The sequence below is a fragment of the Rhipicephalus microplus genome, chromosome X (assembly GCF_043290135.1).
Source record: "Rhipicephalus microplus isolate Deutch F79 chromosome X, USDA_Rmic, whole genome shotgun sequence".
Classification (NCBI taxonomy): domain Eukaryota; kingdom Metazoa; phylum Arthropoda; class Arachnida; order Ixodida; family Ixodidae; genus Rhipicephalus; species Rhipicephalus microplus.
In genome coordinates, this window is record NC_134710.1 from 462,665,091 (window position 1) to 462,737,179 (window position 72,089).

Genomic DNA, 72,089 nt, shown 5'->3' on the forward strand with positions numbered 1-72,089 from the left:
TTCACTCCCACTCGTAAACACACAGTGTGACAGCATGGAAGATCAGGCGAACTTCCTCGGTGCACACTTCGAACAGGTCTCTAGCTCGTCGCACTATACTGAAGCTTTTCAAAGATATAAAGCAAAAGTTGAAAAGCAGAAACTGGAATACAAGTGTACAAAATACGAGGCATACAAACAACCTTTCAACTTAGCTGAGCTACAAACATCACTAAATTCCTGCAGTAATTCGGCCCCAGGCCACGACCATGTCATGTATGAAATCTTGAAAAACCTGTCACTTGAAACGCGAAAAAATTTACTGTCCCTATACAATGCTATCTGGCTTTCTGACAGCATACCTACTTCCTGGAAAGAAGCCATTGTTATCTCTATTTTGAAACAGGGCAAGGACCCTTCCTGTGTTTCAAGTTATAGGCCAATTGCACTAACCAGCTGCCTTTGTAAACTTTTTGAAAAGATGATAAACCGCCGACTTTTATATTTCCTTGAAACACACAATGTGCTTGACCAAGACCAATGTGTGTTTCGAGAAAGTAGATCTACCACCGACCATTTGGTGCGTATCGAGGCACAGATCTGAGACGCTTTCGTCCACAAACAATACTTTCTTTCTGTATTTCTCGATATCGAAAAGGCTTACGACACAACATGACGTTTTGGCATATTAAGCGACTTGTATCACCTGGGTTTGCGCGATAGAATGCTTTCCATAATCGAGAGTTACTTGTCCAATCAGACATTCCTTGTGCGTGTGGGAAGTGCTCTCTCCCAATTATTTGTTCAAGAAACGGGAGTACCGCAAGGCGGTGTAGTTAGTTGTACACTTTTTATTATCAAAATGAAGTCCTTGCACCTTTCCATCCCCCGCGATATGTTCTATTGTACATATGTCGATGATGTCCAGCTTGGTTTTAAGACATGCAACCTGGAAATGTGTGAACGGCAGGTTCAGCTAGCTTTGAACAAGGTCTCTAAATTGGCAGAAGAAAACGGATTCCGACTTAACACACAAAAAAGCACATGTGTCTTGTTCTCCCGAAAGAGAGGTACGCACTCACAACCTTACATTCAATTGAATGGTCAACATCTGTCTATTAATGCCGAGCATAAACTCTTAGGCCTAATGTTGGACATTAAGGTGACCTTCGTACCGCAAACTAAGTATCTAGAAACAAAATGTATAAAAGCCATGAGTGTTCTGAAAGTGTTGTCACGTACTACGTGGGGTAGCGACAGGCAATGTCTCTTGAATTTGTATAGAAGCCTCGTTCGCACACGCTTACAATATGGGGCCGTTGTTTATCAGTCTGCGACTCAAAGTGCTTTGAAGATGCTGGATCTCGTGCACCATTTGGCCATCCGCCTTTCTACGGGTGCTTTTCGCACCAGTCCTGTAGAAAGCCTTTACGTTGAGTCAATTGAATGGTCGCTTTATCTACAAAGAACTTACATGTCCTTTGTATATTTTCTTAAGGTGAAAGCAGACAATAAGCACCCTTCCTACTCCACTATTAATGATTTGTCGAGCTCTATTCTGTTTCAAAACAGGCCTTCGATGAGGCAGCCCTTCTCAGTTCGCCTGAAGGGCGCAACTGAGGAAACTGGAGTGTCACTTGAACACAGTTTAATGGCTCCTGCAGCATACCCGCCACCGTGGTAGTGGCAGATAATAGACTGGGATGTGTCTTTCCTAGAAGTTACAAAACATGCATCTATTGCCCATATTCGAAACTACTTCCTGAAACTTCAACACAAATACACACATCCTGAGTTCTTTACAGATGCCTCCAAGTCTAACTCCTGTGTGTCCTACGCTGCTGTCGGCCCATCCTTTTCGGATGCTGACCCTCTACATCCAGGCACAAGTATCTTCAAAGCGGAAGCTTACGCGATACTTGTGGCGGCTAAACACATCAAGCAATCACAAATACAAAAAGCAGTACTTTATATGGACTCCCTCAGTGTGGTTACGGCTCTGCATATTCTTAAAAAACAAAAAAAACCCTGTCCTCATCTCACTCAACTCTATTTTATGCACACTCTAAACACTCGAACAACATGTTGTAGTGTGCTGGGTGCCAGGGCACCGTGAGATCTAAGGCAACGTGATGGCGGATCAGCTTGCTGCATCCGTCCACGAAATCAGTTCAACCACACCCATATCGATCTCGTCCCTTGATCTTAAGCCGTCCCTCAAACGAAATCTCAGGGACTACTGGCAGAGCAAGTGGGATAGACACACACAAAACAAGCTACACGTTATCAAGCCACACCTTGGCCATTGGGCACCAGTATCAAAATCACGTCTAACAGAGGTAACACTGTTATTTCTGTTAGACGTGATAGGCTCAGGTTAGGACAAAGGATAGCACACAAGGCTCAGGATAGGACACACATACACGACACACACATATCTTTTGTCCGGTTTTAATCCGCCATTGTGTGACAGATGTGGTGAAGCACTAACAGATCTCCTCATTTTAATTCAGTGCAAACAATTGGACACTCTAAGAAAACAACACTTTCCATTACCCTACCGACAACATATACCTTTACACCCTGCAATGTTCGTCGGTAGGAAACCGCTTTTTAGTCATAAATCATTGTTAGCGTTTTTAAAAGAAATTCATTGTTTTGATATCATATACCCAGGCATCCCGTAGCACGACCTCTGCAGAGAGGTTTTTGCTGCAGTGGCTATACAAGAAAGCACTTGCCTCACAGCCCTTGGACACAAGGGCACTGATGAGGCACTTGTGCTAGTGCCAAATAATTTTACACGTTTCTATTATCAAAACCTTTGTCACCCTTTTTACTATGGATATCATTTCACTGTCATGTCTTTAATACTTATCTATTTACCCGCATTATCGCGACGAATTTTAAGGCCCCTATACAGCCATGCAACATATCAAACTCCATATCTCTATACTCATTGGAATGGCGCTCTTTGGCCATCAATTGGCCCTTGCGCCACAAAGCGCCGCACATCATCATCATAGATAGTGTAGAGATCACTGACAGCCAGTAGTGCTTAAATACCTTGCAGCACTTCCAGAACAGTACTGAATTGGTTTGACATTACACAACTGACTATTTCTTACAACTGACTACCTTACATTTTTGTTACATTTCTAGTACTTCGGGAATGTATATCTTCTCTTCTACGAGCCGTTCTTGTCAGTTTAATCAGTGTGGTGGTTTGCTGCACAGGCTCCCTGGCGTATTGCATCTGGCTAAAGATACTTACCGAATCAAGACATTGTTTGGTGGCCTCACTCACCCTGTTGGCAATGGTTTAAGTGTATCCAAGATTCTACGCCCGGAATGGTTTCGGCAGGCTAGCCTGTACCATCAAGCCCTGCAAATACAACTTCTCGGGAACGATCACACAGCATCTAAACAAAAGAAGTGTCGTGAACTCTTCAGCCTCGTGCACCCTGTCCTGTCCCTTTTTAGTTGTGTTCGTGCGCTGGAAAAACCTTTAAATATGACTATCTACGGGCTTACTATCTTTTCTAATCTAGCAAAACAAATGCCGACAAGTAAACAATATACCACAGTGCGACCCACTTATGGTCGAATCCGCAGCCTTCCAAGGTTTCTTTGTTGTATGCCCTGTGTGGCGTGTCATAACAAATGTTAATAATAACAAACATACCTTGCTCATGTTTAGCAGAGACACGGGCATCTCGTGCTGCTGCTTCCTGTATCCTTGCCAGGTCTTGTTTTTCATGTGTTCTTATGGGCAAGCTCCGCGAAAGCACAGCAGTCTTCTTCAGTCGTCTTTGATTAGGCGTCCATGATTTGGGATCTACATATAATGAGAATTGAAATGAAATTCTTCAATTTTTTTGCCACAACAACAATCTAAATTATTGCATTACAGAAAAGCACATTTCGAATAACTTACTGTTAAACGAGCATTCAATGCATGCATGGTAGCCAAGCATTTTACGTAATTCCGCATACATAACGATTCATCGGCCATTGGTGGAACTAAAAATTAAAATGTTTTGTTGGTTAGATCAGATTGCTAATGCACACTAATGAGACCTAAAAACCAGTCGCAAAGCTATGGCGCTAAAGAGCAAAGCCTGTGTCACAAGGAAACTTTTCTCGCGATGAGGGCCAATTTGCATCAGGCTTGGTCCAGATCGATCGCCCCTACAATGCCACTTGCGATTAAGTGTGATTGGGATTGATATGATCGAGGTTTCGTTGACGTCTGCTCCAAACAAGATCGGGACAGGTTTTCGCCGTGTAACAGCGGTCCATGTTGATAACGAAATCCGATTCGGATTGGCCCTGATCGCAATAAAAGAGCCCGCGAGGAAAGACACTTCAAAGTGCAGTCGCGCATTACGGTCTGGTAAAAAGACAGACTGAATGCCAAAATTAACGCTCCCTTCTTTTTATGCGGGCGATTGACGCCCAGGCGCTAGCTTTCTAACTCTCCAAAAGCAACAATCTAATGTTGCGGTGTTTACGTCTATCGTCCCGCATCGACGGCACCGTTCATTTCAACAATATCGTTAGAGAGTAATCCTTATGCTTTCGTGAAAAATGTCAACAATTAGCATTTCGCTTACCGATGCTGCCCCAGAAGAACTCTTCAGTGACAAAATTTGGGCTGCAAACCTTCATTAGCGGCGTCACAGGCTTGCCTATATGGAGCTTTACCACCCACTACTTCTTGAGTCGCACGTCCAGCGGAAACGAATGAAGCCTTATCTCATCCTTCACCGCTCTGTTCGTGCACTGAGGCACACAAGACATCGTGTTGCTTTTAGATTTTTTTGCCATCGCGTGCATCAAAGTTCGTAAGAAATGAGAACCTCGCCTGGCTCCACTCCTCAACTGATCATCTCTGATATTTTGCTCTCGCCGGCCGCTACTTGACGCGACTGTCTGTGTGCATTGTGAATACTATTCAAACTATTCGTCCCCCAGTCTCCAAAATTATAGAACACAACCAAATAGCGATCGAAACCGTTTACAGAGTAACAAGTTCTCATTCGCACACAGAGGTTTTTGCAAACACGAGCGAAAGTGAGCGAGATTGTGGCAGTGTGTCTCTCGTCAGTCAAAACGGGGGAAACCGTTGAAACAACACGATTCTTTGCGCTCATTGTCACGAATTCACGACAATGCAGCAGGCCACTGCAAAGACTGCACTAATAATTAAACGAGCAATGTCATTCTCCCAACGTTAGGCGACACCTAAACAACAAAGAAGCACGTGGTAACGATAGCTAAACTGCGGTATGTACCCCTGAAATGCGCGGAGGTAACAACCGTGTAGTAAACTTCAAACCAGCATTTTCAAATACCTACCAAACAAACAGGCTGTTCTCAAGCAGCGGCACTTACCTGCGGGCACCTTTATGAGCTTGTACGGCGCAGACGTCGCACGGTCGTGTGCTAATGCCATTGCATCTCCATTGAGCAGCACAGCACGACGCGCTCTGTCACCGCTCACTCTTTTAGTCGCTGTAGCCGTGGCTATGGCCGAAGTCCGATTCAAGACGCGTGTTGTTTGAGCGAGTACAGTTGTGGATGCTGCTGCCACACAGGGCGACGATAAAGAAGGGGAAAACGAAGACGAAGCTGCCAAGGAAGGCACTACGGACGACGAAGTCGACGGTAAGCTCGTGGAGCTGGGCTCCACGCGCCGATAATTGTCGGTCAGACGGGACCCTTCGACGACGATGTCTCTGAAAGTAACATTTGTACCACCGTTCAGACTGCCCCACTTTCTCTGAAACCTAGACATGCACAGGTAGGGCAGATGTTCTTGTAACACTGCAGCACGATGTGAAGCTGCTTGTTCTCTGTGAAACCGGACGTGCTGCTGTTGCAGTCAGCGCAAGGCGCGCTTCGCCGCATCGTCTGACCCATGCACGCTTTGCACACAGCGTGCAGACACTTGAACGTACTCGAAGTCATTGGGACGACTAGGACATTACCGCAAACACTGCACGTAAGTGCCTGCCTCCGCAGGGACAGCAGGTGCGATATATGTCAGCCCAGGCGCCGTGGTCATCGAGGTCCGATTCGAACCCTTTTCTGCACAGTTCGGAGTACAGTATCAAACTGTTCATGATTCACAATACGGGCTTGCTTCGGAGGCCCCCCGCACCCCCACCAAGCACTAAAATATGACTTTTTGTGCGCATTTAACGCTCGTACCTATCCATGTTTTGTTTATGGGATGCTGATGTCACCGCCGCGGCGGCTGATGGTTTGGTTACGATGCACGGCGGGTCAGCTGTTGGCGATGAATTGGCACCGACTTTGACTCTGTTTCGATTCAGTCAACAATGAAGACGGCCACAAGTGAACATATGTTCAAATCTGGAAATAACTTGAAGCGGCTGTTTAAAAACAGTGAAAATACTTTGTTTAAATGGTTTAGTTAAGCAAAGAACAAACTAGAACGCAGCCCGAGTCCGATCCTTTTTGTGACGCTAACGTTTATTTGGATGAGATTAGGCAACAGCCCAAATAAAAGCTTTTGAATACAATGATTTAGGTGTGATAGTATAAGGAATACAATAAAACTGACACATTTGATTCGCTGATTTTCTGCCACCATGTTTAGACCTGACGTAACAGACTTTTTTATACACTGAACAGTGGCCAATACAGCACGAGGATAACCTATATTTAAAAGACGTCTATCTTGCGCGTTAAAAATATTTTGCAATAATAGCTGGTTTAACATCTACTATATTACTGCCAGTATACCTGTTTGTTCCAAAATATTTAAAGAATTTTCCAGAAATTGTATTTCGTGATTCTGAGGGCAACTTTATTTTATTTATAATTCGAAGATTACCCACAGCGCCATCTTGAGGCACTGCGTGGGGCACAGTGCCTCATAGAAAGAATCCGCAGTCTTGCGGCCAACTGAATCAGCTGGTAACATATTCCATTCGACAAAGGCTTGCGGAAAAAAATAATGCTTAAAAAGATCCGTTCTGGGGTTGTGTGGCCGTAGTTTAAATTTGTGGCCATGACGAGAGGAATAAGAATGCGCTGGTTTTAGATATTCTGAAGAATTAATTCCTGTTTTCTTGGTATAAATTCAATAAAACAGTTTCAAAGTACAGCTCTTCTCTGTATATAATCAAGGTTTCTCTCTCTTTGAGGTTACCACAGTTTAAAAGTTTCCTCCACTGCTACAAATCAAGGAATCGTTCACAAAGAGGGAAAATGGACCCCTTGCCAGGTCTGACCATTCTGAGCTGACAGGCGCATTGCGTACAAAGGGCGTTCACGATCACAGCTGCATAAATGTGCAATGCTACGGGCAACAGAAATTGGTCGAATTTCAATCTGAAGGCTGCTTGCTTTTCTTCTTGTGGGCGCGCGTGCCCAGAGAATGTGGAGATGACATACGAGAAGAAATGACCCTACGTACTTGATAGTGCTTTAACGACGCTTCTCTACATAGACACCTGCGCTCTGACGTCATAAGTAGTCGCACGTGACACTTTCGTTGCTTGAATAAATGAATAAAACTTGAGAGCAATAACAGAACACACAAACAGAATGCTTATGTGTTTTCTTGTGAATTTTTATTGTTTATCGCAGTGAGATGCAATACTCTGCTTCTATTTCACATGTGTTCGTATTCTTGCGCTTTGTGCATCTTGCAAATGCCACTCTTCCAACGAAAATATTTTTCTATGGCGCCCTACACTCAATTATCATCCAGTCTTTTAGTAAATGTTCATATGGCCGTGGCTGATGATACCGCTAGCCAAGTGTCGTCCAAATGTCCTAGATTTCTTGCTCAGCATTAAGTTGAAAGCCCATTAGTTGCCCTAGATACATTCAGCATACAATCCGGCTTTCTCAGGGAGATGCCCAGACTGTGATCATCCGCTTGCGGATTCTTTCCACATGATGTGGGCATGCCCATCGAACCCAGTGGTCCCACAATCACTTCGCCTTTACCCCCTATACGAGAGAGCTGGGGGGCTGCCCTGCTCGGCCTTGAAGGGTCAAAGAGCCCTCGTGGCCAGAGCGCATACCACCGCGGAAGCCACAGGGATCCCGGATGAGGGACTTCTCCTAGATTTTATACACGGTCGGGTCTTAAGGCTCCCCTATCTGTCTTGTCAATAGTATAGGTAAATGATTTTGATCACCACCACCAACCGCCCAAATAGAAGCTTTCGATGTCAATGATTTAGGTGTGATAGTATAAAGAATAATTTTGGTAGAGCTGAGCCGACAATATTTCACTTGTGGTACTACTGCTGAGTAGCACCAAGTAAAAATTCGGGGGCAGCATTAGTACTAGTGTGCTAGTGTATGTCGTACAATAGTCCTCATCGATGGCACAATCAACTTTTTTGTGTGTGTTTTCTTAATGTGGAGCATTTCGATGCGCTACGCGTCGGCGGCGATGTCCACACCTCTACTGCGCATGATCGCGTATCGTGCCGCATGCTTGCGTCTCGTGCCAACTGTTTGCTCCCACCTCTTCCTCTCGCCTCGCAAAGCCGACGCAGGCAGCGTCTTCTAGTAAAAACCGACGGCTCCTGCACAACCGTTCACTGGCCACCCCGTACATGTAGGCACTGGAACGAACATCAGCGTCTCACCACTCGATGAACGCAACGCTTTTCTTTCATTCAATAAATATGAATAATAAAGACGAAATAACAATAAACATTTTTAAACCAACTCTTACCTCGCAAAGCCGACGAAGGCGGCGTGTTCTAGTAAAAACCGACTGCTCGAGCTGCACAACCATTCACTGGCCACCCCGTATATACAGGCACTGGATCAAACATCAGCGCCCACCTCTCGTTGAAGGCGACGCTTCTCCTTCATTCATTATAAATAAGAATAACCAAGACAATTAACATTCCCAAACAGTACCCAATGACGCAAAATTTACGTGATACTACACTGCGACACATTTACTCGAATTTCCCCGTGGAATGATGCGGGTGGCATATAGGGGCGAAGCTCCTTAAGTCGTGGGTCGTGCGTGTGCGATGTATTTAGTAGTAGTATTAGGTAGCCACCTCTCTTCAGTTCTTAGAATGTCCGCTGGATGGTGGTACTTGTATGTAATGAATATATGATGAAAAGATAGGTTTCTTCGATTAGGCTGCACCGGCGGCCCCAGGTCAACGGGTGCAGCACCCTTTTCCTTGATTTACTTGTGCAGTGCGCGCTTTCTGCACTGGCTTCTTCGTTTTGTCACGGTACAAGCATAGGTTGGCACATTCAGAGACTATTCACTCATACTCACACATTACAATTTCCTCAGCCTTCGCACGCACTCGCGTTCATACTCACGTCCGCTCACACTCAAAAACCCTTACATTCATGACTACCCACACTCATGAGTTTCACTCACGTTAATACTCACGACTACTCACACTCGTAGGCCTTCACTCACGTCCATACTCACGACCACTCGTACTCACTCACGTTCATAATCTCGACTACTCACACTCATGAGTACTCACTCACCTTCATACGCAGGACTATTCACACTCATGAGTTTTCACTCACCTGAACCCTCATACCTACTCACACTCATGAGTATTCGCTCACGTTCATACTCACGCCTACTCACACCGGCACTCATTCACGTTCATACTGACGCCTACACACATAGCTCAGCATACTCACTCATGAGTACACTCACCCATACTCACTTATACTCATTTGAACGAGCTGAGTGTTAGTATGACGATGAACGTGAATTAGTACTCCGAGGGTGAGTACAAGTGAGTATGAACATGAGTGAGTACTTCGAGTGTGACGAGAAGTTAGTAAGAACGTGAGCGAGTACTCATGAGTTTAAATAGAAGTGAGTAAAAACGTGAGTGAGTACTCATTAGTGTAAGTAGAAGTGAGTATGAACGTGAGTGAGTACTCCGAGAGTGAGTAGGAATCAGTAAGATTGTGAGTGAGTACTCATGCGTGGTTAGACGTAAGTATGAACGTGAGTCGGTACTCCGAGTGTAAGTAGTCTTGAGTATGAACTTCAGTGAATACTCGTAAGTGGGAGTGGACGTGAGAGAGCACTCTGAGCATGAGTAGTCGTTAGTGTAAACGCGAGTGAGCCCACATTAGGGTGATCGAGTAGGCGTGCGTATGAGCGTGAATGGGTACACTTGAGTGTGAGTAGTCGTGAGCGTGAATGTGAGTGATTACGTATGAGCGTTAGTAGCCGTGAGTTTGAACTTGAGTATGAACGTTGGGTAACATGCATGAAGATGTGTAGATATCTGTGATTCCTAATGACCAGTAGTTGTCTCGCCTTTACTGCACGTGCCCTTCCCATGACATTTCTGCTTGATTTCGACTATGATGTCCTGAACACTCGTTTATTCCCTGAGGAAACCCTGCCATTTTCTTGTCCTTATGAGTTACACTTATAATTTTCCTTATCATTGCTCACTGCCTCCTTCTCAACCAAAGTTGAACCTTTTATGTATCCTCCAGGTTTCTGCTCCGTAGGTATATAACTATAGGTAAAATGTAGCTGTTATATACCTTCCACTTGAGGGATGGTGGCAATCTATCATTGATTATTTAAGAATGCTTGCTGAATATGCTCCACCCCATTCTTATTGTTCATGTTACTTAATTTCGTGGTTCGGCTCCGCAGTTACTACCTGTCGTAAGTAGACATACTATTTTGCAACTTCAGGGGCATGGTTACCTATCTCAAAGCGCTGTTCTCTTCCGAGGTTGTTGTACCTTGCTTTCATTTTCTACTTACATAGGCACTCTTCACGTTCCTACTCACGTAGAGTCATGAGTCTTAGGCACTCACTCACGATCACACTCCCGTCTACTCACACACATAAGAACTAACTCACGTTCATACTCACAATTTCCCCACAATCATACACACTCAGTTCCATATTCACATCTACTCATCATCATCATCATGAGCAGCAGCAGCAGTAGAAACATCAGCAACCTGACTATGACCACTGAAGGACACAGACCGGTCCCTCGTTCCGACAGTCAACATGGTCCTGTGCTTGCTGCTGCTACTTTACACCCAAAAACTTCATAATATGATCTGCCCACCTAACTTTGTCTCTGTTTTACTCGCGTGCGTTATCTCGAAATCTGCGAAATTATTCTTCAGAAAATGAAAGCAATGTACAACAACCTCGGAAGAGAACAGCGCTTTGAGATAGCTAATCGTGCCCCTGAAGTTGCAGAATAGTATGTCTACTTTCAACAAGTAGTAACTGCGGAGCCGAACCACAAAATTAAGTAATATGAAGAATAAGACTGGCGTGGAGCATATTCGACAAGCATGCTTAAATCATCAATGATATTATGCCACTATCCTTCAAGCGAAAGGTATATAACAGCTACTTCTTGTACTTATACCTGCGGAGCAAAAACCTTAAGGATGCAAAGAGGGTTAAGCCTAAGCTGAGGACGACGCAGTGAGAATTGGTGAGGAAAATGATAGGTGTAACTCATAAAGACAAACCGATGGCAGGGTTTTATTAGCAAAAAAACAAGTGTTCAGGACATCATAGTCGAAATCAAGCAGAAATGTCATTGGGAAAGGCACATAGAGTATAGGAAAGTTAACCGCTGGTCACTAGGAATCACAGATATCTATCCATACTCATGAATATTGCTTAACATTCATACTCACGCCTACTATACTTAATGAGTGCTCACTCATGTTCAAACTCACGACTACTAACACTCATAAGCAATCACTCACAGTCACGCTCATGACTTCTCACACTCATGTGTACTCATTCGCGTTCATAATCACGCCTACTCAATCACCCTCATTTGGGCTTACTCACGTTTACACTCACGACTACTCATACTCTGAGGGCTCAATCACGTCCACTCATACTTACAAGTACTCACTCACGTTCGTACTCATGACTACTCACACTCGGTATACTCACTCACGTTCTAATTCACTTCTACTTACACTCGAAGTACTCACTCGTGTTCATACTCACTTCTACTTACACTCGAAGTACTCCCTCATGTTCATACTCACTTCTACTCACCCTCAGAGTACTCTTTATTCTTTATTTTATTCAATGATTACCCCGCCTAGCCCGAAGGCGCTGCAGCAGGTGGGTTACAATGTCGAGAAAAACACATCTCCATTAATACAGCAGACTTGTTCTTTTGATAAGTGATTCCATTCTCTAATGGAACGAACAAAAAACGAATTAGCATACAAACTAGATCTGGTACGGTACTCTAAAGTCTTGAAACAATGATCATTTCGCAAAGAGACATAATGACGACTGTGAAGGTACTTTTCTTTTCGAATGCCGGTTTTACCATGAAATATTTGGTACAAGAGCTTTAGCCGCAGCTTTTTTCGACGCGATGACAGTAATTCCCACCCTAGTTCATTTTTCATAATGGGGCAACTGTCATTTCTTCAGTACCGGCTTAGGACAAACCTTGCAGCTCTATTTTGTATTTTTTCAAGTTTGTAACCTAAAGTACTTTGCAGGGGTCCCACACGGCAGAGGCGTATTCAAGCATAGGGCGAATGTATGTTGAATACGCCATTGACTTCAAACATGCCGGTGCTTGTGTCAGGCTGCGCTGTATAAAATTTAGTGTCTTGGCGGCCTTCACAACGATCGAATCAACGTGTGCATTCCATGAACAGTCGCCTGAAAAAGTTACACTTGAATATTTATAATGCGGTTTTTGTGTTCCTATACTATTACAGATTACATACTCTGAAGCTAACTTGGTTTTTTTACGAGTGAAAGTAACATAAATGCATTTATTGGCATTTAATGTAATTTTTCACCTTGAACACCATTTTTGGATGCGCGATAAGTCGCTTTGGAGCAGGGCGACATACTCACTCACGTTCATACTCACTTCTACTCACCCTCGGAGTAATCACTCACGTTCATTGTCAATTCTACTCACACTCATGCACACTCACTAATACTCACACTCACCTCGTTCAAATGAGTAAGAGTGAGTGTGAGTGAGTGTACTCATGAGTAAGTATGCCGAGTTACCCGTAGGGCTGCACCAGTTATCTGCCAGCCTGCACTTGCTCAAAAGGGGGTGCAGGAGAGGTGCAGCATGGCGTGCGCACCTTTCTGCTCCCAAGCTTGCAGCAGACGACGCTACGTGTTGTTCAGGGCGTGTGTACAAACAGTTGAGTCAAGCTCGTAGCACTGACGAGTAATTTTAGCCGTGTTTTATCGGCAGCTATTGAGACGGATTATTTTACACGCGTCATTCATGAGCATAAAAACCACCGTAGTTGACTACAGTAAGAATCGTAGGGAAAATAAAAAAAGGTTAAGGTAATAAAGATGCAGCTCCAGCTGCGCGCTCACTTCGTCTTTACGAAAGTGTGGAACCGATGCGGTAGGAAGCTTTCAAAAACACTGTTTTCAAATGTGTATTCAAGTAAGCTTCCATATTTGTTTTTTATATATATAGCTTGACAAAAAGTGGCTTTGTTGGTCAAATAACCCAAAAGACATTTAGCTTTTTCTTGCTCAATAGCCTCGCACGCACTTGAATAGAAGGCCGACAAGACAAGATTGAATACTAGATGGCTATTTCATCGTTCTAGATAATATGAACAACTGCCACCATAGTGCTTCAAAAAGAAAGCAACAGAATACCAATCAAGAAGAGTGTAAGGCATGGGGGATACAATCTCCCCAGTGCTATTTTCTGCGTGCTTACAGGAGGTTTTCAGAGGCATAAAGAGGGAACAATTAGGGATAACAGGTAATGAAGAGTACCTTAGTAACCTGCGCTTCGCCGATGACATTGCATTGCTGAGTAACTCAGGGGTCGAATCGCTGCTCATGCTTACGGAGTTAGACGAGGAGAGCAGAAAGGTGGGTCTTAAAAGTAATCTGCAGAAAAGGAAAGTAATGTTCAACAACCTCGGAAGAGAGCAGCGCTTCGAGATAGGTAATAGTCCACTTCAAGTTGTAAAATACTATATCTACCTAGGGCAGGTAATAACCGCGGAGCCGAACCACGAGAATGAAGTAACTAGAAGTATAAGAATGGGGTGGAGCACATTTGGCAAGCACTCTCAAATTATGACAGGTAAATTGCCACTATACCTCAAGAAGAAGGTATCTATCAGCTGTATCTTGCCGGTACTTAGCTACAGGGCAGTAACCTGGAGACTTACAAAGAGCGTTCAACTTAAATTGAGGACGTCGCAGCGAGCAATGGAAATGAAAGTGGTAGGTGTAACCTTAAGAGACAAGAAGAGAGCAGAGTGTATTAGAGAACAAACGGCGGTTAAGGATATGATAGTTCAGGTCAAGAAGAGGAAATGGACATGGGCCCGGCATATAGCGCGTACACAGGATAACAGCTGGTCATTAATGGTAACTAACTGGATTCCCAGAGAATGATTGATGATTGATTGATGTGTGGGGTTTAACGTCCCAAAACTACCATAAGATTATGAGAGGCGTCATAGTGGAGGGCTCCGGAAATTTCGATCACCTGGGGTTCTTTAACGTGCTTCCAAATCTGAGCACACGGGATTACAACATTTCCGCCTCCATCGGAAATGCAGCCACAGCAGCTAGCCGGAATTTGATCCCGCGACCTGTGGGTCAACAGCAGAGTACCTTAGCCACTAGACCACCGCAGCGGCGGTGGATTCCGAGAGAAGGCAAGCGAGTTAGGGGGAGAGAAAAGATGTCTTTGATATTATGCTTTCCCCTGCTTCTACTTTTCTTTCACATCTTGAATCTTTTCGCTTAGTATGCGCTGGAGCCCATGTGTAGCCGCTGTGACATCATCTTTTTTGGATTTGCCCCAATAGGCCAAGCATTGTTCAAAACAAAGAAGGCTATAGATAAACAAAAAGATGCGCAGCTTTCAACAAAACAAATATGCTCACCGTTCACAATTTGCACGTTTTTTAAGGTAAGGTGCTTGTCTGTTCTTTGGGCACAGAACGACCACTGACAGTCCGGCCGGCTAGAGCTTCCTGTCCCCAAATGACTTGCGCACAGTCCCGCACAACAATAGTCGCCTTCTTGTTGTTAGATATCTTGGTGGCCTGATCAGCAATATTCATTAACTCCTTGCACAGGTGAAACTAAACAAAAGACAAAGCACTTTTGAATAGTTATATTGAGATAATAAATTTTCTTGAGCAAAATTACAAGTGCAGGACGAAAACTAGCACCAGCAGAAACGTGGAATCTATATTTCTTATTAATTACTGCATTAAACTGTTGCTAGTTTCTGATTATGTTTCGTTTGTTTTTTAACTGTGTCAGTACTCTTCACAGTTTTGTGTAAAGGAAGTTTGAATTTTCACCAACTAGCCTATTCTCGGCTCAAAATACATATAAGTATGGTACTTACACGGCTCTCTGGAGTTGCGGCGAATGCTGTCACATTGTTTTGCGTGCTGTCGTGCATGCCATACGCTGCAGAGAACAAGCTTGATATAAAAAATATCCATAAATAAACTGTAGATGAACAATACCATGGTCTTGATGCACTTCGCTAGCATCAGCTTCTACCAGTGAGTGGTTCTGTGCAGGCAATGAAGACACACCCCCTATACCATGATGCATGGGAGTCTTGGGTTAATATGTGGTGATGATTAGTTCAAAATAGAGGTTACCTTGAGAACAATTCCTTTGCATTTCCGCTGCATCCAGGTTTAGTCTAAAGAAAGATGTGGCTGAAGAAAACTTTTAGGTTTAGTCTAAAGAAAGTTTAGTCTAAAGAAAACTGGGGCTACTTTCTTTGCAGCAAAATGTGTACAAACACTGCATATTACAACTAATAACATATTGAGCTAAAGCCTGGAGGATCATAAAAAAAGGTTGAGAACTAATACAAAGAACCAAATTGTTATGCAGGCTGTCGTACAGCAGCACATTAAAACTGTAAAAATGAGTTCAGAAGACAAGGAGCCAGAAAACAAACACGAGAAAATTGTAATTTGGCTGCCATTAAGCACAAGAAATTGAGTGGGGCTGGCAAACTACCAGAAAATAGAAATAACGGCAAAGGCAATCAAGTATGGTGGCATCCTAGATGTTAAAAAGAACTAAGCACTTTCCAGGCATAAAGTGAACTTAACTTCTAAATTTAGTAAATTGAGACTCACTTGGAGAGTCTCAACCAGCAGTAGTTGTATGATATGTGGGGTTTAACATCCCAAAACCACCCCCGCAGGGGCGCCTGCGCAAGTAGGCGTTTGGTGTGTAGCGACACCACGAACCCGAGCTAACGGGGGAGTTTCTGCTCTCTCCCACGCCTAGCCAAGCGTGGCTTTGCCGTGTCCGGGGAAAAGGGGATCCTGGGGGTTGAGCCGACGCTGGGTGATTGAGCCGTTAAGGCCCCCCCGGCAGAGGCAACACACCCCTTTGGCCCCGGCTTCACGTAGACGGCACCCCTGGGCTGACCCACCCAGGGAAATCGGCAGTCGTCTTTTCCTATCTCTCTCCCTACATCTTCGTTTTTCTTACATTTTTAGCTTCCCTGTCTACTTCTCTCTTCTACTTACTTCCAATTTTCTCGGTGGCAAGGTTTAACCCTCTGCAAATAGCCTACCTTGGCCTAGGCGCAATGGGATATAGCAGAGTTTTACGGCTGACTTCTGCAAGCTTTCAGCATCCGCAAACTTGCAGCGTCCCCTCGTTGGGCTCCGTGGTGGATGGCCGCCAACGCTGCTGAACAACATACAATTAGCATGCATAAAGCATTCCCTTTACTTAGTGATCGTGCCTCCTCAAAGCGGGTACGCACCGAAGATATCAATTTTTTCATCCGGCCAAGACAAATCATTTCTCATTTCCACGTTATACACTGCGAGAAAACTAACAAGCAAGCCAGAACTGTATCCCCCTTCGTACTGGCTAGGTGCTTGACCGAAACTCTCGGTGCCGGGTACAAGGTTACCAAAATGGCCAGCGGAGATCTGCTCCTTGAGACACATAACAAAGACCAATTCGATAACTGAACACCCTCACAACGTTTGCAGACACACCCATTGGTATTACGCCACACAGGTCCATGAACTCATCTCGCGGGGTAGTATCGGATGCAGATTTACTTGACCTGACCGAAGCTGAACTTATAGAAGGATGGAAGAGCCAGAACAATGGAATGCCAGAGATATGGTCATGGCTCGCAAAGCTGTCTTGGCCGGAAAACTTTTGCTCTGTGTGGAGTCGTGGGCCATGCGTCCGACATCTGCGAAGCACCTGCACACTGTGTGAACTGTGGCGGTAATCATGCCGCGTACTCACGTTCCTGTTCTTTCTGGAAAAAAGAAAAAGAGATCACACTTTAAAGATAAAAGAAAATATTACATTCAAAGAAGCAAGAAGGAGAGTGTCGCCATTTTATGGCCCCACTAATGCTGATGTGGCGCGCCAGGGGGAAGCGTCGCACAAGCCCTCGCCACTCCTACGGCCTGCGCAGGGCGAGCAATTGGCTGTGGCGCCTGCCCCCATGGTGGCAGTAGTTGAGTCAACTCCGCCTACAATTGAACAGAGACCAGAGACTCCAGGGTCCTCGGGTCTCAAGGCCTCACCTCGCCAGGCGAGGCCCAAGCTTCGAAAAACCAGCTCGCATGAGCGGGCGTCTAGTGTCTTCGAGGTGGCAATGAATACGGCGGCAGCCCTGGTGCCAAAAGAGCGGCGCGGCTCTCTGGAGCACGCCAAGAGAATTAAAAGCTCATAACAGGGCCTGATAATAGCCCTGTTACTTGAGCTTGACCTTTCAGCTTAAACACGTCACTCCCTTAACGTACACACAGCACTACTTTACTTCCAATATGAAAACACAAATTATACATTGGAACGTCAGAGGACTGCTTAAAAACCTCGACGACGTTCAAAAGCTTTTATACTAACACTCACCTCAAGTGTTGTGTGTACAGAAAATACACCTAAAATCCTCCAATACAAATATTTTACGTGCTTACGTCATATACCGAAAGGACCGAGATGATGCTGTGGCGTCATCCGATGGCGTAGCCATTATCATTAACCAAGGAGTAGCGTGTACACATTTACACTCCAGACATCCCTTGAGGCGGTGGCTGTTCGAGCGGTACTTTTCAAAAAACTCGTCACCATCTGCTCTTTGTACGTACCTCCCCACCACCGTCTTGAAAGACGTGAATTCCAGTCTATAATAGACGAACTGCCTGAACCTTTTTTGCTTCTTGGGGACCTATTCGCTCATAGTGGACTGCGGGGCGATTCTCGCTGTGATGCACGAGGTCGTCTCATTGAACAATTTATCTTCTCTTCTGGTGCCCGTTTGTTGAATAGGAAAGAGCCAACATACTATAACGTTGCAAAGAAAACTTACTCGTCTATAGACCTCAGCATCATGTCACCCTCGCTCCTACCCCTACTGAAATAGAAAATCATAAATAACCCATACGGAAGTGAACATTTTCCTGTAGTGTTGAGTTCACAAACAACATATGAATGTCCTCTACATGTTTCCAAATGGCTGATAAAGAAAGCAGACTGGGAACAGTTCCATAACACTACATGTTTAGGTTGGACAGATATATGTAGGTTAAACATAGATGAAGCTGTGCAGTACTTCGCAGCTTTTCTAACTGACGCAGCAGCCAAGTGCATACCGCAAACATCTGGAATGCCCGGCAAACGACACGTCCCATGGTGGAACACAGAGTGTCGTAATGCGTGAAAGGAACAGAACAGGGCGTGGAGGTTGCTTCGGAACTCACCAACAGCCGAAAATCTTGACACTTTCAAGAAAATAAAGTCTCGAGGCAGAAGAACGTGTCGGCAAGCCAGAAGAGAAAGCTGGCAGAAGTTTTTGTCAAGGAATAATTCATACACACAGGAGGCTAAAGTCAGGAACATGGTCGGTAGGATAGCAAGAAAACAAGTACACACACTTCTACACGTAAACACTCAGAGTGATACCTTGGAAGATCAGGCAAACTTCCTCGGTGCACACTTTGAACGGGTATCCAGCTCGTCCCACTATACTGACACTTTACAAAAATACAGAACAAGAATAGAAAAGCAGAAACTGGAACACAAATGCACTAGATACGAGGCACATAACCAAGCTTTCAGTCTAGCAGGGCTCCGAACATCTCTAAACTCCTGCAGTACTTTTGCCCCAGCTTCTGACTGTGTGATGTATGAAATGTTAAAAAGCCTACCAGCCTAAACACGAAAAACCTTAGTTTGTTTGTACAATACTATCTGGTTTGCTGGCACTATCCCTACCTTCTGGAAAGAGGCTCTTATTATTCTCATTTGAAAAGAAGGCGAGGACCCTTCTTTAGCTTTGAGTGTTAGGCCTATTGCACTTACAAGCTGCTTGTGCAAAGTCTTCGAAAAAATGATAAACTGCCGACTCTTACATTTCCTTGAAGCAAACAGTTTGCTCGACCCATTTCAGTGCGGGTTTCGAGAGAGTTGATCCACTACAGACCACTTCGTTCGTATTGAGGCACAGATCAGAGACGCCTACATCCATAAACAATATTTTCTCTCTGTGTTCCTTGATATCAAAACGGCTTATGATACAACATGGCGTTTTAGAATTCTAAGAGACCTGTCTCACCTTGGCGTGCGCGGAAAAATGTTTCACATAATTGAAAGTTACCTGTCAAACCGGACATTCCGTGTCCGAGTGGGCACGGTTCTTTCCTAAACATTTGTCCAGAAAACAGGCGTGCCACAAGGTGGTGTACTTAGCTGCACACTTTTTCTTATTAAAATGAATTCCTTGCACTTGTCCATCCTTCGCAATATGTTTTATTGTACATATGTCGATGACGTCCAGCTTGGCTTTAGATCTTGCAATCTGGCAATATGTGAGCGGCAGGTTCAGTTAGGTTTAAACAAGGTTTCGAAATGGGCAGAGGTAAACTGATTCCGACTGAACTCGCAAAAAAGCACGCGTGTCTCTTTCTCCCGAAAGACAGGCATGCACTCAGAACCCGACATAAAACTGAATGGTCAACGTCTGTCTGTTAATGCGGAGCATACATTTTTAGGCTTAATCTTGGACAACAAGTTGACCTTCGTACCGCACATCAAGTATTTAAAGACAAAATGTTTAAAAGTCATGAATGTTTTAAAAGTGCTGTCACGTACTACGTGGTCTCATGAATCTGTATAGAAGCCTCATTCGCACCCGCTTAGATTATGGGGCCGTTGTTTATCAGTCTGCGACTCAAAGCGCTTTGAAGATGCTGGACCCCGTGCACTGTTTGGGCATCCGCCTTTCTACGGGTGCTTTTCGCACCAGCCCCGTAGAAAGCCTTTAGGTCAAGTCAAATGAGTGGTCGATTCATCTGCAGAGAACTTACATGTCCTTTGTTTATTTCCTTAAGGTGAAAGCAGACAAGAAGCACCTCTCATACTCGGCCTGCGCAAGTAGGCGTTTCGTGTGTAGCGACAGCACGGACCCGAGCTAACGGGGGAGTTTCTACTTCCTCCCAAGCCTAGCCGTGCGTGGCTTTGCCGTGTCCGGTGAAAAGGCGATCCTGGGGGTTGAGCCGACGCTGGGTGATTGGACATTTAAGGGCCCCCGGCAGAGGCAACACACCGCTTTGGCCCTGGCTTCACGTAGACGGCACCCGTGGGCTGACCCACCTAGGGGAAATCGGCAGTGACCTTTTTCTATCTCTCTGTCCCCCACACCTTTGTCTTTTCTCCTCTTTAACTCTATCCTGTCTTCTAATTTCTTCTATTACTTCCCCATTTTCATGGGCGGCTTGGGTTAACCTTGTGCAACTAGCCAACCTTGGCCTACGCGCATTAGGTTATCGTAGCGGTGTACGGCTGGCGTCTGCATGTTTCGCGTTTCATGAACCTTGTAGCGTCCTCTCGTTGGGCTCCGTGGTGGGTGGCCGCCATCGTTACTGAATTACATTCCTCTATCATGCAGAGCAGCTTTCCACTCCTTAATGATCGTGCCGCTTCAAAGCGCGTACGCACCGATGAATTTTCCTTTTTCAGCCGACCCAAAGAAGTATTCCCTCGTTATCATGTTGTACATAGTGAGAAGCCCAACAAAACAGCCAGAACAGTGCCCCGTTCATAGTATTGCAGTCCCTGACAGCCACATTAGGTGATGGCTACAAAGTTACAAAAATGGCTAGCGGTGATTGTCTTTTAGAACTCCGTGACAAAACACAATTTGACAAACTAAAGAATCTTGCAACATTCGGCAACATTCCCATCAGCGTAACACTTCATCGATCCATGAACTCTGCACGTGGAGTTGTTTCTGACACAGACCTCCTTGACCTGACGGAGGCTGAACTCCTCGAGGGCTGGAAAGAACAGAATGTGACCAATGTGAAGCGAATCGTCATCCAAAGGAACAATCAGGAAATCCCGACGAAACACTTGGTACTGACTTTTGCCACCAGTGAACTACCACAAACAATAGAAACTGGCTATACAAAGACACCGATCAGCGTACCGAACCCCCGCCGATGTTACCAGTGTCAAACAGCGTCAAAGGTTCGGCCATGGCTCTCAGAGCTGTCGTGGTCGACCTGCTTGTGCCAATTGCGGTGCCCAAGGCCACATCTCGGACAAATGTAATGAAACCCGACATTGTGTAAACTGTAACGGAGACCACGCGTCATATTCACGTTCTTGTCCACAGTGGAAAAAAGAAAAAGACATTATTACACTTAAGATTCGCGGAAATATCTCCTTCAAAGAAGCACGCCGAAGGTGTTCGGCTTTTCACGGCACAAGTTACTCTTATGCGTCGCGTCAGGGGGCAGCGTCGCATCACCCTCCGCCACTACCTAGGCCCACGCAAAGTGAGCCATCGGGTGGGGTGGCCGCCCCCATTGTGAAAGCAGCCAAGCCTGCTCCACCTACCAAGCCAGAGAATCGGACGATTCCAGGGTCGTCGGGTCGACCGACCACGACTCACCAGGCGAGTTCGCAAATACCCAACAGCAGCTCGCGTACGCGGGCGTCCACTGCTTCACGTGAGGCAATGGACACAAACACGGTACCTCCGGGGCCGGAAATGCGGCGTGGCTTCTAGAGCGCTAAAAGAACCAAGAAACCAATAACAGGGCCCGATGACGGCCCTGCTACTTAAGTTACAACTTCGCACTTGAACAGCCACTTCATTTCCGTACACACAGCACCACTTTCCATCAACACAGATTGTACAATGGAATGTCAGAGGCCTTCTCACAAACCTCGACGATGTCCAAGAATTCTACACATTCACTCACCAAAAGTGCTGTGTGTACAGGAAACACACTTAAAATCCAAACACACCAACTTTCTACGCCGTTACATTATTTTCCGAAAGAACCGTGATGATGCCTTGGCATCATCTGGAGGTTTGGCTGTTATAGTTAAGCAAGGTTTAACATGTAAACACTTGAAACTCCAAACGTCTCTTGAGGCAGTGGCTGTTCGAGTGGTGCTTCTAAGCAAAGTCGTCATACATACATACGCTCACATACATACAACTACATACAGTCAACTCCGCCTACTATTGAAATGAGACCAGAGACTCCTGGGTCCTCGGGTCTCAAGGTCTCACATCGCCAGGCGAGGCCCAAGCTTCGAAAAACCAGCTCGCATGAGCGGGCATCCAGTGCCTTCGAGGAGGCAATGAATACGGCGGCACCCCACGTGCCAAAAGAGCGCCGCGGCTCTTTGGAGCGCGCTAAGAGAAGTAAAAAGTTCATACATAACAGGGCCTGATATTAGCCCTGTTACTTGAGCTCGACCTTTCAGCCTAAAGAAGTCACTCCCTTAACGTACACACAGCACCACTTTACTTCCAATATGAAAACACAAATTATACATTGGAACGTCAGAGGAGTGCTTAAAAACCTCGACGACGTTCAAGAGCTTTTATACAAACACTCACCTGAAGTGCTGTGTGTACGGAAAACACACCTAAAATCCTCCAATAAAAATTTTTAAGTGCTTACGTCATATACCGAAAGGACTGAGATGATGCTGTGGCGTCATCCGGTGGCGTAGCCATTATCATTAACCAAGGAGTAGCGTGTACACATTTACCACTCCAGACATCCCTTGAGGCGGTGGCTGTTCGAGCGGTACTTTTAAAAAAACTCGTCACCATCTGCTCTGTGTACGCACCTCCCCACCACCGTCTTGAAAGATGTGAATTACAGTCTTTATTGACAAACTGCCTGAACCTCATTTGCTTCTTGGAGACCTAAAGGCACATAGTGGACTGTGGGGCGATTCTCGCTGTGATGCACGAGGTCGTCTCGTTGAACAATTTCTCTTCTCTTCTGGTGCCTGTTTGTTAAATAGGAAAGAGCCAACGTACTATAACGTTGCCAACAAAACTTACTCGTCTGTAGACCTAAGCATCGTATCACCCTCACTCCTACCCCTACTGAAATAGAAAATCATAAATGACCCATATGGAAGTGACCATTTTCCTGTAGTGTTCAGTTCACAAACAACATATGAATGTCCTCTACATGTTCCCAAATGGCTGATAAAGAAAGCAGACTGGGAACAGTTTCATAACACTACACGTTTAGGTTGGACAGACATATGTAGGTTAAACATAGATGAAGCTGTGCAGTACTTCACAGCTTTTCTAACTGACGCAGCAGCCAAGTGCACACCGCAAACATCTGGAATGCCCGGCAAACGACACGTCGTATGGTGGAACACAGAGTGTCGTAATGCGTGAAAGGAAGAGAACAGGGCGTCGAGGTCTCTTCGGAACTCACCAACAGCCGAAAATCTTGACACCTTCAAGAAAATAAAGTCTCGAGGCAGAAGAACGCGTCGGCAAGCCAGAAAAGAAAGCTGGCAGAAGTTTTTGTCAAGGAATAATTCATACACACAGGAGGCTAAAGTTAGGAACATGGTCGGTAGGATAGCAAGAAAACAAGTACACACACTTCCACACGTAAACACTCAGAGTGATACCTTGGATGATCAGGGAAACTTCCTCGGTGCACACTTTGAACGGGTATCCAGCTCGTCCCACTATACTGACACTTTACAAAAATACAGAACAAGAATAGAAAAGCAGAAACTGGAACACAAATGCACTAGATACGAGGCACGTAACCAAGCTTTCAGTCTAGCTGAGCTCCGAACATCTCTAAACTCCTGCAGTACTTCTGCCCCAGCTTCTGACTGTGTGGTGTATGAAATGTTAAAAAGCCTACCAGCCTAAACACGAAAAACCTTACTTTGTTTGTACAATGCTATCTGGTTTGTTGGCACTATCCCTACCTCCTGGAAAGAGGCTCTTATTATTCTCATTTGAAAAGAAGGCAAGGACCCTTCTTTAGCTTTGAGTGTTAGGCCTATTGCACTTACAAGCTGCTTGTGCAAAGTCTTCGAAAAAATGATAAACTGCCGACTGCTCGCACTGCAAAGGTGAGTAGTGCGGTTAGCAGTACTGGTACTAGCCTTTTTTATTTTTTATTTTTTTATACAAATTCAAATCTTGCGCTGAACAGAAATTTAGAGCTTTTCATTCTTCATGTAAACTAGAGAGGGCGTTTCACAATCACCAATCGCCACATGTGGAACCCTGCTCTCCAGAAAGTATAAAGGAGGAGCGTGGCATTGCAGTCGAGGGCCCAAACGTCCCTACGCTGCTTGACCCACCTTGGCTTGTCTAGCGCATCGTGAAGTGACCCACAGGGGCCATTGTGGGGGCTCAAGCATATGTGGCGGACACGTCAGCAGTGACCAATACCATGGGATGCACAAGCACGTGCACTCCCCGGTGAAACTGCCCGAGTGTGGCATGTTGTGACCGGTGCTTCCGAATCTAGTCAGAGCATAAAGGTCCAATGGAATCTGATATTGGGGGAGGGGGGCAGCTGTACACTTGCCCCGACTGTGGCCTGTCTTTCAATTAGAAATCGCATCTCTGAAGCCACAGGGGCAAGCGGCCGTTCCAGTGAATCCGGTGCATTGAGCACTTCATTGGTCTCAGCGGTGTCAAGATGCAGTGATCTGCGGTACCTGCGGGATGCACGCGTGATACGCCCGTGTTTTGTAGCAAGGACGGGGTCCTAAAAATTTGAATGAGAAGACTACCGCTTTTTTCTCCGTAAATGCAGCATATTTTTTGCAGTGTATGTGAACTTGCTGTGTATGTGCATTAGCTAGCCCTAGCACTTTCAGAACGCGCTAGCACATTCCACAGCGCGCAGTTGGCTATGCAAGAGGCGGTTGCCTCTCCCTCTTTCAGTCTCTCAGCAATCACGTGATAGCGTCAGGGAGCTAGATTCTGCACACGTGCAATAAACGCATGAGCTCTCGCGTGGCATGTTACATCTATATGTAAGGAGGATTACCAGCAACAGAAAATACAGTGATTCCATGGTGGGCTCCACTTGCAAAACCACGTCAACATCAGGCGACATGCCCCCCAGCTGGAAAAATTTCCTTCCCCGGCTGGATTATGAGACAAGAAATTGATTCCAGCCAGAATTTACCTGGCCAGAATGTAAGCCGTTCTGGCTCGAAATAAAACTCATTCCAGCAATAAATGGAAACCATCCTAGCCGAAACTGGAAATAGTTCTAGCCGGAAATGGACGTCGTTCTATCTGGAAACGGAAATGATTCTAGCCGGAAATAGGAAGCATTCTAGCCGTAAATTAAAATATTTCTAGCCAGTAATGAAAGTCGTTCTAGCTGGAAACAATATTCTAGCCAGAAACGAAGGACATACCAGCAGGAAAAAAAGCTGTTTTTGGCGAGAAATTGCAAGCATTTTCTTATCGTAAGAAGCATGATGTTACCATGGAAAAAGTGCCTTTCCTGATGCAAAAAGAAGACCTGGCTTCAGAAATATACTTTATTATGTGTCTTTGATCTTATGCTTTCCCCTGCTTCGGCTTCGTTTTCACCTCTTGAATCTTCTCGCTTAGTATGCGCTGAAGCCCATGTGTAGCCGCTTTGACATCTTCTTTTTTGGATTTTCCCCAATAGGCCAAGCATTCTACAAAAAAGAGAAGGCTATAGATAAAGAAAAAGATGCACAGCTTTCAACAAAACAAAAAAACAAATATGCTCACCGTTCACAACTTGCACGTTTTCTGGGGTAAGGTGCTTGTCTCTTCTTTGGGCACAGAACGACCACTGACAGTCCTGCAGGCTAGAGCTTCCTGTCCCCAAATGGCTTGCGCACGGTCCCGCACAACAATTGTTGCCTTCTTGTTGTTAATTATCTTGGTGGCCTGATCAGCAATAATCATAATGTTCTTGCAGAGGTGATACTAAACAAAAGACAAAGCACTTATGAATAGTTATATTGTATGATAACTTTTCTTGTGCAAAAATACAAGTGCTGGACAAAACTAGCACCAACACAAACATAGAATATATATTTCATGTTCATCACTGCTAGAAACTGTTGCTAGTTTCTGATGATGTTTTGTGTGTCTTTTAGCTGTGTCAGTATTCCTTGCAGTTTTGTGTTAAGAAAGTTTTATTGTTTCACCAACTAGCCCATTCTCGGCTCAATATACATATAAGTATGCTACATAAATATCTCTATGGAGTAGCGGCGAATTCTGTCACATTGTTGTGCGTGCTGTCGTGCATGCCATTGTGATTGCCATCAGCTACAGAGAAAAAACTTGATTTCAAAAATATCCACAAATCAATTGCAAATGAGCATTACCATGGTCTTGATGCACTTAACTAGCAACAGCTTCTACCAATTAGTGGTTCACTGCAGGCGCTGCAGACACACCCGCTATACCACAATGCGTGGGAGTCCTGGGTTAATATCTGGTGATAATAAGGTCAAAATAGAGGTTCATACCTTGTGAACAATTTCTTTGTGTTTATACTGCATCCAGGTTTAGCCTAAAGGAAGTTGTGGCTTCAGAAACTGGAGCTACTGTTCCTGCAGCAAAATGTGTACAATGACTGCATGTTACGACTAATATTATATTGAGCTAAAGCTTGGAGGATTATGAAAAAGGTTAAGAACTGAAACAATGAACCAAATAGTTATGCAGGCTGTTATTGAGCAGCAAATTATAGCTGTAAAATTGAGTTCAGAAGACTAAAATGGGCCAAAGAGAACAGCAGAAAATTATATTTTAGCTGACATTAGGCATAATAAATTGACTGGGGCTGGCAAAATACTAGAAAATAGAATTAATGACAAAGACAATCAAGTATGGTGGCATTCTACATGTTAAGAACTAAGCACTTTGCAGGCATAAAGTGAACTTAAGTTGCACAAAATGTAGTAAATTGATTATCAATTATAGAGTCTCAAGCAGCAGTAATTGATATGTGGGGTTTAACGTCCCGAAACCTTCATATGATCCTGAGAGACGCTATAGTGGAGAGCTCCAGAAATTTTGAAACCGGGGGTTCTTTAACGTGCACCCAAATCTGAGCACACAGGCCTACAACATATGCGCCTCCTTGGGAAATGGAGCCACCGCAGTTAATCCCCCGCCCGGCGGGTCAGCAGTCGAGTACTTTAGCCACTAGACTACCACGACGGGGCCCAACTAGCAGTAGTCATGAAACTGATATTGATGATGAAGTACTTTGATGCCTGTGTTCAAATAGTAAGCACAAGGTATCTATTACTGAACAACAAATATCTCCTAAACATTACAAACACGAATTTATTGCAATAGAAGTTGCAAACAAATAACCAACCTACATTATTAGCACATAGTTTGCTGGAGCATGTTTGCAAAATAATGCGCTGCATAACCTTTACTCTCAACTGCGAGGTGTAATATAGGATGCCATATTTTTACCACACACACACCCACTGGTACTCACAGTTATGGCCATGCCTCTCGGCACCTCCCTTGAATCCATAGCCACGCCAGTGTCCACTTAAAAGCAAAACATAAAGCTCTACTTCACAGCACACTAAACAGCTGCAAGCCACAATTAGTTGCAAAGAGTTCTCCCCCAGCCAAAATATGTCATTGAGATGTTATGCTAATCTGAACCAGTTCAGTAAGTTAAAGGTGCTCCTGCAATGAACTCCGAATGATTTCCAACAGTCTCCTGGAAAGGCATTTTAAGGGTGCCATATGAATATGGCATGTTCATTGATTCTGGGAAAATATTTGTTGATGCAATAAACAAGACAAAAAACATCAGCCTTTTCTAGATGGTAGCACTTGTGCTATGTATAGGGCTCACAAAGAAAATACATATGTTCCATCATATTCTTTTGTTATAATGCCAAATGCTTACCTCTGATCTTTGGCATCTCTACCACCAGCATGTCCCTAACTGAGTAAAAACAAATGCATATATTATTGCTTAAGTTCATACAGGTGACGCAGAGCATGCAGAAAGAAAATCCAGCAAAGCATAACTCACATGAACCTAATTGTGTTCTCACGGCACCTCGCATAAATGCTATTTATTTTTTCAGTGTAGCAGTATGCTGAAACAGAAGGCGATACTGCCCTTTCCAAAATTTAGCTTCTTTCTTTGCCTCAATAACTTTGCTTTCTGCGTCTAAATTGTCCTCTGAGTCAGATGTGGTTGGCGTGTTTGATGTCTTCCTCTTGGCGGGAGTGGGGGAAGCAGTGCATTGCCAGAGGCCATAAAAATAAACTTGTGAAACTGGGGATCTATACTAGATGCAAAAATCTGAAAGAACAAGGAGTAACAAAAGAATATAATGATATTGTTACCTTCTCAGAAGACTGGGAAGCAGTGTGTGAAACCTTGTGGCTTTTCTGTGGCTGCCTCTTGCAGCTATCTGTTACACGATTATGGAAGATTTTGTTAGACTTTCAGAACTGTCATGCACAGACAACCAGTTTAAACTTGAATCGAAATAACGCCTTTTTTGAAAAGACAGTCCTGTGTACCCTCTGAAAGGAATCTGGTTTTTCTGAATAAACAAGAATACATTGCTGAGGCTATGAGTGCATGGCTTGCAATGTGGTTCAGGGACCTCCAAACTACATGGATTCGTGAACGCATTGCGCAGTGGGGGTCGTGCCGGGACCCGGGGACGCACATGCTTGAATCCCTTGGCCAAACGAAGCAGCACCACCAGGGACCTCCCGTAATAACGAGCGTTTAGAAAACTTATGCTACCTGCTTCCTATATCAACGACACTTGAAAATGTCAATAGGAATATGGTTATCCACATTTTTACCCACTCCTGTGAAAGCAGAAGCTTGAGCTTAATTAAAGACTTCGCCGAAAGGGATGCTGGCATCCCTATCACTTCACAGTGTTGCTGTAGAATGCCTTCCTACATTTATGGTGGTATTTCAGGTCGAAATGGCTCTTAAAAAATAAGCGCACTCTTCGGATTAACTGCTGCAGCTAAAAGCATTATGAAGGGTGAGCTTTCTATTGCACCGAAAAAAGGGGGTCAATAAAAAATAGTTTGTCAGTTCCTTTAACTTAAGAACAAAGTATTACGACTCAGTATTCTACTTGACACGGCAGGATTGCATTGCAGGGCATGGAGTGCGTGCTGGCGCAGAACGTGATCGAACTGTCGTTTTCTTGAAGCCGCCTGGCTACTGCGCTGTTTTTGACTCCTGCAAAAAGTAACATGCATGCATGCACATATACCCCAGCATATGGCAAAATAAAATTGTATGTGAGTTGCTCACAGAAACCACAGCTACCTACCTGCCTCAAAACTTCTTTTTTGTGTGAGATGCTATCACACTCGTTAACATCGGATAGGCTTATTGGGGGATTTTGGCCCTTTTGTGCCTGATTTTCTCCTCCATGTCTTCTTTGGTCTCTTCTGGACAACACGAATAGTCCTCCATCAGGACACTTTGCAACAAAGGCAAACAAACCGGTATATTCTGCCTTTGATGGACACTTATTCTTCAATTGAAATTACCGGCTTAATCGCGCGTTTCTCCAAAACAGAGATTTTCCTCACTCAATGCTAATCAAACTCATTGCAACGTACTGAACACAACAGACTGCTTTTCTTGAATTAGACGTGGCGAACGACCCTCAACAAACACTACCAGTCATTTGTGCTTATTGAATGTTCATTCACGGGGACTTTTGAATACATATGGCTATTTTTCTACGAAGTTTCGGTAGGAAGACAGGCTCTCACACAATCCCGATGACGAACGAAAAACACTTGTAATACCCGCATAATTTAATTACCACGCCGCGTGAGTCAAAAGGAAAAGGACAAATATTGGCAACTTGAGTGCTCACCAGGAAGTCTCAAAATCTTGATGCTGTATGTCCCGTCATTTTTGTCGTCGTCAGGATCGTGCCATTTGGCACGATAGACAGTCCTGTTACTAAAATTGTCTTCGTCCACTGGATTGAAGTCCTTGATGTCAGCAACGGGAATAATATACTGACGCTTGTCCGCGTTCTTCGATAAATGTTACTAGTGCAAACATCACGAAGGAATTTTCGAGATGGCTAAAAGCTAAGAAACGCAAAGAACAAAGTAACGAACCGCGCTGGGCCCCACACAAATTAACACGAAAAAATTCAAAATGGCTGAACACAGACGAAGGCGGTATGCTGGGCCATAGAGTAACTTTGACTGTTTTCGCATATTGAAGTACACACACTAGATATTTCTACAAAATTTATGTTTTGAATAATTTGCCACATTGTAAAAATAAAATGCAAAGTGACATCGAAACACCAACAAACTTATGAATAATTAAGGTGAGTGCGGAGCAGCTCTCTCTTGAATGAGACGAGGAAATCTAGCTGCCATTTCAGCCGGTGTTCGGTGGGGTGTTGTGTGCATGCTATATGATTTGGAGTCTATTCTACTGGTAGAACATGGCGTCGCAGAAAAAAAGAAAGGCGTACCTGAATCCAGAGTCTACTGCTTCTTTTCCGTGGGCTACAAAGTGGAGGCTTTTGAGTTCTGCCAGTGGTAGTGCTTGTTCACGACCATCGCGTCGGACATCAGTTTCGGGGCCTTCTCTCTCAAGTTCGCCGCAGCTGCTGATCGGCAACTCTGATAATGAGAGTCAAAGTTCGTGGCCGTGTTTTGACACAGATCACGACAACTTTGAGCTCACGGGCGACACTGACGATGACTACGGCTGCTGTGCCAGTGGAGACCGTGAACGCTTGGCATCCCCATGCGGCACGTCGTTCTGTGACTACGAAGTCGTGTTTGACAAGCCATGTGACTCGTTCGATGTTGAAGATCTGGCGCTTCCGTTTATTGAAGGTGAATGGCTCCCTCGTGCAAAGATGCGTATATGATGCTCCTGCACATTGCGGTGAGGTTCGGCTTATCGTGGACTGCGATTGAGGAGATTCAAAAGTTGTTTAATAACCTCATTGAACGAAAAGCGTTTCTTCAAAGCAGGTACCTCTTCAAGAAAGTGTGCGGCGTCGACATGGATGATGTGGTGTTCCACTTTTACTGCTCGCACTGAAGGTTGCATCTTGCCGATACGAAGGGCAACCTCGACGAGATGAAACGACTTCACGTTGTGTGCGACATGTGCCGTACTCAGTACGCTCAGGTGGCGACCTTGTACGTGCTGGAAGTTTTTTAGTAAGAATGGCAATTAAAAAGCAGCTTTCCTCTATCCTGTTTAGCAAGACAGTCGGCTCCGCTGTTATGAACTAACTCAATCGCAAGAACAGCAGTGAAAGCGCAATGAGCGACGTTACTGACGGTGCTCATTACCAGAAAGTGCGGCAGAACATGGACAAGAGTGATATTACAGTGACTATAAACTCCAATAGAAGTCCTGTATTTAATCATAATGTTACAGCATATGGCCTGTTCCAATTGCCTCGAATGAGCTGCCACCTCTGCTAAGGTGGAAAAATATGATGGCGCCAGTGCTGTGGTACGAGAAGGAACACCCGGATATGACCCTTGTGCTGCAAGCCTTTGTGAGGCAGCTCGAGGAGCTCAACAAGACTTGCCTGAGATGGGAATATGCAGGCACTGTGGTCAAATCAATGGTAAGCACCTGTTATTTAGATGTATGGCCATAATATATGTCAATGCAATTACCGGTATTCCTTTTTAATTTGCAGGTGTTCTGCACGTGTTGTAGTGCAGATTCTCCTGCTAGAGCAGCAATGCAGCACATGGTGCAGTTTAATGGTTATTATGGCTGCAGCTGAGGCTATTATCTAGGAATAAATGTTGATGGTAAGTGTTGTTTTAAAGTTTTGTTTAAATGAGCACTCTGCAAGGTGCAACAATTCTGCCCACGTGTTCACGCATTTTTCTGCGAGATTGAATTAGGTTTGTGGACGCTCATTTGAACAAGATTTTTCATGCTTTTGTGTCCACTATTACAGGTACTGTTAAATACTGCCTTAGGACCCCTTCCCGGACCCCGCATATGAAGAGGCACTACAAGACATGAGGGATGCCTGCAACACTGGAGCCACTGTACGTCGTGTCAAAGGGCCATCACCATTAATTAACTTACCGCGTTTCATCCCTGTTTGGTCCTGGAGCCTGGACTACATGCACAACACTTTGCTGGGTGTTTCTCGGCAGATAACGGACTTGTGTTTCATAGCAACTCGAGAGGACTACTTCTGTGGTGAGGCTAGAAAAGTGGCATTAGTGGACAAAAGAATTCCTTTGTTGAAGCTTCCAGATTGCTTTTATTACGGCCAAGAGCACTGCTCTCTCGGAAATAATAAAAAGCCTCCGAGTGGCAGTGTTGGCTCTGCTACTACAGCTGCCATGCTTAGCCAATGTTCTTGGCGAGGTACATGTGCGGCACTGGGGCTTACTCGTTGTAGGACTGAGTCTGTCTCCTCCTGAAAGACTCTGTTTCAAAAGCGGAAGTTGAGCAGAGCACTATGCTACTTACAAAGTTTGTAGTGAAAGTGCAGTTTTTGCATGATGAAAATGCTAGGACATACAATGTTTACCAACTGCTGCCCATTCCGATATCAGTTCTCTTGTTTGGACCTCTTTGGGCTTATTCATGTTTTGTTTTTGAGAATAAGATTGGAAAGCTGTTAAAGCTAGTGATGTGGCAGCGAAGCGTCTGAACTCTGAAATGGTCGAACGTTTGAGTACCTTTTACTGGGGCTACCCAACAAGGACGCCGCTCGCGCTGAGAGTCCGTGCTTGGCCTTGCCTGTCACCTTTGTGTACGCTGGCTGATTGCCGGCTAATAAACGCTATAACAAATGGGTGGAAAGTGATGCGATCCCCTTCAATGCCCTTGGAGCTACTATCACGTACCCTGCCATCTACCATGTCCCACGACGCCTCTGAGCAGACATTTCCTCCCATGCCACGCTCTTGTTCCGGTGTCCCCAGAATCCGTGATCCACCTGTCTTCACTGGCGCTGATGGCACTGACGTGGAGGACTGGCTCGCCATTTACGAGCACGTGAGCGTCCCTAACAAATGGAACAAGGACAGCAAGCTTATCAACTTGGTGTTCTACCTTGCGGGTGTGGCCAGTTTGTGGTACAACAACCACGCGTCCGATTTTGCAACCAGACCCGATTTTAAGACCGCTGTCATTAACGTTTTCGACCGTTCTGCTGTTCGCAAGCTGCAAGCCGACCAGCATTTACGTGAACGCGCTCAGTAGCCTGGTGAGTCATTCGCCAGCTATATATAAGATGTCCTGGAATTATGCAACTAATCCAATCACAACATATCCGAGTCAGACAAGATCCGAAACATCATGAAAGCCATTGACGATGATGCCTTCACGATGCTCCTCGCCAAAAACCCCGGCACAGTGGCTGAGGTCATCACACTGTGCCAGAGCTACGAGGAGCTCCGCTGGCAGCGTTCGATGACCCGTTGCTCCCCACCATGATCTGCAACGCTCGCTGGCTTGGAGGCCAGTTCGGACCAAGTGACGTTGATGGCAGACTTAAGGTCCCTCATCCGTGACGAAATCGCGCGTCATTTTCTCCTGCCCTTTGCCCACCAACCGACTGTTTAACAATCGGCTACAGCCCTCGTCCTTCCCATACGTCGAGCGAATGAGCAGGAAATAGCGGAGGTAATCCCTGTGTATCACCCTCAACAGCTTCCGGCTTTTGCGCCCCTGAGTTACGCCAAAATGGTCGCCAGGACGCCTCATGTCGTTGCAGCACCCATTCCTCAGACCAATGCCAAAGCTGCCTCTCGACCTCCGTCCTTTGCAGCGGTTATGCCCGCTACGTATCTTGACGTACCCCCTCAGCCTTATCTTCAGCCCTCCATGTAGCCACTGTTCCGTCCGTCAACCCTTGCGACATGCGTGAGACCTGCCCAGGTAAGCAGATGGCGCACACCCAACCACGAGCCCATCTGCTTTGCCTGCGATTACGCCGGTAACGTAGCCCGTTATTGCGATCGCGTACAGCTAGCTCGAATTTGTTCGCCTGTTGCTGGCAAGCTCAGCCGTTCTTATCACGAAGAAGCGCCGTCTATGCCACCGCCGTCTCGCCTAGGTCCATCTCCATGAAGGTCGCCGTCCCCACGACATCGTTCCCTGTCCCCATGCGGCCAAGTTCGGCTGCTCATGAGCGGGAAGTGTAGTTGTCGCAGTCCCCGAGGCAAGGAATGCGACGCTATCGCAATGTGAAAGCCCTCAGAGCAGCCCCTCGAATGTCATTGACGTGCTTGTGGACGGTGTTTTTGCATCGGCTCTTATTGACACTGGAGCTGCCGTATCAATTATGGACGAAAAACTCTGCCGCTTACTTCGAAAAGTGACGACGCCACTTTCTGGGTGTTCCCCCCGTTCTGCTAGTTTGCACTCTATTCATCCTACAGCAGGGTGCACAGCTCGCGTTGTCATTCAGGACGATCTGTAAGTCGCCCAATTCAGCATCATTCCGGCATACTCTCATGACGTCATCCTGGGATGAGACTTTCTCTCCCGTCATGACGCGGTCATCCATTGTTGCACCGCCAAAATTGAACTCTCACCCTTCTCGCATTTGACGCCAGAAGACAGCCGCTCTACACTGAGCAAGATTCTATTGAAAGACTATACAACAGTGCCTCCAAACTCGACGACGGCTGTGTCTGTCCACTGCGCCGGTCTCTCCGACTCATTTGCACTCGATTCGCCATCCGACCGCGCTTGTAGCAGGAAATGATTGTAAGTACCTTTCTTGACCATGCAAATCAGACAGGGTAACGCCACTATTTTTGTAACCGATCCATCCCCGTACACTTTTACCTTGCTTTGAGGGAATTGTCTCGGCAGAGTGGAACCAGTCGACGATGCAAAAGTCCTGGACGTACCCGATGACACGCGTTGTCCCAGGTTGCGAACCATCAATGCTGTATCCACTTCTGATCCTTCATCTGCTGCTGTAATTGGCCCCTCCATCGCTTACAACTTTACGGCGGTACAGCGTTCCTAGCTTCTGAAACTGTTGCAAGAATATTGTTCTTTTGATGTCGGGCTAAGTTCTCTCCGTCGCTCGTCCTCTGTTACGCATCGCATCGACACTGTTCCCATCTACCTTTGCGCAACGTCCATATCGCGTGTCGCCTGCTTAACGTCGGGTAATAAATGAGCAGGTTGATGATATGCTCCGAAGCGACGTTATTCGGCCCTCGGACAGTAAATGGGTGTCCCGTGTTGTTCTTGTTGCGAAGAAAGTTGGTTCTGTGCGGTTCTGTGTGGACTACAGAAGACTCAATGAGGTTACTCGCAAGTATGTTTATCCACTGCCACGCACCGATGACGCGATTGACAGCCTTCGTAGAGCCGATTTTTTTCTTCTCTCGATCTGTTTTCGGGGAACTGGAGAGTACCCATGGCTGACGATGCTCGACCGAAGACCGCCTTCGTCACACCAGACGGCTTGTACGAGTTCAACATCATGCCGTTTGGTCTATGTAATGCACCTGCGTCCTTTGAGTGCAAGATAGACACCGTTCTACGCAACTTGAAATAGTACACGTGCTTGTGTTACCTAGACGATGTCACTGTCTTCGCTCCGCATTTATCTACGCATCTCCAACGTCTGAAAGAATTTTTTGCATGTGTGAGCAATACCGGCTTGCAACTAAATCTGACATAGTGCCGCTTTGCAGCATGGCAACTCACCATCCCAGGGTATGTCGTGTCCAAGGACAGCATTCTTCCTGATCTTTCTAAGCTTTGGGCCGTGGCCGAATTCCCCAAACATGCATCTGTCAAAAAACTGCGTAGTTTCGTGGGCCTGTGCTCATACTTCCGACGTTTATTACAAAACTTTGCCACCATCATATCACTACTGACGAAGCTCCTTGAAAGTAACGGGCCCCTCAATTCGTGGTTATCCGAGTGCGACGACGCATCCGCTAAGCGCCGCCATTTGTTGACGTGGCCTCCAATTCTACGCCACTACGACCCTACAGCCCCAACAGAAGTGCACACGGATGCCAGCGGTATAGGCCTCGGCGCTCTCCTGGCGCTGCGCAAACCCGGATTTTCTGAATATGTCGTAGCATATGCAAGCCGTACGCTCACGAGAGCCGAGACAAACTACACCGTCACGAAGAAAGAGTGCCTGGCGATTGTCTGGGCCCTTACAAAGTTTCGACCATATTTGTATTGTCGGCAATTCGATGTCATCACCGACCATCATGCACTATGCTGGCTTTCATCATTGAAGGATCCCTCAGGTTTTTTGCCCGTTCCGCTCTTGGCTTACAAGACTACGACACTCGCGTGCTGTACCACAACGGACGCCAGCATTCTGACGCCGATGGCCTCTCGTGCTCCCCTCTACCTCAAGACGACGTGCCCTGCTCAGTAACCTCAATTGCTGTATCTGCCAGCGATGTTGACATCCTCGCTACCGAACAGCGAGAGGATAATTGGATCGCCCCACTGATCGGCTTCCTCTCTGATTCCTACGCAACACCATCCAAGCGTGGCTTGCGTCGTTAAGCTCACCGTTTCTGTATCCGTGATGGCCTCCTACACCGACGCAATTACGAATCCGATGGCCGGTGGTGGTTACTCCTCATACACCACAGTCTGCGGTTGGATATATGCGAATCTTTTTATTATGATCCGCAATTTGCGCACTCTGGGGTATCCAAAACTTACCACCGCTTTCGACAAGGCTACTTCTGGCGCGGGATGTACTGAAACGTGCAGAAGCTCGTTCGCTCTTGCCTCGCTTGCACACGCCGCAAACCGTCAACACACTTGTGTGCATGCCGGTCTGCAACCGTTACCTTGCCCTGACCGTCCCTTTGGGCGCGTAGGTATTGATTTGTATGGACCACTTCTTCTGACATCGGCTGGTAACCGCTGGCTCATCGTTGCCCTAGACCATTTAACGTGATACGCCGAAACCGCTCCTCTCCCGGTGGCTACTTCGCGCGATGTTGCGTCCTTCCCGCTGTCTCAATTCATACTACGCCACGGACCACCCCAAGACCTTCTCAGCGATCGAGGGCGTGTCTTCTTGTCGAAAGTCGTCGAAGTCATTTTGACAGAGTGCCATTCTGTCCACCGCAAAACTGCGGCTTACCACCCGCAGACGATGGCCTCACCGAACGCTTTAACCGCACCCTCGGTGACACCCTGCTTCGATGTACGTCGCTGCCAACCATACGAATAGGAATAATATACTGCCCTTCTCACCTACGCCTACAACACCGCCCCTCAGAGCACAACTGATTTTTCATCTTTCTACTTGCTTTATGGAAGGCACCTGGCACACACCATGAACACGATACTCCTGTACAGGCTGGATCTATGTGAGTGTGCACCTGTTTCTGAGACAGCCAGGCTTGCTGAAGAGTGTCGCGAGCTTGCCAAGTCTTTTACGACACATGAGCAAGAGCAGCAGATGAGTATTCGTGATGGCTTCACCACTTCTGAACCCAAGTTTCTTGCTGGTGCTGTTGCGACTCGGTGTGCTGGGTCGTATCCCACCTCTGCCAATCAGTTGTTGTGGGTCGGAAGGAAGGTCGCTGGAGGATACGAAAACAAAACCCGGTCTCTTGTGGTAGCGTGGTGTAGCTTCGGGTTGAGGAAACGAGCGCTTACAAGATGGGGATACGAAAAAAACAAACAGGTTTATGGCACTATTTACAAATATTTACAGCATGAGGTTAAGAGTTCACAAACCACGAGCGTGGTGGTTAAACCGTTACATGGTTCAGAGCGACGTCCCGCACTCTGCAGCGTCCTTATAAGCCCTGTCGGGCTCCTCCTTCTTGATGGGAACACCAATCACACACACAACAGGTGAGGCGTACGAGCATGCACGGCGCACGTGAACATCCAATTTTGAGTCGAGATCACTGCACTGAAAGGTGGCGCCAGAGGGGCTCTTGCTCGTCGTGTGTTCGTCGTGTGTGTCGCTGGTCGAGGGGTCCCAAGCTTCGGACAGCAGACATCAAATGGTCCGCCAATCTGTCCGCTCAATTAGCAGGGCACTTTGTGGTGGCGGTCGCCGTTTCTTCAAAGGAAGACGCTGTCTTTGTTGTCCTCTCTGGAACGGCTTACAGCTTCGTGGCGACACGACGTCTGATCCTCCGGCTAGCAGGGACGATACCTGGCGGGCATAGGCAGCCGACCAGTCGGCTACCTCTTTGAGGATTAAAAGAGCGCCGCTCCTCCGTCAGCTCTCGACGCTGGTTCCAAGAAAACTGGGGTTCCAGGCGTGGGAACGCTGCCCGGCCACGCTTCTCAGCGACAGCATGGCGCCTACCGATGGCGGTCATAACAGCTTCCCCCTCGCCAGATGAGTCACGGAGGGCAGCAGTCAACACTGCTGCTCGCAGGGACGACGAAAGGGTCAGTAGTTGAATGCCAGGAACTGGCCTTCGCTTGTGGCATGGTCCGGGTGATTGCCGAATATTCGACAGCATATCTGATACTCGGCCACCTGTACAAGCAAGCACTCGGCCCCCTTCGAACAAACCAAGCCAAAAGAGGGATAGCAAACCAATTTTAATTACTAGCTTTAACAAAAGCTCACACTCAGAACTCTCAGGACTCACTTGCGCTGAAAAACCAGACGTGCTACCTTACAAATATACATACGATGCACGAAAAAACTGAAATATCAATTTTGATACACCAAGAGCACTCCAGAATGGTTTAGAAAGAACGGCTGAGCGCGTCCGCGTTTCCATTCAGTTTGCCTTTTTTATACTTAATATCAAAATGATATTGCTGAAGAATCAAGCTCCACTTCAAAAGGCGACCGTTCTTCGATGTCGCAGTTTTCAGCCAGTTAAGGGGACTGTTTCTTCTGTAAATTTAGAACCTCCGAGGTAACACTGCAACTTATGAATGGCCCACACAATGCAAGCGCACTCCTTTTCTGAAGCGCAGTACGCCATCTCACGAGAGCTCAATTTCCGGCTCAAATAGAGCACGGGATGTTCTTTACTATCGTCATCCTTCTGACATAGAACGGCTCCTAGACCTCGATCGCTAGCATCACACTGAACCGTGAATTCGCGGTCGTAATCAGAAGCTTTCAAGACCGGACGGCTGATCAATGCTGCCTTCAGTTTTAAGAAGGCAGTTTCTTTGTTTTCATCCCAGGCCACATTCGTAGGCTCTGTCCCGCGGAGAGCATCGGTCAAAGGGCTTGCCAACGTGGAATAATCTCGGATGTAATGATTGTAGTAGCCTGTGAGTCCTAGAAACGCCCTGACGTCGGTCTTTGTTATTGGCCGGGGATAGTCAGCTACTGCTGAGATCTTTAGCTCGCAGAGTTTCCTGAAACCTTGTCCTAGGTTGGGACCTAAGTAGTCGACGGTTGCTCTCGCAAGACAACACTTCTCAGCCTTTACGGTAAGCCCTGCTTGACGCAACCGGCCGAGCACCTCCCTTAAATGCATCAAGTGATCCACCCAGGCATCGGAGAATACAGCGATGTCATCCAAGTAAGGTACAGCAAAAGCCTCGCAGCCCTTTAAAACCTTGTCCATAAGGCGGGAAAAACAAAACGGAGCATTTTTGAGACCGAAGCTCATCATAGTGGGTTGATAGCTGCCCGCGGGAGTAACGAAAGCCGCGTATCGGCTGGCTCGCTCAGTGAGCGGCACTTGCCAGTAACCTCGAGTAAGGTCCAACGTAGTCATGTAAGCTGCTCGACTAACCTGTTCCACTCACTCTTCAATGTTCGGAATCGGATACACCTGATCCTTTGTGAGAGCATTTAACTTTCGATAGTCAACTACAGGTCTCGGGTCTTTGCCCGGAGCTTCTACCAAGATCATTGGAGAAGCATATTCGCTCTCTCAGGGTTTAATTACTCCTAATTCCAGCATGCGCTTTACTTCTTTATCAAGAATATCTTTCTGTCGTGGAGATAAACAATAACAATTGAACTTCACGGGTTCCTCGGAAGTCAACTCAATGTCGTGCTCAGTCAAATCAGTCCGACCCGGCTTGTGAACAAAGCAGTCGTCAAACTCTCTTATCAGCTCGCAAAGATACGAAAGCTGGGATTCTTTTAGTTCTTCTCTTTGCTTAGTTTTACTAAGGAGTTCTTTAGCGCTGCCTTTCCCTTCATTTAGCAGACAAAGTTGTCCTTCATCTCTTCAGGAAGATTCAGGGTCATATTCACCACAGCCTCTCTTTGCACATAAGGCTTCATTAGGTTGCAATGATAAATGCGTACCTCTTTACGTCTACCTGGAATTTTCACTGCGTAGTTGGTCATAGATAGCTTTGCAACTACTTCCGCAGGCCCTTCCCACTGTACTTCGAGCCTGTTCTGCCTTGACGCTTTTAACAACATGACCCGGTCCTCTATATTGAAAGTTCGTTGACAAGCTGTTCTATCATAGTAAACTTTTGATCGGGCCTGGGCTGACTTCATGCTGACCTCCACAAGTTCTTTGGCGTTATATAGTCGCTCCAGTAGATTGAGAATGAACTCTACCACGGTCGGATCTTCTCCGTGTCCTTCCCACACTTCGCGCACCATTCTCAAAGGTGAGCGCAATGACCTACCGTACACCAACTCGGCGGGGCTAAAACCAGTGGATTCGTGGGGTACCGTCCGCAAAGCAAAAAGTGCCGCTAGGAGGCATGCGTCCCAGTCTCGTTTGTTCTCGTAACACAATCCTCGAAGGACGCGCTTCAGAACGGAATGCCATCTTTCTACGCTATTGCTCTGAGGGTGATGAATAGAGCTGTGCACTATTTTTATGCCACATCGTTCGAAAAAAGAGGTCGTGAGGACACTAGTGAATACGCTGCCCTGGTCAATCTGTATCTCTGTAGGAAACCCTACTCGCGAAAAGACGGACAACAGGTAATCCACAACACTGTGACGTAGCCTCACGCAGTGCCACTGCCTCAGCAAATTTAGTGGCTGGGCATAACATAGTTAGAATGTAACGACATCCTGTCTTTGTCACAGGGAGTGGTCCCACTATATCGATCACTAACCGTTGAAACGGCTCAGTAATGATTGGCACTAACACCATAGGTGCTTTACACTTATCCTGGGCCTTTCCAATTCGCTGGCATGTGTCGCACGACCGCACAAAATCTTCCACGTCTTTGAAACAGCCAGGCCAGTAATACTCTTGTAATAGCCTCAGCTTAGTTTTTCTGTGTCCAAGGTGACAGGACCACGAACTGCCATGAGAAAGTTTCAGCAGGTCTTCGCGAGATTTCTGGGGAATGACTAGTTGGTCTCGTTCCACTCCGCGCTTATCCATGTATGAGCGATACAACACGCCATTCTTCAGATGGAAAGAAATATTTTTCCTGGCCTGTTTACTCGTTCTTTGGCGCTCTCTAATCTCCTGAATGGTGGCATCTTCTAACTGCTCAGTGGCCAAGTTATCCCTGTTTGCACTCAGAAGTAAAGTAAAGCTATTTGAAGCTGGTGGCAGTAACGCTCACTCAAGTTCATTATCACGAGATTCCTTCTCCGGCTGAGCGATCTCCGGTGCCTCGCTGCCACGGTTGCCTGAAATGTCTTCCTCTGTTTGCACCACTGTTACGTCATGCGCTTCCTCAGTATTATTTGGCTCCGAGGATAGCTGAGTTGCCAATTTTCGCACCTTCGAACGGGTTAACGCTTGAACTACCCTGTCACCGAAGAGAATGCCCTTCTCTCGCAATGACATATCCGACTTGTTTGAGAACAAGTACGGATAAAATTTAGGGAGTTTTTCTGAAACTGCTGCCTCAGTTGTTAGTTTACCAAAGGGGCCCTCATATACAACGGTTGCGACAGGCAAGCATACGCTCGGCTCTTCCACCACCTGGCGGATCCACGAGCACTGTCCTGTGTAGTCGCATGGTGACACGACGGGTGGACAACATTCATTGTTGCTGCCGAGTCGCGCAGCACTTTGCATGGCTTTCCATTCACCACCAGGTCATGCATGTAAGGCTCCAGTAACCTCATGTTTTCTTCGCAGTCACTGACAAATGAAAACGTCATCTTTTCCTTTCGGCAGTTCGCGGCTATGTCACTAGTCTCATGACATTTGAAGCAAGCGAACGGTTTCTTAACCTCAAAAGCATTTTTCGCTTTTCCCGCGTTTTGCCCTTTTTCGCTAGGTTCACCATCGTCCTTCTTTTGAAATTTGTAAGAAGAAACACTTCTTTCCCCTTTTTCATGTCGAGAGCTTGAAAAATGTTTTACGTAACCTTTACTTGAATTTGGCTTGGAATTGTGGGCTCCATCTGCATCCAGGTTATTGCTAAAATATCGTCGCGACGCATACTCCTCCACGAGTTCAGCAGCTTTCGTTGCACTTATGTCACCTCGGTCCAGTAACCAGTTTTTTTCCTGCTCTGGGAGACAATTCAAAAACTGTTCTAATAGAATTCTTTCTACTACAGCGTTCTTGTCACTGTATGACTCTGTGCTCTTAAGCCGTTCTGTCAAATTCGCTCCCATTTTGTACAGAAAGTCGAGATAGCTCTCGCTTTTAGACTTTCTAGCGCCCCTAAATCTTTGTCTAAAGGCCTCTGCGCAAAGTCTATATTTTCTTAGAAGGCAAGCCTTGACCTTCTCATAGTTGTCTGCGTCCTCCTTGCTGAGTCGCGCAACAACCTCTGCTGCCTCGCAGGGCAGAACCATGAGTAGCCTTTGGTACCAGGTGTCCTGCTCAAACGACATTTTCTCGCACATCCGTTCGAAATTTGCCAGGTACAGACGAATATCCCCTGACACCACGTATGGCTGGATGTACTTAAACATCTTGAACTCTGCCTCCCTGTTGGGAAGAGCTATCATTTCCTGGGGACTGCTACCCGACCTCTTTCCCAACTCGAGTTCTAGTTTACGCATCTCGATTTTATGCGCTTGTCTTTGTGTTTCACGCTCTCGTTCTATGCGACGTTCCTCTCTCTCAGATTCCCGTCTTTTTGTTTCACGCTCTCTTTCGCGCTCACGCCTCTCTTCCTCCTCCTCCTGCTGTCTCTTTCTTTGACTGATGAGGTCCCATGCTTCACTGAGCTCCTCATCCTCAGCCCCCAAATCATTAATGACTTGTATGATTATGGGTTTTCGTGCCAAACCCTTTGTATTGATCCCCAATTCCTCACACAACAGCAACAAGTCCGGCTTCTGCAGCTCCCGTAAGTTCATGATCGTACTGAGTGCTCGCTACTTCCAAAATAACTTTCCGAAACGGCGAAACTGAGTCTTTCGGCAAAGTTAACTGCCAGTTCTAAAATTTAACCCTCTTTTAGAATCTGGTTCACTCAAAGGAAAGGCCAAGCACTCACCCATACGTGATCCATGTCGCGAGCCAGCTGCTTCCCTTGGGCCGACTGTTGTTGTCACTTGTAGCTTCGAATCCCACCGCTGCCACCAGTAGTTGCGACTCGGGGTGCTGGGTCGTATCCCACCTCTGCCAACCAGTTGTTGCGGGACGGAAGGAAGGTCGCTGGAGGATACAAAAACAATACCCGGTCTCTTGTGGTAGCGTGGTGTGGCGTCGGGTTGAGGAAACGAGCGCTTACAAGATGGGGATACGAAAAAAACAAACAGGTTTATGGCACTATTTACAAATATTTACAGCATGAGGTTAAGAGTTCACAAACCACGAGCGTGGTGGTTAAACCGTTACATGGTTCAGAGCGACGTCCCGCACTCTGCAGCGTCCTTATAAGCCCTGTCGGGCTCCTCCTTCTTGATGGGAACACCAATCACACACACACAACACGTGAGAGGTACGAGCATGCACGGCGCACGTGAACATCCAATTTTGAGTCGAGATCACTGCACTGAAAGGTGGCGCCAGAGGGGCTCTTGCTCGTCGTGTGTTCGTCGTGTGTGTCGCTGGTCGAGGGGTCCCAAGCTTCGGACAGCAGACATCAAACGGTCCGACAATCTGTCCACTCAATTAGCAGGGCACTTTGTGGCGGCGGTCGCCGTTTCTTCAAAGGAAGACGCTGTCTTTGTTGTCCTCTCTGGAACGGCTCACAGCTTCGTGGCGACACGACGTCTCATCCTCCGGCTAGCAGGGACAATACTTGGCGGGCATAGGCAGCCGACCAGTCGGCTACCTCTTTGAGGATTAAAAGAGCGCCGCTCTTCCGTCAGCTCTCGACGCTGGTTCCAAGAAAACTGGGGTTCCAGGCGTGGGAACGCTGCCCGGCCACGCTTCTCAGCGACAGCATGGCGCCTACCGATGGCGGTCATAACAGTGCGCTTGTAAGGCTCTCTATCCCGACCTCTGTAGCTGGCCTCTCTTCCAAACTACTTCCCAAATACGAAGGCCCCTACCGTGTCATAAGGCGCACATCTCTGGTCAACTATCTGATCAAACCAGTCAAACAATCTTCGGACATGCGCCGCCGTGGGCGCGACACCGTCAACGTTGAGTGCCTGAAGCCTTATTATGACCCGCTCATAGTAACAAGCTGTTAGGTATGCTCACTGGTTGCCGGCTAATAAACGCCCTAGCAACATCATCAAGTGGAGTGGCCATTCAGATGGCCTCTCGACTGCTCTTGCAGAGTAGCCTAACTTGCTTGAAATCTCTGGCGAGCAGCTACGCTTTGTCGCTAACCACTCAGAAAAGTACTGAAGCTGATAAGTCTAGCATTGTACCATTGCGGAGGCCATATATTATCGACCAGGCTTTTTATTCAAGGTACCTTCAGGGAGACAGAACTACAGTGGATAACCAGAGACTGAAGCTTGGTGGAGTCCTTGTTGCGTCAAGGAAGTATACAAGACACACAAAAATTGATTTTACAGCTTTAGCCCTTCCAGATGGCACATACATAAGAACGAAAAGAATAATATGCCGTGGCGGGACAGCTGTGAAAGAAGTATTCTTTCTGTTATCAAATGCTTATGAGACCATCAGCAGTGTCAGAAGAGCACATATAAAGTGCGAGGAAACAAGGGCTGGTGTGGCTAGACAAGATTGATCTGCAGGCATGTCCTTGAATTTACTTCGCGTTAGATAGCCACGAATTATTCTGTGACTTTGTAAACAGCCATGAATGGTCGTAGAGCAGAGGCCCTTATCTTTAGCATTGAGCCATCGTGAAGAGCTGCTTTTGATGTGCTATGTTGTTACCAACTAAAAATAATAATGCATGGGGTTTAAATATCCCAATTTCATAAAAAAATTATGAAAGACGTGGTAGCGAAGAGTTTCGCAATTTCAACCAGCAGGGGTCCTTTAATGTGCACCTACGAGCCTTGAGTATTTTTGCCTCTATCAAAAATGCGGACACCACAACCTACGGGTCAGCGTTTGAGCGCCATAACCACTAAACCACTGTGGTGAGTTTGTTACCAAGTCAATATGTGGCAATCTCGGCTTACAGGCTTACGCACCTACATCCAGCCATGATGACGCTTCAGTTGAAAGCTTCTATGAAGACGTGGAATCGACAATGAGTAAGATAAAAACACAGTATACTATACTGATGGGAGACTTTAATGCAAAGGTAGGGAAGAAGCAGGCTGGAGACAAGGCAGTAGGAGACTATGGCATCGGTACGAGAAACGCCAGAGGAGAGCTGCTTGTAGAATTCGCAGAACGCAATAATTTACGGATTTTGAATACCTTCTACCGAAAACGAGGAAACCGCAAGTAAACATGGAGGAGCCATAATGGAGAAAAGAAGAACAAAATAGACTTTATAATGAGTGCACACCCAGGCATCGTGCAGGATGTGGAAGTGGTTGGCAAGGCACGATGCAGTGACCATAGAAGGGTACGGTCTCAAATTCGCCTAGACTTGAAAAAGGAACGACCGAAACTGATACGCAAGAAGCCAATCAATGAGCTAGCAGTGAGAGGGAAAGTACAGATATTCAGAGTCTCACTTCAGAACAGGTACTCAGCTCTTAGTGAGGAAAGCAACCTTAGCGTAGATACAATGATTGATAATCTGACGAGTATCATTACGGAGTGCGCAGTGGAAGTTGGAGGCAGGGTAGTTAGAGAGGACACTGGCAAGCTTACCCAGAAAACAGACTCTCAATAAGAAACGTCAAATCATGAAAAACCGAAGTACAGCAGACAAAATAGAACTGTCAGAGCTTTCAAAGTTGATTATTAGGCGTAAGGTATGCGATGTGAGAAGGTATAACATGGAGATGATCGAACACGCTCTGAAAAACGGAGGAAGCTTCAAAGCAGTGAAGAGAAAACTTGGGATAGGCAAAGTTTGGATGTATGCACTAAGGGACAAAGAGGGTAAAATAACTGCCAATATGGATAAGATAGTTAGAATAGTGGAGGAATTTTACAGAGAGCTGTACAGTAGCCGGGATAACCACGACTTTATTACTATCAGAACTAGCATTAACCTAGATGACAGAACACCAGTATTGACAGAAAAAGTCAGAAAAGCTTTGGAGAGCATGCAAAGAAGCAAAGCTGCTGGTGAGGATCAGGTAACATCAGATATGCTGAAATATGGAGGACAGATTCTGTTAGAAAAACTTGCCACCCTTATTACGAGGTGTCTCCTGACGGGAAGAGTACCAAAATCTTGGAAGAGCGCTAACTATATTCTAATACATAAGACAGAAGACAAGGACTTGAAGAATTCAAGGCCGATAAGCTTGCTCTCTATAGTATACAAGCTATTTACAAAGGTAATTGATAACAGAGTAAAGAAGACATTAGAATTCAATCAACCGAAGGAACAAGCAGGATTTTGAACAGGCTACTCAACAATTGACCACATTCATACTATCAATTAGGTAATAGAGAAATGCTCAGAATATAACCAACCACTATACATAGCCTTCATAAATTACGAGAAGGCGTTTGATTCAGTAGAAATATCAACCCGTCATGCAGACACTGCGGCATCAAGGCGTCGATGAAGTATATATGAACATCCTGGAAAAAATATACAGGGGATCAACTGCTGCCATAGTGCTTCATAAAGAAAGCAACAGAATACCAATCAAGAAGGGTGTAAGGCAGGGGGTCACAATCTCCCCAATGCTATTTACCACGTGCTTACAGGAGGTTTTCAGAAGCCTAGAATGGGAACAGTTAGGGATAAGAGTTATTCGAGAGTACCTTAGTAACCTGCCCTTTGCCGATGACATTGTATTGCTGAGTAACTCAGGGGACGAATTTCAACTCATGATTACGAAGTTAGACAAGGAGAGCAGAAAGGTCGGTCTTAAAATTATTCTGCAGAAAACGAAAGTAATGTACAACAACCTCGGAAAAGAGGAGTGCTTCGAGATACGTAATAGTGTACTTCAAGTTAAAAGACTATGTCTACTTAGGGCAGGTAATAACCGCGAAGCCAAACCACGAGATTGAAAAAACTGGAAGAATAAGAATGGGATGGAGCACATTTGTCAAGCACTCTCAAATTATGACAGGTAGATTGTCACTATCCCTCGAGGGGATGGTATATAACAGCTGTTTCTTGCCGGTAGTTAGCTACGGAGCAGAAACCTGAAGACTTGCAAAGAGGGTTCAGCTTAAGTTGAGGAAGACGCAGCGAGCAATGGAAAGAAAAATGGTAGGTGTAACTTTAAGAGACAAGAAGAGAGCTGAGTGGATTAGGGAACAAACAAGGGTTAAGGATGTAATAGCTGAAGTCAAAAAGAGGAAATGGACATGGGCCAGGCATGTAGCACGTAGACAGGATAACAGCAGGTCAATTAGGGTAACTGACTGGATTCCCAGAGAGGGCAAGCGCGTTAGGGGGAGACAGACGGTTAGGTGGGCAGGTGAGATTAAGAATTTTGCGTGTATAAATATGCAGCAGCAAGGACAGGACCGAGTTAACTGGCCAAACATGGGAGAGGCCTTTGTCCTGCAGTGGACGTAGTCATGCTGCTGATGATGATGATGAAGGAGATACCCTGTAGCAAGTGAATCCCCAGATATTTTGACCTCTAATTGAATACCAAATTAGTTGACTGTTTATCTATATCTTTCTTACTTTTCCTTTTCCCCCTTATCTTTTTTTCTACCATGCCCACTTTTCCCACCCTAAGTATAGGGTATCCAACTGAGCCCAAGCTTGGTTAACTCCCCAGTTTTTATTCTCCATTTCTCCTCCTCCATGGAAGTGCATTGCATTCGTACATATCACACCCACGAGTGTGGCTGCTGTGGTTGGGAATCAATCCTGTCATCTCATGCAGAACTGCGCTGTTCCATTTTCTCCGCTCATGTAGCAGAACAGATGTGCAGACTGTTTTATTGTCCTACTTCATGTTAAAAAAGCATTTGTATGAACTCTCATAGCTTTAAGACGGCACAGATGTAGACTAAAAAGGCAAGTAAATGTGACTGGTGGTATAGTGTCCTGTTCAAACAACCAGTATTGCTCATATGCTTTACAGTAGAAAACTGATTCATTTTACTTTCTTCAACATGGTTTAAAAAATTACCTCGTCGTGGTAAATGGGAGGTGTGACCTGTTGGCGCCTAGCATGGGACACAATGCAAGGGGGAGTGAAACTTGAGGACATGTTAATACAGCTTCTCAGTTGTTCAAATGTCATTATTGAAATAAAAATGCACAGGCATAAGGTGTAGGAAAAGTATGGAGCTGCGATATGTACACTGCGCGAAGTAGAACCTCCGTAATAATCACTTTAACTAAATGTGTTCTAACACTATGGTGATCACCAGCAATACTTTTACTGATCGATATGTTATCCCCTTCATGAGATGCAATAGTTGAAATAAACAATTGTTGCGTTTACTAAGTTAAGGGTTTTGTCATTATATCACTTGTAATTATCTATCCAAATGTATGGCAACTGAAAGAGCAACTGTTCATTCAGATGACAAATATTCCATTCATTACAGTCTAGTTATCTTATATGTTATTACACCATTTTTAACACACCGAAGGAATTCTGAACGAGTTGCGACTATTTTTATTTCTAAATTATTTGAATTTTGAGACATACTCTTCAGGGATTTATATTAGCGGTTTGTTTAGAACAGATAAAAAAGAAGTTATATAGAGTGTAAAAACAGTGTTAAGAAGCTATTTAAAGTGTAAAAACAGCGCTTACCTAGAAAGAGACCTAGAAAAACGGGTGACATTCCTGTGTGTTCGAGAAGGCTATTTGAGCGTTACTGCTGAAGACTAGTAAAGGACTTTTTTAATCATAGTAAACAGAAGCCTTCGCTTAGCTTTTATGCTACGGATGCATTTTGTTCTTGGTCATAGAGGCCTCCTCTGGGGTTGTTAAAGCATATAAAAATTACAAGTACTTTTGTCTCATCAACAAACTCTAACCAGACCAATTTCCCTTGTTTTGGAGGAGCACATGTTTTCAAGTTGCAGTGAATGCCTGCGGGAGAGGTACATCTAATTGTTTTTAAGCCCTTGATGGCTAGCAACCCTACTGCTCTGCTCTACGTCGGCCTGCAAGCACAGAAACCTATGCAAGCACAAAATGTATGCATACCATTACAGACTCCCAAATATGCGGTGATCAGGTGCTCCAGCATTAAATAACTGTAAATAGCTTGCTTGGAGCACCACAGCCATAGACAGCATATTCTCGACAAATACTATTACGCTCTGCTATAATCAGCAGCCATAGAGAACCATTCGGGTGATATTTAGTAACAAATGAACCAGCTGTTTTCAATCATCTGAACATGTTTTCACAACAAAAAGCTTACAAAGGTAAGAATTGCAACAACAGAATTCATTATGGGCTAAATATTCCAAGCAGTGGTCTTATAGGTGCACTGGAAAATTGCAATATAGTAGTGCAACATCAAACTGTGAAGGCCCTCCACTGCCCTGGTTCTTTCTATAATGTATGTGATCTTTTAATGAATACTTGCTTTATTAAGTGGGAGAAATAACAAAGACAATAACTAAGAATTCTCGCCTGGATAAATTACTACTAGATCACAAAAGAAGGTGTACCGATTGGAATATGCTACACACTCCACCGTGGAAAGATCCACGATGTTCACAACATTGTTGTGGCATAAACGTATCAGACTACACCTTCACCATAGGGCGAGCTTCAGATCTTGGTGCTAAGCGAAAACGAGCCTACCGAAATTGCGCTGAAGGCAAAGCACTCGCTCCTTACACAGATAGAAATTTACAGGTAACCATTTCACACATCAGTCATAAAGCATTTGTATAATGCTTTATGACTGTGGCTCGTAGCAGCAGAACCCTAGCAGCCGAATTTGCTAACAGCGTAAAGAATGAGCTTGTTTGCACGACCGAACACCACGATGGGCTTCTTGCAAATATCCCACCATTCTATAGATTTGCCTGATGCACCTTTGCTGCATAATTTTGACACAGTGACTTTGTTTATGTAGTTTTTGCATTGTTATGAACTGATGCAACCAGCAGCTGTTGAGGTAGACGGAACAAATGTGTGCACAACTGAATGGATCGAGTTGATGTAAGCAGTCGTGTGTGAACTCCGACAGGATATCACAATCACAGTTTGTCTTTTTCCCATGCTAATTGGACTAACTCTGCCAGTAGTGGAAACAAAACAATATTTACACCATGTCGCACAGGCACTTATGATCGTGATCAGGGCGTCTGACTGAGCCAAACTCGATCTGGATGAGGCTGCACAGCGCTGCGCAGCAGCGATAAAGTTGTTGCTCGCGTTCTCGAGTGAAGCCGTTATTACTTACTGCTGCACGGTCCAAACTAATCCGGCACAAGTATGACGCAGCCATCAGTCCAATTGCGAACTGATCGCGATCGGCCCTTATCGCACCTAAAAAAAGACCACACACAGCAAGCAAGTAACCGCGTGACAGCGATCAGTAGAGCGCGTCACTGCGCACCACCTCATTCAAAACTAACTTCTGCAAAAACAGCCAACACTTACGTATCATCATAGACTTAAATCATACCAACTTACAAACCGCCGCACAACACGCACACACTACAACCATCACTCGTGCATAATCACATCGATACAGGTTGTTGGTCATTCAACACTACAACTTGAACGAAACAGCTCGACTCTAAAAAAATATTGAGTAAAAAGGGTGTCTTTTTTTGTCCCACAAGAATGATCGTCATCAGACTTGCGTGCGCTTCCTTTCTTGGAAACTCGGCGCTGGCCACTTTCATATCGAGAATGCAATGTAACCCTGATAATGGGCATGCCGATCGTGATCGGAGTGTACCGGGCGCGGGGCGATAGCGCAAGGATGGAACGCAATAAAGAAGACGATTATTGCGGTGGGACAAAAAGACACCCTTTTTACTTCCTCTTTTTTTTAGAGTGTAGCGCTTACGCATCACCACATTCGCAGGGAATAATATCGGAATCATACAAACCGCCGCACAATCAATACAATTCCCAGATGAAGGCACTGTGTGGCCTTTCAGTTGTTGAACAGCTCTTCCGATTTGATACCTCCTGTCGACAGAGTCTGGGTACTAGAACTGACCAGCTTCGGGGGCTTGCTTTTTGCCCTCGCCAAGAATGATACTAACGAGTTTTCGTCTTCAGTCTGCACGCCCATGTAACGGAGGACGATTCAAGTCCTCTCTCGTTCGGCGGTGATTTCTGCAGCCACCATTTACGCCAGTGGCTAGAGCACCTCGTCATTTACATCCGACAAAAGAAGGAAACTTCTGGCATATCACCACAACCTCCTTTTCGATTTCCTGGAATGTGCTCAAAGCCAACTGGACTTTCAACATCTGGCAATAAATTTGGCGGGTTCCCCGTCGTGGACGTTGATGTGGAACTGCCAGAAACGCTCTTTCCATACGGCTCGTCCTCCTCAACTGATTCTTCGTTGTCTTGATTGGCTGCCTCGTCGGAAGGCACTCGAGATTGCAAGCGAGGCTCCTCCTCCACAGCGTTGGCTTCAGGCTCGAAGTCTCCAAAAGTGACACGGTTCGCTGTGTCGAAATCCCGTCAGAGCCTCTTGTTGAACTCTTCTGGACTCAGCTGTAGAACGCCTCTAGTCCTCTTTTTTTGCCAGATGAAATCGAAGTGCACAATTTCTTTGCCACCTCTGTTAATGCCAACCATATAATAAAGGCAGACCGTGCTCCCCGGATAAAGCACCTCGTTCAAGTCACCGAAGAAGATGGTTCCGTCTTTGTAAAAACAATCACTCGTAAAGCCTATCTTCCTAAAGACTCCTGACGCTTTAACCTTGCATGTCGCGAGGCACTCCATGCTTGTCAATATTGTAGCCTTGGCGCTCTCGTAAATGGACACAAACGGCTGGATTGCATGAGGCGGGGGCATCGAGGAAGACTGCCTGAAGCCCGGCTTTTTGCCGAAATTTGACGCTGTTGATCTTTTCTCTGTTAATATCCGCAACTTTGTTGACTATATTGTTGAAGATGTCTTCGCTGTCACCCACGTGTGGCAGTGCAGGCCTCTGCCCTATCCACACTAGCGTCGCAACCCACTTACTGTCTTCCGCATCGACGGCGTCAAAACTAACTTCTTGGCCGTAGCTAACTTCCCAGAGTAGATTGTCGAGCGGCTCCTTGTGGCGGTAGGTCTTACCCACAGTCGCACAAGCTGTGCTTGCCTTGTTGATGCCATACTTTATGGTTTTTCAACCTCGGATACTGGGTGAAAAAATTCCCGTTCGCTTGACACTTTGTGCCTGGCTTCCCATCACGACAGGGGCGAGTTTCTAGATCCACTTTTCCTCCAATTGAAGCCGTATCGCTGAAATCTGCCCTTGTCGATCATGAGTTTCAGTCCGGGTAATTCAAAGAGTGAGATTTGTCTATAACACCAAAATAGAGGAAGCGCTTACTGCACCTTACACAAAACTAACAGATAGTCAGCGCGAAAATAGTAGATATCTTTGCACCGCTGGGTGCCGAAGCGACTAGGGATGTTTGCGCATTTCAGTGCCTAAACCGCACGCGATCGCCAGGAAAGCACCTAGCGCTCGAGCGCTCGTATTAGTTCACACAGCGACTCGACGTGGCGCAGCAGTACCCGGCTGGAGTTGGGAGGGATTGTAAAGGCGCCGCCGCACCATCCGTCGCCACTCCTTCGGCAAGCGCAGAGCGAGCCATTGGCTGTGGCACTACCGCAAGGCGGCAGTAGTTCACAGTCTGCCTCCTAGCGAATCGATTCTGGAGAATCCAGGGTCCTCTGGTCTCAAGGCCTCAATCACCAGGCGAGGCCTAAAATTCGAACCACCAGCTCGCACGTGTTGGCATCCAGTGCCTCCGAGGAAGCAATGGACACAATGGTACCCTTGGTGCCGAAAGAGCGGCGTGGCTCCGCGGAGCGCGCCAAGAGGAATAAAAAGCTAATAATGGGGCCGGGCGACCGTCCTGCCACATGAATAAACAAGTTCACTTCAACACAGGATACTCTCAGTACTCATTGCAGCATCTCTTCTTATTATGCAGAGAGATATACTACAGTTGAATATCCGAGGTCTTCTTCGAAACCTCAATGATCTACATGAACTCCTCCATGAAACACAATTCAGGAGTGTTGTGTACAAGAGATACGCTTAAAACGAACATGCACAAACTTTCTACGTAACTACTTATTCTTCCGCAAAAATAGAGAGGTTGCCATGTCATCATCCGGTGGTATGTAGCTGTTATAGTTAGTCAGAACATAGCATGTACGTAATTACTCCTGCAAACTTCCCTCGAGGCAGTGGCTGTCCTAGCAGTTCTTCTGAACAAACGCATCACCATGTGCTCTATATACATACCTCCACACCTCCGTCTTAAAAAACGTGAATGCCAGTTTTTAATAGACGAACTACTTTAACCTTATCTGATTCTTGGGGACACGAACGCATATAGCAGCCTGTGGGGCAATTCTCGCTGTAATGCACCAGGTCGTCTTATTGAAAACTTACTCTTCCGGTGCCTCTCTTTCAAACAAGAAGGAACTAACGCAATATTATATCGCCAACCAAACATACTCATATATAGACTTCAGTATCATATCTCCTTCACTTCTAGCCCTAATGAAATGTAATGTCATATATAATGCATACCGAAGTGACCGTTTTCCTTTAGTTTTGAGTACACCAACATCACACAAATATGTCCTCGACATGTTCCCAGATGGCGGATCAACAACGCCGATTGGGAACAGTTTCATAACATTACTCATTTGAGTGGGACTAACATATGCGGGTTAGGCATAAATGAAGCTGTGCCGTGCTTCACAGCTTTTCAGACTGACGCAACAGTCAAGTGCATCTCGAATACATCTGGACTGCCCGGCAAGCGATGCGTGCCATGGTGGAAAATTGAATGTCAAAATGCGTGAAAGGAGCGGAACAGGGTGTGGCGGTTGTGCGAAACTCACTGACAGCGGAAAAACTTGACAGCTTTAGGAGAAAATAAAATCTCAAGGTAGGAGAACGCGTTGGAAGGCAAGAATGGAAAGTTGGCAAATTTTTTAACAGGGATTAACTAATATAAACAGGAGGCCAAAGTCTGGAACATGGTTAGTATGGTGGCAGGAAGACAACTACACTCACTACCACTCGTAAACACACAGGTTGACAGTTCGGAAGATCAGGTGAACTTCCTCGACGCACACTTCAAACGGGTGTCCAGCTCGTGAAACTATACTGACGCTTTCTAAAAATACAAAACAACATTTTGGAATATTGAAAGACCTGTTTCTGGGGGAGCTAAGTGGGGAGCTGAGCCTCCCCGGGGTGGGGGGGGGCGCACTCCTTTTGCCCCCTTCCGGCTCACACATCTATTCATGCAACTTTTCCAAAGAACGCAAACTTTGCATTCTCCTGCTAGTAACTTTCATTAGACATTTCTATTTGTCTCTGACTAATATTTCTCTCACAGTATAGCTGCACGACTGCTGCACATTAGCTGGCATAATGATGACGAAGGAATTGTTTTGTTTATTTGCAAGGTGCATGAATATGCCCCAACTTCAACACATAAAAACTGTATCAAACATCCTCTCATGCAGTCTAAACTACTTGACTGTAAATATTCACAGTTAGAGCTGTTGTCTACATTTTAAAAATTTGAAAAAGAAAAAGCAGGGGGGGGGGGACAGAGCAATGAAGAAGGGCCTGAAAAACTGCACTGCCAAATGATGTCATAAAATTTGTGATGAACCAGACATCCACACGAGGAAAAGTGGGAGAGGGGTTTTGCAAGCACTGTGCACCTATGCTGGTTTAGAGGATATTTAAACTTAGGTTCTACGGTTCAGTGTTACGAAAATATCACCTTATACTGAGGTTAACTGTTGCAAGTAAATCCCCAATTATTTGACCTCTAATTGAATCCCAAATTAGTTGACTGTTTATTCATATTTTTCTTACTCTTCCTTTTCCCCTGTCTCTTTCTTTTCTAACATACCCCCTTTCCCCACCCGAAGTACAGAGTAGCCAACTGAGCCAAAGGTTGATTAACTCCCCAGTCTTTCTTCTTCATTTCTTCTCCTCTATTGAAGTGCACTGCGCTAGTATATATTGCACCCACTATAGCGTGACTGCCTGGTTTGGAATCAATCCTCTCATCTTGTACAGAACTGCGCTGTTTCGTTTTCTCTGCTCATGTGGCAGAAGAGAGGTGCAGATGTTTTTTATGTCCTACTTCAAGTTTTAAAAAAAAGCCTTTGCATGGACTCTCAAAGTTTTAACACTGCAGAGATGTAGATCAAAGAGGCATGTAAATGTGACTGATGGTATAGTGTCCTGTTCAAACAACCAGTCTTGCTCATATGTTTTACAGTAGAAAACTGATTCATGTTACTGTGTTCAACAATGGTTTAAAAAACCTCCTTGTGGTAAATGGGAGGTGTGACCTGTTGGCACCTAGCATAGAACACAATGCAAGTCAGAGTGAAATAAGAGGGCATGTTAATAAAACTTCTGAGTTGTTCAATTGTCACTAATAAAATGCACAGACATAAGGAGTTGGAAAAATATGGTGCTGCTATTTGCAGACGCAACGAAGTAGAACCTCCGTAATAATCACTTTAAACAAATGTGTTCTAACGCTACAGAGATCACCAGCAAAGCTTCTATTGAACGATATGTTATCCCCTTCATGAGATGCAATAGTTCTAATAAACAACTGTTTGTGTTTACTAAGTTCATGCTGTTGTCATTATATCATTTGTAATGATCTAACCAAATGCGTGGCAACTGAAACAGCAACTGTTCAGTCAGATGACTAATAATCCATTTGTTACAGTCAAGTCATCTTATATGTTAAGACACCATTCTAACACGCCGAAAAAAATCTGAACAAGTTGCGGCTATTTTTGGCAGAAGTGGTTGTGCCTGTGGACAAGCATTGACCCTTGTGTTCGCTCCGTCGAGGTAGTGAATCTTATCTGCACGGCTCACTGGACAGCACTGCTATGCTGCTGCTGCTGTATCCTCGGCACGTGCAACTACGTCACTGAACTTCTGCCGCTACGTTCGCCACCTACCGCACAAGGAGCCCTACAAATAGACCATCGTTTGCCATTGCTTGTAATTTGGCGGCAGAGGTTGTGGAGTACAAGCATTGACCCTTGTGTTCACTCCAACCAGGTAGTGAATCTTAGCTGCACGGATCACTGGACAGCACTGCTTAGCTACTGCTGCTGTATCCTCGGCACGTGCAACTACGTCACAGAACTTCCGCTGCTACGTTCGCCATCTACCGGACAAGGAGCCCTACAAATAGACCATCGTTGGCCATTACTTGTCTTTTTGGCAGCTGTGGTTGCGGCTGTGTACAAGCATTGACCCTTGTGTTTGCTCCGTCCAGGTTCGTTGCTTCTCGGCGCGCTCCTTTCTGTTTTGCGTGTTTTTATCGACTCCACTGCTGTCTTTAGTATAGTTTATTATAGGTTATTTCTTTTTTTATTTTGTGTCGTGTGTTACATATTTTGAGTTTACTTATCTCCATTAATTATCTTGAGATTGCCGACTTGCGCGGGACAAGCAAAGGAATTACAGGCTCTTCGGCAGGAGGACGCAGAGATGAAAACAAGCCTTGTGATGTTTAATGACCTCTATGAACGTGTAAAGAATGACAATGAGGCACTAACTAAAAAAACAAGGTCCTGAGGGATCAAAATAAGAAGCTCATTAAACAAATGTGTGATCTCGAACAATACTCGCGACTTAATAATGTTGAACTGAAGGGAATCCCTGAGACAAAGGGCGAAGAATGCTTGGCAGTCATCCAGGTTATCGGTGAGAACATTGGTTGTCCAACTGCCAAAACAGACAGACACCGCGCATCGGGTGCCCGCAAAGAATGGAAGCAACATTATTGCGCGAGTTTGTTTGAAATACAAGAAGGCTGAATTCGCTAATAAGGCAAGAAAAGGCCGCCTGTCTGCCAAAGATGTAGGGTTTTCTCAGAACACAGGCCCTAAATCTGTGTATGTGAATGACCATCTCACACCAGAGCGAAAGCGCCTTTTTGCACAGGCACTTGCGCTTAAGAAATCCGACCAGTGGAAGCATCTCTGGACTGACAATTGTACAATCAAAGCCAAAAAGGCGGATGACAGTCGCGTGTTTCGAATTGCATGTGCAGAAGATCTCCGAGTATTCTCTTAGATATCCTATCAGCATAGCCTCCTATGCTATCAGTCCCCATTTTAAACCGACCTTAGATCAACATGACTGCGTTCTCGTGCCATCAAATATCAGAATTTCTACTCGAGAAGTCACCATCCCTATCACTACTTCACTTAAACATTCGCAGTCTTCAAAAGCACCAGGATGATGTTGTTGCATTGATTTCCCTGCTTAAACATTCATTCTTTGTCGCATGTATCTGAAACTTGGTATTCTGGTATTAAGGGTAACTTGTACGGATTGCCAGGTTATTATTCTGAATACTGTATTCGGGACCTCTGTCAAGGTGGCGGTAGTGCCATACTTGTCAACTCATCCATAACCTACACACGCCGTAGTGACATAACCTTCATCAATATCTTATGTGAATTCGTTTGGCTTGAATTCAACCATAGTGTTACACCATTGAATAGCCGTAGTACTATTATAGCTTCCATTTATCGGTCACCTTCATACTCGTATTCCAATTTTTAAAATCAGGTAAGCATCATTCTTAATAATCTAGTGAGGGAAAATAAAAACGTAGTCTTATGTGGTGATTTTCTTATAAACATTATTCATCCTGATAGTTCATCGTGCTTAGAATATATGAAATGTTTATACTGCTATAGCTTTACGTCGCATATTTTAGCACCAACTAGAAACAATTTACTAGGTTCAAATACGCTAATTAATCAAATCGTCATCAACATTTCCACTGAACACGTTGCAGCTGCAATAGATCATAGTATTACAGATCATACTCCCGTATTTTTCATTCTGGGCTCCGAAAATACCAAGGCCAGTAACATCTTTACGTGAAGCCGATTCGATGCGGACAAGTTTGTGCAAATAATTAGCACAGTAGACTTGACATCGGTGACTAATCTAGACTGCGCAGAAAGGGTTTTGAGTCTTTCTCAGAAGTAATAGCTTCAGGTATAGAAGCACGCACCACTTCCACTATCATCCCGAAGTGATATCGTTCCCCAAAAAATCCATGGATAAGCAAGTCGTTGTTGAAGTTCATTCATAAAAAGAATCACCTTCATTAGAAACTAAAGTCGCAGCCTTATTATAATCTCGCATTAAAATCCCGCTTTCACAAATACTCAGCAACATTATCTTCCTTACTTAGGCGTGCTAAGCGCAATTACTACCGGAGTCTCATTGTAAAAAAACACAGGTCACACGAGACGCTGCTGGCAAATCATTAAAAATTTTTTGATAATGAAGAACTGCTCAGGGCCCACAAAAAATAAAGCAAGGCGACGAAATGTATACCGACCCCGTAGGAGGGGCCGCCACGTTCAGTGAGCATTTATGCGCATCTGCGGATACGCAGCAATCACCAGGCCATTTACGTGATATACCACGGTGTACTCAGTCTTTTTATCTTCATTGGACGTCTGCAGATGAAGTCCTTCAGGTGATCACATCACTAAAGACCACAAGTGCTAGTTTAGATCATATTGATCCTTTTAAAGTAAAAATAGTTTCAAACCTAATATCACCACCTTTGGCAGTAAATATTAACAAGCTGTTTTCAGCGGGTGTGTTTCCGAGCAGCCTTAAGGCTGGTGACCTAGTTCGAGTTCTTAAGAAGGGTGATAAGACTTTTGTACAGAAAACAGGCCATTCGGTATCCTGCCTTTCTTCGGTAAGGTAATTGAAAAGTTTTTCCATATTAGATTAATGCGTTATCTGAAGCAAATTAATCTTTTATCTCCGCAACAATTCGGATTTCGACAAGGATATTCAACTGAGCTGGCACTAATTACCTTAATGGAGAAAATTAAACAAGCTATTGATAAAGGGTTACTCATGAGACCTGTATTTATCGATTTGACGAAGGCTTTTGACAATATGAATCATCACATACTACTTGCTAAACTGGAATAATTTGGTATGTCTGGTCTGCCACAAAATTTAAGAGCGACCTCAGTAACTGGTCTCAAATGGTTCATGGTAATGGCCATCTTTCACCGCCCAAGCTAATTAACGTTGGTGTTCCACAGACATCAATTTTAGGCCCACTTTTATTTTTGATGTTTATTATTGACCTACATACCATTCCTACAAGGACCAAGTGCATACATTACGCTGATGACACAACCATCTTTCAGTCATCTAAATCAGTTTCTTCACTCCCGTCTGACCTCAACACAGATTTACATATTATTACATTATGGTGCCAGGCCAATTATCTTCAGATCAATGCTACTAAAACCGTGTTTATGTTATTCCGTTCCCCGCGCATTTCACTTGACATACAAACTTTCCTTCGCATTGGTAATACCGCCATAAACATTTCCTGTGAAGCGCGGTTTCTTGGCGTCATCTTACATAGCGAACTAAAATTTCATAAACTTGCAGCATCACTCGTTAAAAAGATTGCATTTGGTATTCACGTTATCATCAAGACACACTTATTTTCCGCCTCACATCATACGTACTTTGTATTTTGCTTATTTTCATAGCCACATTTCGTATTGTGTATCATCTTGGGCCAATACATATTTCACGCACATCGAACGTATGCAGCGACTTCAGAATCAAGAAGGTAGATTAATGAATTCGAGCCCACTTTACTTCTCCTGTAGCTCGTTGTTTCCGCAGTTTAACATGCTCCCATTGAGACAATTATTTTGTCATAGAATGTCCATTGTTGCCTTTAGATTCATCACGCATGACATTTTTATTGCATGTATTGATCATTGTCACTTAACTAATAGTAACATCACCCGGTTTTCCCAGTGCAATAATCTTCTTTTCCTCGCCGTAAGGACAAACTATGGCAAGTTCTCAACCTTATTTACCAGCATAGCCATTTGGAATTCCATGCCTTTCGAATTTAAATCATCGCATAACATTTATAAATTCACTTCGCGCAGCAAGAAACATTACGTTCAGGAATTATTCAACTCATCCGAATGGTGTAATTAACCGTTAATAGCCCTCCACATTTCTTTGCTATTTTACTACTTCAATTTGCCTTTGTATATTTGATAACACTTAATGAAACGTGTTGCATTTGTCATGTAGAGTTGTCCATTATTATTGTTTTTTGTCTTCACTTGCTTTTGACTATTTCTATGTTATTTTTCAAAAGTGAGTATAACCATTATGTTCTGTATTGATCATATTTTTATTGTTAATCAAGCTTATTCAATATTACTCACATGTCCGTATTCAATTGCTGTATTTTTTGTAATTACCCCATCCATGTAACCATAGGAGGTCCCCCTGTCAACATGTTTTCACTACAAAAAGCTTACAAAGATAACAATTGCAACAATAGAATGGATCATGGGCTAAATATTCCAAGCAATGGTCTATGAGTTGCACCGAAAAATTGCAATATAGTAGTGCAACTTCAAAGTGTCAAGGACCTCCACTGCCCCGGTGCTTTCAATAATGTGTGTGATCTTTTAAAAAATATTTGCTTTATAAAGTGGGAGAAATCACAAAGACAATAACTAAAAATTCTCGCCCAGATTAATTACTACTAGATCACAAAAGATGGGGCACCGATTGAAACATGCTGCACACTGCACCGCGGAAAGATACACGATGTTCACAACATTATTTTGTCATAAATGCATCAGACTACACCTTCACCATCGGGCGAGCTTTAGATCTAGGCGCTAAAAAAATGAGCATGCCAAAGTTGCGTTGAAGGCAAAGCACTCGCTCCTTAAAAAGATCGAAATTTACAAGCAACCATTTGGCACATCAGTCATAGAACATATGTATAATGTTGTGGCCCACTCTGGCTAGCAGCGGAAGAAGCCAAGAAGCCAAATTGCCAACAGCGCGAAGATTGAGCTTATTTGCAAGACCAAACACGAAGTGGTGCTCCTTGCAAATGTCCCACCATTCTAGAAATTTGCCTGATGCACCTTTGCTGCATATTTTGACACAGTGACTTTAGATATGTAGTTTTTTCATTGTTATGAACTGATGCAACCAGCAGCCATTGAGGTAGACGGCACAAATGTGTGCACAACTGAACGGCTCGAGTTGATGTAAGCAATATGTGTGAACTCCGACAGGATATCGCAATCACAGTTTGTCTTTTGTCCATGCTACTTGGACTAACTCTGCCAGTAGTGGAAACAATACAATATTTATACCATGTCACACAGGCACTTATGATCGCGATCAGGGCGTCTGACTGTGCCAAACTCGATCTAGATGAGGCTGCACAGCGCTGCACAACAGCGACAAAGTTGTTGCTCGCGTTCTCTAGTGAAGCCGTTATAACTTACTGCTACACGGTCCAAACTAATCCGGATCAAGTATGACGCAGCCACCAGTCCAATTGCGAACTGATCGCAATCGGCCCTTATCGCACCTAAAAAAAGACCACACACAGCAAGCAAGTAACCGCGTGACAGCGATCAGTAGAGCGCGTCACTGCGCACCACCTCATTCAGAACTAACTTCTGCAAAAACAGCCAACACTTACGTATCATCATAGACCTAAATCATACCAACTTACAAACCGCCGCACAACACGCACACACTACAACCATCAGTCGTGCATAATCACATCGATAGAGGTTGTTGGTCATTCAACACTTATACTTGAACGAAACAGCTACACTCTAAAATTATTGAGTAAAAAGGGTGTCTCTTTGTCCCACAAAAATAATCGTCATCAGCTTGCGTGCGCTTCCTTTCTTGAATACTCGGCGCTGGCCACTTTCATATCGAGAATGCAATGTAACCCTGATAATGGGCATGTCGATCGTGATCGGAGTGTACCGGGCGCGGGGCGATAGCGCAAGGATGGAACGCAATAAAGATGACGATTATTTTTGTAGGACAAAAAGACACCTTTTTACTCGCTCTTTTTTAGATTGTAGCGCTCACGCATCACCACGCTCGCAGGGAATAATATTGGAATCATACAAACCACCGCACAATCAATACAGGTCCCAGATAAAGGCACTGTGTGGCCTTTCAGTTGATGAAAAGCTGTTCCGATTTGATGTCTCCTGTCGACAGAGTCTGGGTAATAGATCTGACGAGCTTTGGGGGCTTGCTTTTTGCCCTCGCCTAGGATGGTACTAACGAGTTTCCGTCTTCAGTTTGCACGCTCATGTCGTAGAGGACGATTCGAGTCCTCTCTCGTTCAGCGATTTTTCTGCAGCCACTATTTACGCTATTTGCTGGAGCACCTCGTCATTTACATCCGACGAGAAGAAGGAAGCTTCTGGCATATCACCACAACCTCGTTTTCGATATCCTGGAATGTGCTCAAAGCCAACTGGACTCTCAACATCTGGCAATAGATTAGGTGGGTTCCCCGTTGTTGACGTTGATATGGAGCTGCTAGGTACGCTCGGTCTATACGGCTCGTCGTCCTCAACTGATTCCTCGTCGTGTTGATTGGCTGCCTCGTCGGAAGGCACTCGAGATGCCAAGCGAGGCTCCTCCTCCACAGCGTTGGCTTCAGGCTCGAAATCTACAAAAGTGTTGACGCTGTTCGTGGTGTCGAAATCCCATCGGATCGTCCTGCTGAACTCTTATGGACTCAGCTGTAGAACGCCTCTAGGCCTCTTTCCTTGCCAGATGACGTCGAAACGCACAAATTCTTTGCCAGCTCTGTTAATGCCAACCATATAATCCAAGTAGACCGTGCTCCCCGGATGAAGCACTTTGTTCAAGTCACCGAAGAAGATAGTTCCGTCTTTGTAAAAACAATAACTAGTAAAGTCTACTTCCTAAAGACTTCTGACTCTTTAACCTTGCATGTTGCGATGCACTCCATGCTTTTCAATATTGTAGCCTTGGCGCTCTCGTAAGTGGACACACATGGCTGGAATCACGGGGCGGGGGCAGCGAGGAAGACTGCCTGAAGCCCGGCTTTTTTCCAAAATCGTGTACCGGCTCCTGCACGCTGTTGGCCTTTTCTCTGTTAATATCCACACCTTTGTTAACCTTATTGTTGAAAATGTCTTCACTGTCACCCACGTGTGGCAGTGCAAGTCTCTGCCCTATTCGCACTAGCGTCGCAACCCACTCATTGTCTCCCGCTTCTTGGCCGTCACCAACTTCCCAGAGTAGATTATCGAGCGGCTCCTTGTCGCGGTAGGTCACACCCACAGTCGCACGAGCTGTGCTTGCCTTGTTGATGCCATACTTTATGGTTCCTTCAGCCTGAAATACTGAGTGAAAAAATTCCAGTTCACTCGACACTTTCTGCCTGGCTTTCCATCCCGACAGGGGCGAGTTCACTAGATCCACTTTTCCTCAAATAGAAGCAGTATCGCTGAAATCTGCCCTTGTCGAACACGAGTTCCAGTCCGGGTAATCCAAGGAGTGTGATTTGTTTATAACAACAAAATAGAGGAAGCGCTTACTGCACCTTACAAAAAACTAACAAATAGTCAGTGCAAAAATAGTAGATGTCCGTGCACCGCTGAGTACCAAAGCGACTAGGGATGTTTGCGCATTTCAGTGCCTAGGCCGCACGCGATCGCCAGGAAAGCACCTAGCGCTCGAGCACTCGTATTAGTTCACGCCGCGACTCGCCGTGGCACTGCAGTACCTGGCTGGACTTGGGAGAGATTGTAAAGGCGCCTCCGCACCAGCCGTCGGAACTCCTTCGGCAAGCGCAGAGCGAGCCATCGGCTGCGTCACTACCGCAAGGTGGCAGTAGCTCACAGTCTAGTCAGCCTCCTAGCGAAGCGAGACCGGAGACTCCAGGGTCCTCTGGTCTCAAGGCTTCAATCACCAGGCGAGGCCTGAAATTCGAACCACCAGCTCGCACGTGTTGGCATCCAGTGCCTCCGAGAAGGCAATGGACACAATGGTACCCTTGGTGCCGAAAGAGCGGCGTGGCTCCGTGGAGCGCGCCAAGAGGAATAAAAAGGTAATAACGGGGCCGGACGACCATTCTGGCACCTCAATAAACATGTTCACTTCAACACAGGATACTCTCAGTACACCTTGCTGCATCTCTTCTTATTATGCAGTCAGATATACTACAGTTGAATATCCGAGGTCTTCTTCCTCAATGATCTACATGAACTTCTCCATGCAACACAATTCAGGAGTGCTGTGTACAAGAGATACGCTTAAAACGAACACGCACAAACTTTCTACATAACTACTTATTCTTCCACAACAATGGAGATGTTGCCATGTCATCATCCGGTGGTGTGTAACTGTTATAGTTAGTCACAACATAGCATGTACGCAATTACTCCTGCAAACTTCCCTCGAGGCAGTGGTTTTCCTAGCAGTTCTTCTGAACAAACTCGTCACCGTGTGCTCTATATACATACCTCCACACCACATTCTTGAAAAACGTGAATTCCTGTTTTTAATAGACGAAGTAATTTAACCTTATCCGATGCTTGGGAACCTGAACGCATATAGCAGTCTGTGGGGCGATTCTCGCTGTGATGCATTAGGTCGCCTTATTGAAAAATTTCTCTTCTCTTTCGGTGTTTCTCTCTTAAACAAAAAGGAACTAACGCCATATATTATCGCCAACAAAACATACTCGTATATAGACCTCAATATCATATTTCTTTAACTTATACCCCTACTGAAATGTAATGTTATAAATAATCTGTACCGAAGTGACCATTCTCCTTTAGTTTTGAGTACACCAACATCACATAAATATGTCCTCCAAATGCTCCCAGATTGCTGATAAACAAAGCCGGTTGGGAACAGTTTCATAACATTACTCATTGGAGTGGGACTAACATATGCTGGTTAGGCATAAATAAAGCTGTGCAGTGCTTCACAGCTTTTCAGACTGACGCAGCAGCCAAGTGCATCTCGAATACATCTGGATTGCCCGGCAAGTGACGCGTGCCTTGGTGGAACATTGAATGTCGAAATGCGTAAAAGGAGCGGAACAGGACGTGGCGGTTGTGCGAAACTCGCTGACAGCGGAAAAACTTGACAGCTTTAAGAGAAAATAAAATCTCAAGGTAGGAGGATGCGTCGGAAGGCCAGAACAGGAAGTTGGCACAAGTTGTTAGCAGGGATTAACTCATATACACAGAAGGCAAAAGTCTCGAACAAGGTTAGTATGGTAGCAGGAAGACAAGTACACTCACTTCACTCGTAAACACAAAGTTTGACAGCTTGGAAGATCAGGTGAACTTCCTCGACGCACACTTCAAACGGGTGTCCAGCTCGTGAAACTATACTGACGCTTTCCAAAAATACAAAACAACATTTTGGAATATTGAAAGACCTGTTTCTGGGGGAGCTAAGCGGGGGAGCTGAGCCTCCCGGTGATGGGGGGGGGGGGGATTGCACTCTTCTTGCCCCCTTCCGGCTGATACACCTATTCAGGCGACTTTTCTAAAGAACGCAAACTTTGCATTCTCTTGCCAGTAACTTTCGCTAGAGATTTCTATTTGTCTCTGACCATTATTTCTCTTACAGTATAGCTGCACGACTGCAGCACAGTAGCTGACATAAGGAAGATGAAGGAATCGTGTTGTTGATTTGCAAGGTGCTTGAATATGGGCCAACTTCGACACATAAAAACTGGATCAAACATCCTCCCAAGCTGTGTAAACTACTTGACTGTAAATCTTCACAGTTATGGCTGTTTGCTTGATTTCAAAAATTTGAAAAAGAAAAAGCAGGGAGGGGGAAAGAGCAATCAAAAAGGACCTGAAAAACTTCCCTGCCAAAGAAAGTCATAAAATCTGTGATGAACCAGACATCCCAACGAGGAAAAGTGGGAGAGGGGTTTTGCAAGCACTGTGCAACTATGCTGGTTTAGAGGACAATTAAAGTTAGGTCCTACGGTTCAGTGTTACGAAACTATAAACCTGATACTGAGATTACCTGTAGAAAGTGAATCCCCAATTATTTTGACCTCTAATTGAGTCCCGAATCAGTTGACTGTTTATCCATATCTTTCTTACTCTTCCTTTTCCCCTGTCTCTTTCTTTCATAATATACCCCCTTTCCCCACCCTAAGTACAGGGTAGACAACTGAGCCAAAGCTTCATTAACGGCCCATTCTTTCTTCTCTTCTATTGAAGTGCACTGCGCTAGTATATATTGCACCCACTATAGTGTGACTGCTTGGTTGGGAATCGATCCTCTCATCTTGTGCAGAACTGCGCTGTTCCGTTTTCTCTGCTCATGTGGCAGAACAGAGGTGCAGACTTTTTTTGTATCCTACTTCATGTTTAAAAAATGCATTTGCATGGACTCTCATAGTTTTAACAATGCAGAGATGTAGACGAAAAAGGCATGTAAATGTGACTGATGGTATAATGTCCTGTTCAAACAACCAGTATTGCTCATATGTTTTACAGTGGAAAACTGATTCATGTTACTGTCTTCAACGATGGTTTAAAAAATCTCCTTGTGGTAAATGGGAGGTCTGACCTGTTGGCACCTAGCATAGAACACAATGCATCATCATCATCATCATCAGCCTTACTACGTCCACTGCAGGACAAAGGCATCTCCCATGTTCCGCCAGTTAACCCGGTCCTGTGCTTGCTGCTGCCAATTTATACCCGCAAACTTCTTAATCTCATCTGCCCACCTAACCTTCTGTCTTCCCCTAACCCGCTTCCCTTCTCTGGGAAACCAGTCAGTTACCCTTAATGACCAGCGGTTATCCTGTCTACGCGCTACATGCCCTGCCCATGTCCATTTCTTCTTCTTGATTTCAGCTATGATATCCTTAACCCCCGTTTGTTCCCTAATCCACTCTGCTCTCTTCTTGTCTCTTAAGGTTACACCTACCATTTTTCTTTCCATTGCTCGCTGCGTCGTCCTCAATTTAAGCTGAACCCTCTTTGTAAGTCTCCAGGTTTCTGCTCCGTAGCTAAATACCGGCCAGATACAGCTGTTATATACCTTCCTGTTGAGGGATAGTGGCAATCTACCTGTCATAATTTGAGAGTGCTTGCCGAATGTGCTCCACCCCATTCTTAATCTTCTAGTTACTTCAATCTCGTTGTTCGGCTCTGCGATTATAACCTGCCCTAAGTAGACAGAGTCTTTTACAACTACAAGTGCACTATTACCTATCTCGAAGCGCTTCTCCTTGCCGAGGTTGTTGTACATTATTTTCGTTTTCTGCAGATTAATTTTGAGACCCACCTTTCTGCTTTCCTTGTCTAACTCCGTAATCATTAGTTGCAATTCGTTCTCCAAGTTACTCAGCAATGCAATGTCATCGGCGAAGCGCAGGTTACTAAGGTATTGTCCATTGACTCCTATCCCTAACTGTTCCCATTCTAGGCTTCTGAAAACCTCCTGTAAGCACGCGGTAAATAGCATTGAGGAAACTGTGTCCCCCTGCCTTACACCCTTCTTGATTGGTATTCTGTTGCTTTCTTCATGAATCACTATGGTAGCAGTTGATCCCCTGTAGGTTTCTTCCAGAATGTTCATATACACTTCATCTACGCCCTGATTCCGCCGTGTTTGCATGACGGCTGATATTTCTGCTAAATCAAACGTCTTCTCGTAATCTATGAAGGCTATATATAGTGGTTGGTTATACTCTGAGCATTTCTCTATTACCTAATTGATAGTATGAATGTGGTCAATTGTTGAGTAGCCTGTTCAAAATCCTGCTTGTTCCTTTGGTTGATTGAATTCAAATGTTTTCTTTACTCTGTTAGCAATTACCTTTGTAAATAGCTTGTATACAACAGAGAGCAAGCTGATCGGCCTGTAATTCTTCAAGTCCTTGTCATCTCCTTTCTTATGTATTAAGATGATCTTAGCGTTCTTCCAAGACTCTGGTACTCTTCCCGTCAGGAGACCCCTCGTAAACAGGGTGGCTAGTTTTTCTAACACAATCTGTCCTCCATCTTTCAGCAGATCTGATGTTACCTGATCCTCACCAGCAGCTTTGCCCCTTTGCATGCTCTCCAAAGCTTTTCGGACTTCTTCTATCATTACTGGTGGGGTGTAGTCTGGGTTACTGCTAGTTCTTATAGTATTAAGGTCGTGGTTGTCTCGGCTACTGTACAGATCTCTGTAAAACTCCTCCGCTATTTTAACTATGCTATCCATATTGGTAGTTATTTAGCCTTCTTTGTCTCTTAGTGCATACATCCGACTTTTGCCTATCCCAAGTTTCCTCTTCAATGCTTTGACACTTCCTCCGTTTTTCAGAGCGTGTTCAATTCTCTCCATGTTATACCTTCTTACATCGCATACCTTACGTCTAATAATCAACGTCGAAAGCTCTGCCAGTTCTATTTTGTCTGTTGTACTTGACACTTTCATGATTTGACGCTTCTTAATTAGGTTCTTCGTTTCCTGGGAAAGCTTGCCAGTGTCCTGTCTAACTATCCTGCCTCCAACTTCCACTGCACACTCCGTAATGATACTCGTCAGATTATCATTCATTGTATCTACGCTGAGGTTGGTTTCCTCACTAAGAGCCGAGTACCTGTTCTGCAGCGACACTCTGAATTCCTGTACTTGCTCTCTCACTGCTAGCTGATTGATTGGCTTCTTGCGTATCAGTTTCTGTCGTTCCTTTTTCAAGTCTAGGCGAATTCGAGACCATACCATTTTATGGTCACTGCATCGTACCTTGTCAATCACTTCCACATCCTGCACGATTCCAGGGTGTGCACTCATTATAAAGTCTATTTCGTTCTTATTTTCGCCATTAGGGCTCCTCCATGTCCACTTGCGGTTTTCTCGTTTTCGGTAGAAGGTGTTCAAAATCCGTAAATTATTGCGTTCTGCGAACTCTACTAGTAGCTCTCCTCTGGAGTTTCTAGTACCGATGCCATAATCTCCCACTGCCTGGTCTCCAGCCTGCTTCTTTCTTATCTTTGCATTAAAGTCGCCCATCACTATAGTATACTGTGTTTTTACCTTACTCATATCCAATTCCACGTCTTCATAGAAGCTATCAACTGAAGCGTCATTATGGCTGGATGTAGGCGCGTAAGCCTGTACTACCTTCATCTTGTATCTTTTATTCAGTTTAATTACGATACCTACCACCTTTTCATTAATGCTTTAGTATACCTCTATGTTGCCAGCTATGTTTCTGTGAATTAGGAGCCCCACTCCCATTTCTCTTCTGTCTGCCAAGCCCCTGTAACAAAGGACGTGCCCATTCTGTAGCACCGTATAGGCATCATCTGTCCTTCTAACCTTACTGAGCCCTATTATATGCCATTTAACACCCTCTAGTTTCTCGAATATAACAGCTAGACTTCCCTCACTAGATAAGGTTCTAGTGTTAAACGTTGCCAAGTTCAGGTTCCAGTGGCGGCCTGTCCGGATCCAGAGATTCTTAGCACCCTCTTCTGTGTTGCAGATCTGACCGCCGCCGTGGTCAGTTGCTTCGCAGCTGGTGGGGACTGAGGGCCGTGAGTTTTTTGACTTAAGCATGTGGGAGGTAGTGGCCAGATACTGCACCAGGATGGCCAATCCTTCTCTGCTGAGGGAGTGCGTTCTCGGCGGTGTTTGCCGGTGAGGCCGCACCCCAGGCCTCTTAATGCAGTTCCATCAACACGCAGATTTTTTTAACTCCGGTTGGGAGCTTCGCGGTACCGGGATTTGAACCACGGACCTCTTGCATGCGAGGCGGATGCTCTAACCACTACGCCATCGCCGCATTATGCTACTGCTAGTACACTGCAGCAATGCTGCAGTGCAAAGGCTTATCCGCCACATAGGCAAGCACCCTCCTCTCACTCAGCGAGCGCACACAGCGTGCTGCGGTCCTTTGTTCTTTTTTTCTCCCTCCCTGTGCCGTTTATTTGTCCCCTCCTCTTCTCTAATTTATTTATTTATTTACAGAGTTCCTGCAACGCCATAGTGGCATTACCGCAGGGGGCTTTACACAAAAAGTTCAATGTGGTTACTACATTTCTGTGATAGTGACGTTTTAAACATTCTGGAAAATAAAACAACATAGAATAATTACAGCATGCAATCAAAAAATATTTTAGTACAATATGACACGTGGCAAACACGTATAAAAGTGAATAGGCATGTCTCGATGTCACAACGATGGAAAAAAAAGCGCTATTATCACTCAAGTTTACGATATCATAGGGAAGTTCGTTCCAAGTCCCTAATTGTTTTTAAAAAAAAGGAGTTGGCAAAAGTTGTGGTTTTGAATGCTTATTCTCATATTTGATGTGTGTGTTGGCATCTTGTGGAACGATATGTTGGTGCTAGTAGGTATTCCAATTTTTCTATTCCTGTTAGGTTATAGTATATACTGTGCAGATTTAGTCGCAGTTTCCATCTCCTAGATTGTCGATTATATTATAACTTAAATGTTTAAAACTTGACTGTAGGTGCCATGGAAGGAACAGCATGACTTGCCTTTATTCCAGCAAGCATGCCAGTAGTGCTGACACTGAAATCCAAGTAAGCTATCATCTCTGGTGTTGGGGCTCGATAAATGCTACTAAGTTTCTTTTTAGGCAAGTCATCAGTCTCTAGAATCATACGCCAGGACTTGACATCCACCACATTGCTTGCTTCCTTTGAACGCAGGAGCTTATATATCACAATGCAAGTCAGAGTAAAATATGAGGGCATGGTAATACAACTTCTGAGTTGTTCAAATGTCATTAATGAATTGCACAGGAATAAGGACTTGGAAAAATATGGTTCTGCTATTTGCATACGCAACGAAGTAGAGCCTCCGAAATAATCACTTTAAATAAATGTGTTCTAACGCTATAGAGATCACCAGCAAAGCTTTTACTGAATGATATGTTATCCCCTTCATGAGATGCAATAGTTCTAATAAACAACTGCTTGTTGTTTTATGCTTGTCAGTTCATGCTTTTGTCATTATATCATTTGTAATGATCTAACCAAATGCGTGGCAACTGAAACAGCAACTGTTCAGTCAGATGACAAATATTCCATTTGTTACAGTCAAGTCACCTTATATGTTATGACACCATTCTAACACGCCGAAAAAAATCTGAAGAAGTTGCGACTGTTTTTGGCAGCAGTGGTTGTGGCTGTGGACAAGCATTGACCCTTGTGTTCACTCCGTCCAGGTAGTGAATCTTAGCTGCACGGCTCACTGGACAGCACTGCTTAGCTGCTGCTGCTGTATCCTCGGCACGTGCAACTACGTCACAGAACTTCCGCTGCTACGTTCGCCATCTACCGGACAAGGAGCCCTACAAATAGACCATCGTTGGCCATTACTTGTCATTTTGGCAGCAGTG